Source organism: Coregonus lavaretus (assembly GCF_964263955.1).
Source record: "Coregonus lavaretus genome assembly, chromosome: 1".
In the NCBI taxonomy this organism is placed as follows: Eukaryota; Metazoa; Chordata; class Actinopteri; order Salmoniformes; family Salmonidae; genus Coregonus; species Coregonus lavaretus.
This window is the reverse complement of record NC_139988.1, coordinates 90306161-90378249: the sequence shown is the minus strand read 5'-3', so window position 1 is coordinate 90378249 and position 72089 is coordinate 90306161. Positions and strand designations below refer to the sequence as shown.

Genomic DNA, 72089 nt, shown 5'->3' with positions numbered 1-72089 from the left:
GGTACGTACAGACACAGACCTTTCAAGACAGTGTGGTACGTACAGACAGACACCTTTCAAGACAGTGTGGTACAGACAGACAGACCTTTCAAGACAGTGTGGTACGTACAGACAGACAGACCTTTCAAGACCGTGTGGTACGTACAGACAGACAGACCTTTGAAGACTGTGTGGTACGTACAGACAGACAGACCTTTGAAGACTGTGTGGTACGTACAGACAGACAGACACCTTTCAAGACAGTGTGGTACGTACAGACAGACAGACACCTTTCAAGACAGTGTGGTACGTACAGACAGACAGACACCTTTCAAGACAGTGTGGTACGTATAGACAGACCTTTCAAAACCGTGTGGTACGTACAGACAGACAGACCTTTTCAAGACAGTGTGGTACGTACAGACAGACAGACCTTTCAAGACAGTGTGGTACATACAGACAGACCTTTCAAGACAGTGTGGTACGTACAGACAGACAGACCTTTTCAAGACAGAGTGGTACGTACAGACAGACACCTTTCAAGACAGTGTGGTACGTACAGACAGACAGACACCTTTCAAGACAGTGTGGTACGTACAGACAGACAGACACCTTTCAAGACAGTGTGGTACATACAGACAGACCTTTCAAGACAGTGTGGTACGTACAGACAGACAGACCTTTTCAAGACAGAGTGGTACGTACAGACAGACAGACCTTTCAAGACAGTGTGGTACGTACAGACAGACACCTTTCAAGACAGTGTGGTACGTACAGACAGACAGACCTTTCAAGACAGTGTGGTACGTACAGACAAAGACAGACCTTTCAAGACAGTGTGGTACGTACAGACAGACAGACCTTTCAAGACAGTGTGGTACGTACAGACAGACAGACCTTTCAAGACAGTGTGGTACGTACAGACAAAGACAGACCTTTCAAGACAGTGTGGTACGTACAGACAGACAGACCTTTCAAGACAGTGTGGTACGTACAGACAGACAGACCTTTCAAGACAGTGTGGTACGTACAGACAGACCTTTCAAGACAGTGTGGTACGTACAGACAGACATACCTTTCAAGACAGTGTGGTACGTACAGACAGACAGACCTTTCAAGACCGTGTGGTACGTACAGACAGACAGACCTTTCAAGACAGTGTGGTACGTACAGACAGACAGACCTTTCAAGACTGTGTGGTACGTACAGACAGACAGACCTTTGAAGACAGTGTGGTACGTACAGACAGACCTTTCAAGACAGTGTGGTACGTACAGACAGACACCTTTCAAGACAGTGTGGTACGTACAGACAGACCTTTCAAGACAGTGTGGTACGTACAGACAGACAGACACCTTTCAAGACAGTGTGGTATGTACAGACAGACAGACACCTTTCAAGACAGTGTGGTACGTATAGACAGACCTTTCAAAACCGTGTGGTACGTACAGACAGACAGACCTTTTCAAGACAGTGTGGTACGTACAGACAGACAGACCTTTCAAGACAGTGTGGTACGTACAAACAGACCTTTCAAGACAGTGTGGTACGTACAGACAGACAGACCTTTCAAGACAGTGTGGTACGTACAGACAGACCTTTCAAAACCGTGTGGTACGTACAGACAGACCTTTTCAAGACAGTGTGGTACGTACAGACAGACAGACCTTTCAAGACAGTGTGGTACGTACAAACAGACCTTTCAAGACAGTGTGGTACGTACAGACATACCTTTTCAAGACGGTGTGGTACGTACAGACAGACAGACCTTTCAAGACAGTGTGGTACGTACAGACAGACCTTTCAAGACAGTGTGGTACGTACAGACAGACAGACCTTTCAAGACAGTGTGGTACGTACAGACAGACAGACCTTTCAAGACAGTGTGGTACGTACAGACAGACAGACCTTTCAAGACAGTGTGGTACGTACAGACAGACCTTTCAAGACAGTGTGGTACGTACAGACAGACAGACCTTTTCAAGACAGTGTGGTACGTACAGACAGACATACCTTTTCAAGACAGTGTGGTACGTACAGACAGACAGACCTTTTCAAGACAGTGTGGTACGTACACACAGACAGACCTTTCAAGACAGTGTGGTACGTACAGACAGACAGACCTTTCAAGACAGTGTGGTACATACAGACAAACAGACAGATCTTTCAAGACAGTGTGGTACGTACATCATCATCAATTTTATTTTATATAGCCCTTCGTACATCAGCTAATATCTCGAAGTGCTGTACAGAAACCCAGCCTAAAACCCCAAACAGCTAGTAATGCAGGTGTAGAAGCACGGTGGCTAGGAAAAACTCCCTAGAAAGGCCAAAACCTAGGAAGAAACCTAGAGAGGAACCAGGCTATGAGGGGTGGCCAGTCCTCTTCTGGCTGTGCTGGGTGGAGATTATAACAGAACCATGCCAAGATGTTCAATGTTCATAAGTGACAAGCATGGTCAAATAATAATCAGGAATAAATCTCAGTTGGCTTTTCATAGCCGATCATTAAGAGTTTAAAACAGCAGGTCTGGGACAGGTAGGGGTTCCATAACCGCAGGCAGAACAGTTGAAACTGGAATAGCAGCAAGGCCAGGCGGACTGGGGACAGCAAGGAGTCACCACGGCCGGTAGTCCCGACGTATGGTCCTAGGGCTCAGGTCTCTCAGTTGGCTTTTCATAGCCGATCATTAAGAGTTGAAAACAGCAGGTCTGGGACAGGTAGGGGTTTCGTAACCGCAGGCAGAACAGTTGAAACTGGAATAGCAGCAAGGCCAGGCGGACTGGGGACAGCAAGGTGTCAGCATGCCCGGTAGTCCTGACGTATGATCCTAGGGCTCAGGTTCTCAGAGAGAAAGAGAGAACGAGAGAATTAGAGAGAGCATACTTAAATTCACACAGGACACTGGATAAGACAGGAGAAGTACTCCAGGTATAACCAACTAACCCCAGCCCCCCGACACACAAACTACTGCAGCATAAATACTGGAGGCTGAGACAGGAGCGGTCCGGAGACACTGTGGCCCCATCCGAAGAAACCCCCGGACAGGGCCAAACAGGAAGGATATAACCCCACCCACTCTGCCAAAGCACAGCCCCCGCACCACTAGAGGGATATCCTCAACCACCAACTTACAATCCTGAGACAAGGCCGAGTATAGCCCACAGAGGTCTCCACCACAGCACAAACCAAGGGGGGGCGCCAACCCAGACAGGAAGATCACGTCAGTAACTCAACCCACTCAAGTGACGCACCCCTCCTAGGGACGGCATGAAAGAGCACCAGCAAGCCAGTGACTCAGCCCCTGTAACAGGGTTAGAGGCAGAGAACCCCAGTGGAGAGAGGGGAACCGGCCTGGCAGAGACAGCAAGGGCTGTTCGTTGCTCCAGAGCCTTTCCGTTCACCTTCACACTCCTGGGCCAGACTACACTCAATCATATGACCTACTGAAGAGATAAGTCTTCAGTAAAGACTTAAAGGTTGAGACCGAGTCTGCGTCTCTCACATGGGTAGGCAGACTGTTCCATAAAAATTGAGATCTATAGGAGAAAGCCCTGCCTCCCGCTGTTTGCTTAGAAATTCTAGGGACAATTAGGAGGCCTGCGTCTTGTGACCGTAGCGTACGTATTGGTATGTACGGCAGGACCAACTCGGAAAGATAGGTAGGAGCAAGCCCATGTAACGCTTTATAGGTTAACAGTAAAACCTTGAAATCAGCCCTTGCCTTAACAGGAAGCCAGTGTAGGGAAGCTAGCACTGGAGTAATATGATCAAATTTCTTGGTTCTAGTCAAGATTCTAGCAGCCGTATTTAGCACTAACTGAAGTTTATTTAGTGCTTTATCCGGGTAGCCGGAAAGTAGAGCATTGCAGTAGTCTAACCTAGAAGTAACAAATGCATGGATTAATTTTTCTGCATTTTTGGACAGAAAATTTCTGATTTTTGCAATGTTACGTAGATGGAAAAAAGCTGTCCTTGAAACAGTCTTGATATGTTCGTCAAAAGAGAGATCAGGGTCAAGAGTAACGCCGAGGTCCTTCACAGTTTTATTTGAGACGACTTTACAACCATCAAGATGAATTGTCAGATTTAACAGAAGATCTCTTTGTTTCTTGGGACCTAGAACAAGCATCTCTGTTTTGTCCGACTTTAAAAGTATAACGTTTTCAGCCATCCACTTCCTTATGTCTGAAACACAGGCTTCTAGCGAGGGCAATTTTGGGGCTTCACCATGTTTCATTGAAATGTACAGCTGTGTGTCATCCGCATAGCAGTGAAAGTTAACATTATGTTTTCAAGACAGTACAGACAGACCTTTCAAGACAGTGTGGTACATACAGACAAACAGACAGACCTTTCAAGACAGTGTGGTACGTACAGACAGACAGACACCTTTCAAGACAGTGTGGTACGTATAGACAGACACCTTTCAAGACAGTGTGGTATGAACAGACATACAGCTTTCAAGACAGTGTGGTATGAACAGACAGACAGCTTTCAAGACAGTGTGGTACGTACAGACAGACAGACACCTTTCAAGACAGTGTGGTACGTACAGACAGACCTTTTCAAGACAGTGTCGTACGTACAGACAGACAGACCTTTTCAAGACAGTGTGGTACGTACAGACAGACAGACCTTTTCAAGACAGTGTGGTACGTACAGACAGACAGACCTTTTCAAGACAGTGTGGTACGTACAGACAGACCTTTCAAGATGGTGTGGTACGTACAGACAGACCTTTTCAAGACGGTGTGGTACGTACAGACAGACAGACCTTTTCAAGACAGTGTGGTACGTACAGACAGACCTTTCAAGATGGTGTGGTATGTACAGACAGACCTTTTCAAGACAGTGTGGTACGTACAGACAGACCTTTCAAGACAGTGTGGTACGTACAGACAGACAGACACCTTTCAAGACAGTGTGGTACGTACAGACAGACAGACAGACCTTTCAAGATAGTGTGGTACGTACAGACAGACAGACAGACCTTTCAAGACAGTGTGGTACGTACAGACAGACCTTTCAAGACAGTGTGGTACGTACAGACAGACAGACCTTTCAAGACAGTGTGGTACGTACAGACAGACAGACCTTTCAAGACAGTGTGGTACGTACAGACAGACAGACAGACCTTTCAAGACAGTGTGGTACGTACAGACAGACAGACAGACAGACCTTTCAAGATAGTGTGGTACGTACAGACAGACAGACAGACAGACCTTTCAAGACAGTGTGGTACGTACAGACAGACAGACAGACCTTTCAAGACAGTGTGGTACGTACAGACAGACAGACAGACCTTTCAAGACAGTGTGGTACGTACAGACAGACAGACAGACAGACCTTTCAAGACAGTGTGGTACGTACAGACAGACAGACAGACAGACCTTTCAAGACAGTGTGGTACGTACAGACAGACCTTTCAAGACAGTGTGGTACGTACAGACAGACCTTTCAAGACAGTGTGGTACGTACAGACAGACCTTTCAAGACAGTGTGGTACGTACAGACAGACAGACCTTTCAAGACAGTGTGGTACGTACAGACAGACAGACATTTCAAGACAGTGTGGTACGTACAGACAGACAGACAGACCTTTCAAGACAGTGTGGTACGTACAGACAGACAGACAGACCTTTCAAGACAGTGTGGTACGTACAGACAGACAGACACAGACCTTTCAAGACAGTGTGGTACGTACAGACAGACAGACAGACAGACCTTTCAAGACAGTGTGGTACGTACAGACAGACCTTTCAAGACAGTGTGGTACGTACAGACAGACCTTTCAAGACAGTGTGGTACGTACAGACAGACAGACCTTTCAAGACAGTGTGGTACGTACAGACAGACAGACAGACCTTTCAAGACAGTGTGGTACGTACAGACAGACAGACAGACCTTTCAAGACAGTGTGGTACGTACAGACAGACAGACAGACCATTCAAGACAGTGTGGTACGTACAGACAGACAGACAGACAGACCTTTCAAGACAGTGTGGTACGTACAGACAGACAGACCTTTCAAGACAGTGTGGTACGTACAGACAGACAGACCTTTCAAGACAGTGTGGTACGTACAGACAGACAGACCTTTCAAGACAGTGTGGTACGTACAGACAGACAGACCTTTCAAGACAGTGTGGTACGTACAGACAGACAGACAGACCTTTTCAAGACAGTGTGGTACGTACAGACAGACAGACAGACCTTTCAAGACAGTGTGGTACGTACGTACAGACAGACCTTTCAAGACAGTGTGGTACGTACGTACAGACAGACAGACCTTTCAAGATAGTGTGGTACGTACGTACAGACAGACCTTTCAAGACAGTGTGGTACGTACAGACAGACAGACAGACCTTTCAAGATGGTGTGGTACGTACAGACAGACAGACAGACCTTTCAAGACAGTGTGGTACGTACAGACAGACAGACAGACCTTTCAAGACAGTGTGGTACGTACAGACAGACAGACACAGACCTTTCAAGACAGTGTGGTACGTACAGACAGACAGACAGACAGACCTTTCAAGACAGTGTGGTACGTACAGACAGACAGACCTTTCAAGACAGTGTGGTACGTACAGACAGACAGACCTTTCAAGACAGTGTGGTACGTACAGACAGACCTTTCAAGACAGTGTGGTACGTACAGACAGACAGACCTTTCAAGACAGTGTGGTACGTACAGACAGACAGACAGACCTTTTCAAGACAGTGTGGTACGTACAGACAGACAGACAGACAGACCTTTCAAGACAGTGTGGTACGTACGTACAGACAGACCTTTCAAGACAGTGTGGTACGTACGTACAGACAGACCTTTCAAGACAGTGTGGTACGTACAGACAGACAGACCTTTCAAGACAGTGTGGTACGTACAGACAGACCTTTCAAGACAGTGTGGTACGTACAGACAGACCTTTCAAGACCGTGTGGTACGTACAGACAGACCTTTCAAGACAGTGTGGTACGTACAGACAGACAGACAGACAGACCTTTCAAGACAGTGTGGTACGTACAGACAGACAGACAGACCTTTCAAGACAGTGTGGTACGTACAGACAGACAGACCTTTCAAGACAGTGTGGTACGTACAGACAGACAGACAGACAGACCTTTCAAGACAATGTGGTACGTACAGACAGACAGACATTTCAAGACAGTGTGGTACGTACAGACAGACCTTTCAAGACAGTGTGGTACGTACAGACAGACCTTTCAAGACAGTGTGGTACGTACAGACAGACCTTTCAAGACAGTGTGGTACGTACAGACAGACCTTTCAAGACAGTGTGGTACGTACAGACAGACAGACAGACCTTTCAAGACAGTGTGGTACGTACAGACAGACAGACAGACCTTTCAAGACAGTGTGGTACGTACAGACAGACAGACAGACCTTTCAAGACAGTGTGGTACGTACAGACAGACAGACAGACCTTTCAAGACAGTGTGGTACGTACAGACAGACAGACAGACCTTTCAAGACAGTGTGGTACGTACAGACAGACCTTTCAAGACAGTGTGGTACGTACAGACAGACAGACCTTTTCAAGACAGTGTGGTACGTACAGACAGACAGACCTTTTCAAGACAGTGTGGTACGTACAGACAGACAGACAGACCTTTCAAGACAGTGTGGTACGTACAGACAGACAGACAGACCTTTTCAAGAGGAGGAGGAGGAGGGGGGGGGGGGGGGGCTGATGCTAGATCAGCAGTCCTAGTCTGAGACGCTTTATGAACACCGTTCTTAGCCAGACCGTTTTATGATAATAAACCTCTTCATTTCTTCTTCCTCTCAGGCTGGATGGAAAGCATGTTGTGTTTGGCAGTGTGACCGAGGGACTGGACGTGATCAGGAAAGTGGAGTCGTTTGGATCCCGTTCTGGGCGCACCTCCAAGAGGATCACCGTCGCAGACTGTGGAGAGCTTAAGTAGCCTTTTTGAGCGTCCCAAATGGCACCCTATTCCCTATATATGGGGCTCTGGTCGAAAGTAGTGCACTATATATATAGGGAACTGGGATGCAGGTATGGAGCGGGCGTGATGGTTTCTAACCCCCTACTGTGATTTCAATGTGTTTAAAATGGTCTACAGTGGATCTACTGTTCAGAATCCAGATTGTAGCACAGGCAGCCCAATTATTGGCAAAATATCTGATTGATCAGAATAGGGCTGCCTCTTTAAACACGGCCGTCGTGTCTGTGCTGAGTGTTGACAATAGTGTATTGTTTTTCAGGGATATTGTGTCAAACACTGTTTTGGGGGGGGGATTTTGGGGTGGAGAATGTTATGCTTATTCTGTGGTTGATCTTTTTCGATAAAGGATTTCTACCACACATTTACTGGGCCAGTGTTAAGCTTAACTCATCCAATGTGAACGTATCCGATTTAAACAGGTTGATTCCTGTGTGTACGCATCAGCCAACCAGTTTGTCTGTAAAAAGACGAAGTTTCTGGAAAGCTAAAAAAAATTTGCAACGGGGACCGGCAGTAACATCTGGAATAAAGTCATACGTTTTACATAACGTCAGACGGTTTTGGCTTGTGTGTGTTTTCTTCACCTTCTCACTTTTCTTGCACATTTTCACAACGGACATGCCGCAAGTAAGAGAGAGAGAGAGAGATGGACAAGTTCTAGAAAAAGTATACCACATCAAAGTTAAGCTCATTGACATAAAATGAATAATGAAGCCTGTAGTGACTTGTTGCATTCACAAAAGCAACCAGTCAAAGACATAATCCAAGTTATTGTACAGATCAATGTTTAGAATTTCCTCTTGTTGAGGAACATTACACCAATGATCTTGTCAGTGTAACCGTATTGCTTCTGTCCCTGTCCTTGGCCCGAACCAGGGATCCTCTGAACACATTGCCAGTAGTCGCCCATGAAGCATCGTTACCTATCGCTCCACAAAAGCCGCGGCCCCTTGCTGGGAAAGGGAAGCGACTACACGGTCTCAGCACGAGTGACATCACTGATTGAAACACTACTAGCTAGCTATCCATTTCGCACCGGTTACATCAGGAAGAATCATTTTGTTTTGGGCTGGTTTTGATTAATACAAGTACAATGAGAAGATTCAGTTGCTTGAATGGATCAATTCTTTGTTACTTTGTAGTGGGAAAGACACCTTGTCTAGCATGTTTTGTCGACATTTGGCAAGTTTAGCCTACCAACACATTAGCTGTTTCCATCAGGCCTGTCTGACATTTTGTTATCCGACAGGTACTGTTCTCACTTAGAAAGGTTGGATGGAAACCTGGTTAATGACAGATATTCAATCTGTGTTATAAACTGGAAGAAAACTAAATTATACAACACAGTTGATCTGTTTAAACATTTGAATACAAATATCCCTCAAAGTACAACAGAAACCATTTTTCAGAACGAAGAAGAGCAAATATGCCACATTGTGCTGTTGGTTGGAAGAGTTGTATTTCCCTTCAGTCCCATTAGAACACCTTCACAGTTCTCACAGTTCCATTAGAACACCTTCACAGTTCTCACAGTTCCATTAGAACACCTTCACAGTTCCATTAGAACAGCTTCACAGTTCCATTAGAACACTTTCACAGTTCCATTAGAACAGCTTCACAGTTCCATTAGAACACCTTCACAGTTCCATTAGAACACTTTCACAGTTCCATTAGAACATCTTCACAGTTCCATTAGAACACCTTCACAGTTCCATTAGAACATCTTCACAGTTCCATTAGAACACTTTCACAGTTCCATTAGAACACTTTCACAGTTCCATTAGAACACTTTCACAGTTCCATTAGACACCTTCACAGTTCTCACAGTTCCATTAGAAAACCTTCACAGTTCCATTAGAACACTTTCACAGTTCCATTAGAACACATTCACAGTTCCATTAGAACACCTTCAAAGTTCAATTAGAACACTTTCACAGTTCCATTAGAACACTTTCACAGTTCCATTAGAACACCTTCACAGTTCCATTAGAACAACTTCACAGTTCCATTAGAACACCTTCAAAGTTCAATTAGAACACTTTCACAGTTCCATTAGAACACCTTCACAGTTCCATTAGAACAACTTCACAGTACCATTAGAACAGCTTCACAGTTCCATTAGAACACCTTCACAGTTCCATTTGAACATTTTCACAGTTCCATTAGAACACTTTCACAGTTCCATTAGAATACTTTCACAGTACCATTAGAACAGCTTCACAGTTCCATTTGAACACTTTCACAGCTCCATTAGAACACCTTCACAGTTCCATTTGAACATCTTCACAGTACCATTAGAACACTTTCACAGCTCCATTAGAACACCTTCACAGTTCCATTTGAACATCTTCACAGTACCATTAGAATACTTTCACAGTTCCATTTGAACACTTTCACAGTTCCATTAGGACACCTTCACAGTTCCATTTGAACATTTCCACAGTTCCATTAGAACACTTTCACAGTTCCATTAGAACATCTTCACAGTTCCATTAGAACACCTTCACAGTTCCATTAGAACATCTTCACAGTTCCATTAGAACACTTTCACAGTTCCATTAGAACATCTTCATAGTCCCATATCTGCTGTCTCCTACTATAGCTTGGTCCCAGATCTGTTTGTGCTCTTGCCAACTCCATTGTTGTCATTGTCAAGCCATGGATTTGGCATGATGGCACAAACAACAGACTGGCACAAACAGACTGGCTATATACAGTTGAAGTCGGAATTTTACATACACTTAGGTTGGAGTCATTAAAACTCGTTTTTCAACCACTCCACACATTTCTTGTTAACAAACTATAGTTTTGGCAAGTCGGTTAGGACATCTACTTTGTGCATGACACAAGTAATATTTCCAACAATTGTTTACAGACAGATTATTTCACTTATAATTCACTGTATCACAATTCCAGTGGGTCAGAAGTTTACATACACTAAGTTGACTGTGCCTTTAAACAGCTTGGAAAATTCCAGAAAATGATGTCATGGCTTTAGAAGCTTCTGATAGGCTAATTGACATCATTTGAGTCAATTGGAGGTGTACCTGTGGATATATTTCAAGGCCTACCTTCAAACACAGTGCCTCTTTGCTTGACATCATGGGAAAATCAAAAGAAATCAGCCAAGACCTCAGATTTTTTTTTGTAGACCTCCACAAGTCTGGTTCATCCTTGGGAGCAATTTCCAAACGCCTGAAGGTACCACATTCATCTGTACAAACAATAGTACGCAAGTATAAACACTATGGGATCATGCAGCTGTCATACCGCTCAGGAAGGAGACGCGTTCTGTCTCCTAGAGATGAACGTACTTTGGTGCGAAAAGTGCAAATCAGTCCCAGAACAACAGCAAAGGACCTTGTGAAGATGCTGGAGGAAACAGGTACAAAAGTATCTATATCCACAGTAAAACGAGTCCTATATCAACATAACCTGAAAGGCTGCTCAGCAAGGAAGAAGCCACTGCTCCAAAACCGCCATAAAAAAAGCCAGACTACGGTTTACAACTGCACTTTTTGGAGAAATGTCCTCTGGTCTGATGAAACAAAAATAGAACTGTTTGGCCAAAATGACCATTGTTATGTTTGGAGGAAAAAGGGGGTCGCTTGCAAGCCGAAGAACACCATCCCAACCGTGAAGCACGGGGGTGGCAGCATCATGCTGTGGGGGTGCTTTGCTGCAGGAGGGACTGGTGCACTTCACAAAATAGATGGCATCATGAGGAAGGAAAATGATGTGGATATATTGAAGCAACATCTCAAGACATCAGTCAGGAACTTAAAGCTTGGTCGCAAATGGGTCTTCCAAATGGACAATGACCCCAAGCATAATGGCTTGAGGACAACAAAGTCAAGGTATTGGAGTGGCCATCACAAAGCCCTGACCTCAATCCTATAGAAAATGTGTGGGCAGAACTGAAAAAGCGTGTGCGAGCAAGGAGGCCTACAAACCTGACTCAGTTACACCAGCTCTGTCAGGAGGAATGGGCCAAAATTCACCCAACTTATTGTGGGATGCTTGTGGAAGGCTACACGAAACGTTTGACCCAAGTTAAACAATTTAAAGGCAATGCTACCAAATACTAATTGAGTGTATGTAAACTTCTGACCTACTGGGAATGTGATTAAATAAATAAAAGCTTAAATAAATCATTCTCTCTTCTGACATTTCACATTCTTAAAATAAAGTGGTGATCCTAACTGACCTAAGACAGGGCATTTTTACTAGGATTAAAAGTCAGGAATTGTGAAAAACTGACTTTAAATGTATTTGGCTAAGGTGTATGTAAACTTCCGACTTCAACTGTATGATCACTTATCCCTAGTTAAACTTCCTTCCAAACCAAACATTCAGGAAGTAATGCATACACATGTAACTTATCCTATAATTGTAGGTACATTCAGGAAGTAATGCATGCACATGTAACCTTTCCTTTAACTAGGTACATTCAGGAAGTAATATATGCACATGTGACATATTCTATAACTGTAGATACATTCAGGAAGTAATATATGCACATGTAACGTATTCTATAACTGTAGGTACATTCAGGAAGTAATATATGTACATGTAACGTATTCTATAACTAAGTACATTCAGGAAGTAATATATGCACATGTAACGTATTCTATAACTATAGATATATTCAGGAAGTAATATATGCACATGTAACGTATTCTATAACTGTAGATACATTCAGGAAGTAATATATGCACATGTAACGTATTCTATAACTGTAGGTACATTCAGGAAGTAATATATCCACATGTAACCTATCCTATAACTAGGTACATTCAGGAAGTAATATATACACATGTAACGTTTCTATAACTGTAGGTACATTCAGGAAGTAATATATGCACATGTAACGTATTCTATAACTGTAGGTACATTCAGGAAGTAATATATGCACATGTAACGTATTCTATAACTGTAGGTACATTCAGGAAGTAATATATGCACATGTAACGTATTCTATAACTGTAGGTAAATTCAGGAAGTAATATATGCACATGTAACGTATTCTATAACTGTAGGTACATTCAGGAAGTAATATATGCACATGTAACCTATCCTATAACTAGGTACATTCAGGAAGTAATATATGCACATGTAACGTATTCTATAACTGTAGGTACATTCAGGAAGTAATATATACACATGTAACGTATTCTATAACTGTAGGTAAATTCAGGAAGTAATATATGCACATGTAACGTATTCTATAACTGTAAGTAAATTCAGGAAGTAATATATACACATGTAACGTATTCTATAACTGTAGGTAAATTCAGGAAGTAATATATGCACATGTAACGTATTCTATAACTGTAGGTAAATTCAGGAAGTAATATATACACATGTAACGTATTCTATAACTGTAGGTACATTCAGGAAGTAATATATGCACATGTAACCTATCCTATAACTAGGTACATTCAGGAAGTAATATATGCACATGTAACGTATTCTATAACTGTAGGTACATTCAGGAAGTAATATATGCACATGTAACGTATTCTATAACTGTAGGTAAATTCAGGAAGTAATATATGCACATGTAACGTATTCTATAACTGTAGGTACATTCAGGAAGTAATATATGCACATGTAACGTATTCTATAACTGTAGGTACATTCAGGAAGTAATATATGCACATGTAACGTATTCTATAACTGTAGGTACATTCAGGAAGTAATATATGCACATGTAACGTATTCTATAACTGTAGGTACATTCAGGAAGTAATATATACACATGTAACGTATTCTATAACTGTAGGTAAATTCAGGAAGTAATATATCCACATGTAACCTATCCTATAACTAGGTACATTCAGGAAGTAATATATGCACATGTAACGTATTCTATAACTGTAGGTACATTCAGGAAGTAATATATGCACATGTAACCTATCCTATAACTAGGTACATTCAGGAAGTAATATATGCACATGTAACGTATTCTATAACTGTAGGTACATTCAGGAAGTAATATATACACATGTAACGTATTCTATAACTGTAGGTAAATTCAGGAAGTAATATATACACATGTAACGTATTCTATAACTGTAGGTACATTCAGGAAGTAATATATCCACATGTAACGTATTCTATAACTGTAGATACATTCAGGAAGTAATATATACACATGTAACGTATTCTATAACTGTAGGTACATTCAGGAAGTAATATATCCACATGTAACGTATTCTATAACTGTAGGTACATTCAGGAAGTAATATATCCACATGTAACGTATTCTATAACTGTAGATACATTCAGGAAGTAATATATACACATGTAACGTATTCTATAACTGTAGGTACATTCAGGAAGTAATATATGCACATGTAACGTATTCTATAACTGTAGGTACATTCAGGAAGTAATATATCCACATGTAACGTATTCTATAACTGTAGATACATTCAGGAAGTAATATATACACATGTAACGTATTCTATAACTGTAGGTACATTCAGGAAGTAATATATGCACATGTAACGTATTCTATAACTGTAGGTACATTCAGGAAGTAATATATGCACATGTAACGTATTCTATAAATGTAGGTACATTCAGGAAGTAATATATCCACATGTAACGTATTCTATAACTTTAAGTACATTCAGGAAGTAATATATGCACATGTAACGTATTCTATAACTGTAAGTACATTCAGGAAGTAATATATGCACATGTAACGTATTCTATAACTGTAGGTAAATTCAGGAAGTAATATATGCACATGTAACGTATTCTATAACTGTAGGTACATTCAGGAAGTAATATATGCACATGTAACGTATTCTATAAATGTAGGTACATTCAGGAAGTAATATATGCACATGTAACGTATTCTATAACTGTAGGTACATTCAGGAAGTAATATATGCACATGTAACGTATTCTATAACTGTAGGTACATTCAGGAAGTAATATATGCACATGTAACGTATTCTATAACTGTAGGTACATTCAGGAAGTAATATATACACATGTAACGTATTCTATAACTGTAGGTAAATTCAGGAAGTAATATATCCACATGTAACCTATCCTATAACTAGGTACATTCAGGAAGTAATATATGCACATGTAACGTATTCTATAACTGTAGGTACATTCAGGAAGTAATATATGCACATGTAACCTATCCTATAACTAGGTACATTCAGGAAGTAATATATGCACATGTAACGTATTCTATAACTGTAGGTACATTCAGGAAGTAATATATACACATGTAACGTATTCTATAACTGTAGGTAAATTCAGGAAGTAATATATACACATGTAACGTATTCTATAACTGTAGGTACATTCAGGAAGTAATATATCCACATGTAACGTATTCTATAACTGTAGATACATTCAGGAAGTAATATATACACATGTAACGTATTCTATAACTGTAGGTACATTCAGGAAGTAATATATCCACATGTAACGTATTCTATAACTGTAGGTACATTCAGGAAGTAATATATCCACATGTAACGTATTCTATAACTGTAGATACATTCAGGAAGTAATATATACACATGTAACGTATTCTATAACTGTAGGTACATTCAGGAAGTAATATATGCACATGTAACGTATTCTATAACTGTAGGTACATTCAGGAAGTAATATATCCACATGTAACGTATTCTATAACTGTAGATACATTCAGGAAGTAATATATACACATGTAACGTATTCTATAACTGTAGGTACATTCAGGAAGTAATATATGCACATGTAACGTATTCTATAACTGTAGGTACATTCAGGAAGTAATATATGCACATGTAACGTATTCTATAAATGTAGGTACATTCAGGAAGTAATATATCCACATGTAACGTATTCTATAACTTTAAGTACATTCAGGAAGTAATATATGCACATGTAACGTATTCTATAACTGTAAGTACATTCAGGAAGTAATATATGCACATGTAACGTATTCTATAACTGTAGGTAAATTCAGGAAGTAATATATGCACATGTAACGTATTCTATAACTGTAGGTACATTCAGGAAGTAATATATGCACATGTAACGTATTCTATAAATGTAGGTACATTCAGGAAGTAATATATGCACATGTAACGTATTCTATAACTGTAGGTACATTCAGGAAGTAATATATGCACATGTAACGTATTCTATAACTGTAGGTACATTCAGGAAGTAATATATGCACATGTAACGTATTCTATAACTGTAGGTACATTCAGGAAGTAATATATACACATGTAACGTATTCTATAACTGTAGGTAAATTCAGGAAGTAATATATCCACATGTAACCTATCCTATAACTAGGTACATTCAGGAAGTAATATATGCACATGTAACATATTCTATAACTGTAGGTACATTCAGGAAGTAATATATGCACATGTAACCTATCCTATAACTAGGTACATTCAGGAAGTAATATATGCACATGTAACGTATTCTATAACTGTAGGTACATTCAGGAAGTAATATATACACATGTAACGTATTCTATAACTGTAGGTAAATTCAGGAAGTAATATATACACATGTAACGTATTCTATAACTGTAGGTACATTCAGGAAGTAATATATCCACATGTAACGTATTCTATAACTGTAGATACATTCAGGAAGTAATATATACACATGTAACGTATTCTATAACTGTAGGTACATTCAGGAAGTAATATATCCACATGTAACGTATTCTATAACTGTAGGTACATTCAGGAAGTAATATATCCACATGTAACGTATTCTATAACTGTAGATACATTCAGGAAGTAATATATACACATGTAACGTATTCTATAACTGTAGGTACATTCAGGAAGTAATATATGCACATGTAACGTATTCTATAACTGTAGGTACATTCAGGAAGTAATATATCCACATGTAACGTATTCTATAACTGTAGGTACATTCAGGAAGTAATATATCCACATGTAACGTATTCTATAACTGTAGGTAAATTCAGGAAGTAATATATGCACATGTAACGTATTCTATAACTGTAGATACATTCAGGAAGTAATATATACACATGTAACGTATTCTATAACTGTAGGTACATTCAGGAAGTAATATATGCACATGTAACGTATTCTATAACTGTAGGTACATTCAGGAAGTAATATATGCACATGTAACGTATTCTATAAATGTAGGTACATTCAGGAAGTAATATATCCACATGTAACGTATTCTATAACTTTAAGTACATTCAGGAAGTAATATATGCACATGTAACGTATTCTATAACTGTAAGTACATTCAGGAAGTAATATATGCACATGTAACGTATTCTATAACTGTAGGTAAATTCAGGAAGTAATATATGCACATGTAACGTATTCTATAACTGTAGGTACATTCAGGAAGTAATATATTCACATGTAACGTATTCTATAAATGTAGGTACATTCAGGAAGTAATATATGCACATGTAACGTATTCTATAACTGTAGGTACATTCAGGAAGTAATATATGCACATGTAACGTATTCTATAACTGTAGGTACATTCAGGAAGTAATATATGCACATGTAACGTATTCTATAACTGTAGGTACATTCAGGAAGTAATATATACACATGTAACGTATTCTATAACTGTAGGTAAATTCAGGAAGTAATATATCCACATGTAACCTATCCTATAACTAGGTACATTCAGGAAGTAATATATGCACATGTAACGTATTCTATAACTGTAGGTACATTCAGGAAGTAATATATGCACATGTAACCTATCCTATAACTAGGTACATTCAGGAAGTAATATATGCACATGTAACGTATTCTATAACTGTAGGTACATTCAGGAAGTAATATATACACATGTAACGTATTCTATAACTGTAGGTAAATTCAGGAAGTAATATATACACATGTAACGTATTCTATAACTGTAGGTACATTCAGGAAGTAATATATCCACATGTAACGTATTCTATAACTGTAGATACATTCAGGAAGTAATATATACACATGTAACGTATTCTATAACTGTAGGTACATTCAGGAAGTAATATATCCACATGTAACGTATTCTATAACTGTAGGTACATTCAGGAAGTAATATATCCACATGTAACGTATTCTATAACTGTAGATACATTCAGGAAGTAATATATACACATGTAACGTATTCTATAACTGTAGGTACATTCAGGAAGTAATATATGCACATGTAACGTATTCTATAACTGTAGGTACATTCAGGAAGTAATATATCCACATGTAACGTATTCTATAACTGTAGATACATTCAGGAAGTAATATATACACATGTAACGTATTCTATAACTGTAGGTACATTCAGGAAGTAATATATGCACATGTAACGTATTCTATAACTGTAGGTACATTCAGGAAGTAATATATGCACATGTAACGTATTCTATAAATGTAGGTACATTCAGGAAGTAATATATCCACATGTAACGTATTCTATAACTTTAAGTACATTCAGGAAGTAATATATGCACATGTAACGTATTCTATAACTGTAAGTACATTCAGGAAGTAATATATGCACATGTAACGTATTCTATAACTGTAGGTACATTCAGGAAGTAATATATGCACATGTAACGTATTCTATAACTGTAGGTACATTCAGGAAGTAATATATGCACATGTAACGTATTCTATAACTGTAGGTACATTCAGGAAGTAATATATGCACATGTAACGTATTCTATAACTGTAGGTACATTCAGGAAGTAATATATGCACATGTAACGTATTCTATAACTGTAAGTACATTATTTTTACTAGGAGGGAGGCAACATTTTATTTCATTCAAAGCACACAATTATCTTGTCAACAATGCCGCAAAGTGAATAGACACTGCAGCATTAAAAATAGTTTTATTTCAAATAGCACTGTGGTGAATTACTATCTAGTTTTGGTGCAAAAGAGTATTGCTATAATTTCTGCTCCATATAATGACAATTTGCATTCATAATAGCATTAGTGCTTCAATATTACATTTGGTTTAACAAAAACTCTTGTCAAATACATCTTTGGAATGGTAACAAGTTGCCTTCAGAAAGTTTTCTGACCCCTTGACTCGATCAACATTTTGTTACAATACAGGCTTATTCAAAATTTGACTACATCTTTTTTTTCTTCAGCAATCTACACACAACACCCCATAATGATGAAGCGAAAACAGGTTTTTATACATTTTTGCACATCTATTAAAAATAAAAAACTGAAATACCTTATTTACGTAAGTATTCAGACCCTTCACTATGATACTCGAAATTGAGCTCAGGTGCATCCTGTTTCCATTGCTCATCCTTGAGATGTTTCTACAACTTGATTGGAGTCCACCTGTGGTAAATTCAATTGATTGGACATGATTTGGAAAGGCACACACCTGTCTATATAAGGTCCCACAGTTGACAGTGCAAGCCATGAGGTCGAAGGAATTGTCCGTAGAGCTCCGAGAAAGGATTGTTTTGGCACAGATCTGGGGAAGGGTAGCAAAACATTTGTGCAGCATTGAAGGTCCCCAAGAACACAGTGGCCTCCATCATTCTTAAATGGAAGAAGTTTGGAACCACCATGACTCTTGCAAGAGCTGGCCGCCCGACCAAACTGAGCAATCGGGGGAGAAGGGCCTTGGTCAGGGAGGTGACCAAGAACCCAATGGTCACTCTGACAGAGCTCTAGAGTTTATCTGTGGAGATGGGAGAACCTTCCAGAAGGACAACCATCTCTGCAGCACAACCACTCTCAGACCATGAGAAACAAGAATTTCTGGTCTGATGAAACCAAGATTGAACTCTTTGGCCTGAATGCCAAGCGTCACGTCTGGAGGAAACCTGGCACCATTCCTACGGTGAAGCATGGTGGTGGCAGCATCATGCTGTGGGGATGTTTTTCAGCGGCAGGGACTGGGAGACTAGTCAGGATCGAGGGAAAGATTAACAGAGCGAAGTACAGAGAGATCCTTGATGAAAACCTGCTCCAGAGCGCTCAGGATCTCAGACTGGGGTGAAGATTCACCTTCCAACAGGACAACGACCCTAAGCACACAGCCAAGACAACGCAGGAGTGGCTTCGGGACAAGTCTCTGAATGTCCTTGAGTGGCCCAGCCAGAGCCCAGACTTGAACCCGATCGAACATCTCTGGAGAGACCTGAAAATAGCTGTGTAGCAACGCTCCCCATCCAACCTGACAGAGCTTGAGAGGATCTGCAGAGAAGAATGGGAGAAACTCCCCAAATACAGGTGTGCCAAGCTTGTAGCGTCATACCCAAGAAGACTCGAGGCTGTAATCGCTGCCAAAGGTGCTTCAACAAAGTACTGAGTAAAGCGTCTGAATACTTATGTTCATGTGATATTTCAGTTTTTATTTTTTAATAAATTAGCAAAAAATTCTAAACCTGTTTTTGCTTTATCATTATGGGGTATTGTGTGTACGTTGATGAGGAAAAAAAACAATTTAATCGATTTTAGAATAAGGCTGTAACGTAACAAAATGTGGGAAAGGTAAAGGGGTCTGAATACTTTCTGAAGGCACTGTACATACCCTCCACACTGTACATACCCTCCACACTGTACATACCCTCCACACTGTACATACCCTCCACAATAATATTTTCACAGATTACAATATAAGGCACTTACTTGTTAATGCAAAAATATATTCCTCCACAAAATAATCAACAAAACAGTTATAATGGCTTTTCAAAGATTTTCTAAAACGTATTTACCGTCCTTTAATACAGATAATAATTATACAGATTATAGTAATTATACACGACAATTTCCTTCTTACTAGATATTTGTTGCGTATTTTATACAAACAAAATCACAGTTCAGAAAACCTATATTTTCCATGAATTATTTCTGTAAAATACATCAAACATAACAGAAAGCATATCCCAGACTTATCAAATAAACCCATTTAAATGTATAGAAAAAAAGATCTAGAACGAAATTGTCCAATAAGAAATGCAGGAAACATTTAAAATAGAAATATTAACCGTATGATTGACAGGATCTAAAATAAAAGATCTGAGTCAACCTTGAATGAATCAATGAATGAATTGAGACAAATAATCATTTAATTGATTCAAATGAATCATCTGCAGTTGTTTGGTTCTGTTTTCATAAAGGTATTGCACAGAAACTTTTATGTCAGACAACACCCAGAATGGATACTATATATGTACAGTGCATATACGATACTGTACTATATTTAAATGTAAACTATTAGCCTTGCTTTCAACAGCTACTGATATTGATCCAATATTTTCACCCACAGCAGTCTCGGAAGATATGGTTTTGACCCACAGCAGTCTCGGAAGATATGGTTTTGACCCACAGCAGTCTCGTAAGATATGGTTTTGACCCACAGCAGTCTCGGAAGATATGGTTTTGACCCACAGCAGTCTCGAAAGATATGGTTTTGACCAACAGCAGTCTCGGAAGAAATGGTTTTGACCCACAGCAGTCTTGGAAGATATGGTTTTGACCCACAGTAGTCTTGGAAGATATGGTTTTGACCCACAGAAGTCTCGGAAGATATGGTTTTGACCAACAGCAGTCTCTGAAGATATGGTTTGGACCCACAGCAGTCTCAGAAGATATGATTTTGACCCACAGCAGTCTCATTCGATATGGTTTTGACCCACAGCAGTCTCGGAAGATATGGTTACACAATATGTAATCCTAGTTTGAATTGATAAAAACATACTGTAGTCAATGTTGTATATTTCCAATAAAACATGTTAGATGTAAAATAATAAATACATAAACAGGTAACGTGAAATCCAGGGCTGACATCATCACAATCCCTCTTTTAGTTAATTCACAGTTGATAAGATGTGCTGTTGACCTCAACAACAACATAATCCACTTCACTTGAGCCAGGATTCAATCAAATGTGCGTTGTCGGCAAGTGCATTGCACTGTTGACAAGGCACCTTTTATTAAAGGCCATTTTCCCCGACATTCACGGAGATCTCATTCATGGTAAACGGTGCGGATGACGACTCAGGCGCTATGCATTTGTCGACAGCACGCCTTTGATGGAATCCCGGCCTTGGTTATTTTAAGACGTTAAATGAATGAACACATCCACATAAAGTAAAACCTAAAGCATTACTAAAGTACTAGTACAGGCAATAACAAATTACTAGATGAATTAATCCTGTAAACACAGAGGCTGCGTTTAGACAGGCAGCCCAATTCTGATTTTTTTTTCTCTCACTAATTGGTCTATTGACCGATCAGATCACCTCTGAAAAAAAATCCGATGTGAAAAGATCTGATGTGATTGGTCAAAAGGACCTGTCTAAACCCAGCCTAACAGATGTCACTTAAGCCCCGTTTATACCTGGTTCTAACATGCATCCTTTGTCCTGATCTTGCCAACATTTTCAGACAGGTGTAGACGATTAAAAGACGCATTGTGATCTGATTGGGATCAGATCTTCCTGGACAGTGAAACCATTTAAAATCATCAGTATCCCACCTTCTACAAATCATTCACAGGTGGCACCATTGACTTATGGCATCAATTTGTGTCTTAAAATAAATAAATACTCCTTTGAAAGAATGGCTGTCAAATAATTAGCATACAGGGAGGGACTAGGAAATCTGGTCACAGTGCGGACACAGTGGACGGTTAGGACACATCTTAATACCGTGTGTAGACATGTTTCTGAAAACGTGGGCACAATCAGAAAGCGGACAACGTCAGGACAAAGGGACGCATGTTAGCGGCAGGTATAAAACGAGGCTTTAGAGGTACAGTTTGACATTGAAAATGGGTAGGTAGGTAGGGGCTACTATACTGACAGCGATATCGTCATAAAACACACGACACACACCAGGGTTGGGGTCAGTTCCACTTCAATTCAGGAAGTAAACTGAAATTTGAATTTCAGTTTTTTTTTTTCCTGAATTGACTTAGTTGAAATGGTATTGTCCGCCATTCACACACGTAGGGAAATGTTTTATAGTACAACAGAGTAGGACAGTTGATCAGGCCTATTTTACTGAGATATACAGTACATAACACATTAGATGAGCGTCAACTCTTCATTAACCACTGGAGTGTTAAGTGAACTTAAAACCAAGGAAGTTAACTTAAGGCCAGGGAAGTAAACTTAAGGCCAGGGAAGTAAACTTAAGGCCAGGGAAGTAAACTTAAGGCCAGGGAAGTGAACTTAAGGCCAGGGAAGTGAACTTAAGGCCAGGGAAGTGAACTTAAGGCCAGGGAAGTTAACTTAAGGCCAGGGAAGTTAACTTAAGGCCAGGGAAGTGAACTTAAGGCCAGGGAAGTGAACTTAAGGCCAGGGAAGTGAACTTAAGGCCAGGGAAGTTAACTTAAGGCCAGGGAAGTGAACTTAAGGCCAGGGAAGTGAACTTAAGGCCAGGGAAGTAAACTTAAGGCCAGGGAAGTGAACTTAAGGCCAGGGAAGTTAACTTAAGGCCAGGGAAGTTAACTTAAGGCCAGGGAAGTGAACTTAAGGCCAGGGAAGTGAACTTAAGGCCAGGGAAGTAAACTTAAGGCCAGGGAAGTGAACTTAAGGCCAGGGAAGTGAACTTAAGGCCAGGGAAGTAAACTTAAGGCCAGGGAAGTGAACTTAAGGCCAGGGAAGTGAACTTAAGGCCAGGGAAGTAAACTTAAGGCCAGGGAAGTGAACTTAAGGCCAGGGAAGTTAACTTAAGGCCAGGGAAGTTAACTTAAGGCCAGGGAAGTGAACTTGACTCTGGGGTGAAGTTAACCCTAGGTAGATATCTAGGATCAGCTTCCCCTCCCCCCCAGACCTAACCTTTAACATGAGTGCGGAAAGTGCTCAACTGACCCAAGATCAGGGTCTAGGGGGCAACTCCATGAACAGGTAACGGCAGGTTATTATTGATCTGTCTAGGGGGCAACTCCATGAACAGGTAACGGCAGGTTATTATTGATCTGTCTAGGGGGCAACTCCATGAACAGGTAACGGCAGGTTATTATTGATCTGTCTAGGGGGCAACTCCATGAACAGGTAACGGCAGGTTATTATTGATCTGTCTAGGGGGCAACTCCATGAACAGGTAACGGCAGGTTATTATTGCACGCGACGACAGTAGTAGCCGAGCACTTTGCATTTTTCACACAGATGCTGTGGATGTTCCTTGCTCTGGTCCGAAACGTCTAACCCATCAGGCTTCTCCAGAGGTCTCTACACAGAGAAACACAGGTGACACACTTTACATTAAAGCTATTTAAAAACACAATGTATTCAACCTTTTATTTATCCAGGTCCCATTGAGGTCAGAGGACCTCTTTTACATGGGAGTCCTGGCCACAGATATTTATAGGATTTATAAGTAGTTTATAAACGGTTCATTATTAGTTCATAGATAGTTTATAAATCAGTAATAAACACGTCAAAGTTACACAATCAGTTGAAATAATGTCCTTGAGCCAATAGAACAATTGGATGGAGGTATGTCAAGATAGCCTGGTCTCATATGTAGGCCTATACGCAAGATAGCCTGGTCTCATATGTAGGCCTATACGCAAGATAGCCTGGTCTCTTATGTAGGCCTATACGCAAGATAGCCTGGTCTCATATGTAGGCCTATACGCAAGATAGCCTGGTCTCATATGTAGGCCTATACGCAAGATAGCCTGGTCTCTTATGTAGGCCTATACGCAAGATAGCCTGGTCTCTTATGTAGGCCTATACGCAAGATAGCCTGGTCTCATATGTAGGCCTATACGCAAGACAGCACAGACAGATCTGGGACCAGGCTAACATCATGAATAAGAAACAAAATTGGAAGTATTTACCTGCTTGTGAGGGTAAACGTTGATGTGGCACTTGATACATTCTTGTCCCATGTTGGCCCAGGAGTTCCCGCTCATCCACTTCCTCTTGCATTTAGGGCACTTGTATTCCCCGAAACACCTCTTCTTGCCCTGATATGGGGTCAGGCCTTCCCCTTTAGGCCGAGCCTGGAGACAAAGCAAAATGGAAGCAAAGAATTGACAGATAAAACACCAACACGGTGATATCGTATTTCATTGTAGTATATCGAGTGAATACAAAGAGACGTCCCTGTGCACAGCAGGTCCTCTACATCCAGGTGCTGCTTTTGGCAGATATAACTGGTCCCCAGAAAAAAAACAGTGTAAAAACTGCACACTAGAAAAGACAGGCGACCAACCTTGACTTCAGTTTTTTGAAAAAGTTTGGGCACCCCTGACAATCTCCATGATTTCCATTTATAAATAATTGGGTGTTTGGATCAGCAATTTCATTTTGATCTATCAAATAAGTGATGGACACAGTAATATTTCAGTAGTGAAATTAGGTTTATTGGATTAACAGAAAATGTGCAATATGCATCAAAATGAAATTGGACAGGTGCATAAATTTGGGCACCCCAACAGAAAAATCACATCAATATTTAGTAGAGCCTCCTTTTGCTGAAATAACAGCCTCTAGACGCTTCCTATAGCCTCTAATGAGTGTCTGGATTCTGGATGAAGGTATTTTGGACCATTCCTCCTCACAAAACATCTCCAGTTCAGTTAGGTTTGATGGTTGCCGAGCATGGACAGCCTGCTTCAAATCATCCCACAGATTCTCAATGATATTCAGGTCTGGGGACTAGGATGGCCATTCCAGAACATTGTACTTGTTCCTCTGCATAAATGCCCGGGTAGATTTTGAGCAGTGTTTTGGGTCGTTGTCTTGTTGAAATATCCAGCCCCGGCGTAACATCAACTTTGTGACTGATTCGTCAACATTATTCCCAAGAATCTGCTGATATTGAGTGGAATCCATGCGACCCTCAACTTTAACAAGATTCCCAGTACCGGCACTGGCCACACAGCCCCACAGCATGATGGAACCCCCACCAAATTTTACTGTGGGGTAGCAAGTGTTTTTCTTGGAACGCTGTGTTCCTTTGCCGCCATGCATAACGCCCCTTGTTATGACCAAATAACTCAATCTTTGTTTCATCAGTCCACAGCACCTTATTCCAAAATGAAGCTGGCTTGTCCAAATGTGCGTTTGCATACCTCAAGCGACTCTGTTTGTGGCGTGTTTAGCAGAAAAGGCTTCTTCCGCATCACTCTCCCGTACAGCTTCTCCTTGTGCAAAGTGCGCTGAATTGTTGAACGATGCACAGTGACACCATCTGCAGCAAGATTATGTTGTAGGTCTTTGGAGGTGGTCTGTGGGCTGTTTTTGACCGTTCTCACCATCCTTCGCTTTTGCCTCTCCGATATTTAACTTGGCCTGCCACTTCTGGCCTTAACAAGAACTGTGCCTGTGGTCTTCCATTTCCTCACTATGTTCCTCACAGTGGACACTGACAGCTTACATCTCTGCGATAGCTTTTTGTAGCCTTCCCCTAAACCATAATGTTGAATAATCTTTGTTTTCAGGTCATTTGAGAGTTGTTTTGAGGCCCCCATGTTGCCACTCTTCAGAGGAGAGTCAAAGAGAACAACAACTTGCAATTGGCCAACTTAAATACCTTTTCTCATGATTGGATGCACTTGTCTATGAAGTTCAAGGCTTAAAGAGCTCACCAAACCAATTGTGTGTTCCAATTAATCAGTGCTAAGTAGTTACAGGTATTCAAATCAACAGAATGACAATGGTGCCCAAATTTTTGCATAGCCTATTTTTCACATCTGATTTAATTTCATACAACTTAATATTGCTACACTAAAAATATTTGTCTGGACAATACCCCAGTACTCAGCTTTTATTAGAAAATGAATGGCATGCCACTGTGATCATTTTCTGTGACGACAGAGTAAATTATTATGCAGCCTCAGAGGGGTGCCCAAACTTTTTCATACAACTGTGTATATTTTATTTTTCATTTGCGGTGAATCAACGAACAATGTGTTTCACATACGACTTCTTCAGTGTCACTGAATGACAGTGACGTTACGACAACTGACCATGGTCTTGACTCTTGGTGACGTTACGACCACTGACCATGGTCTTGACTCTTGGTGACGTTACAACCACTGACCGTGGTCTTGACTCTTGTTCCACAATACTGTATATTGAGAAATACATTACTTGGCCAAATGCACATGCAGTAACGTTTATCAACTCTCACCTCTCATCACATTAGCAGGGGGGATGACATATTGGGTTTCTAAACTTTAGCAGGGGGGATGACATATTGGGTTTCTTTGGAGGATTGCCAGCTCAAAGCGCTGAAGCAGAATGATGAAGAGATGACGGAAAGTGTTTGCAAAGCAGTCTATAAGCACATATGGAATGTTGGTTTATGGTTTCTGTCAAACTGCATGTTGAGAAACAGGTCCGTGTCCCAAACGGCACACTATATCCTTTACAGTGCACTACTTTTGACCAGAGCCCTATGGAAATATACTGTATATAGGGAATAGGGTGCCATTTAAATGGGATGTACCACAAGCCTGCTGCCATGATGTTGCAAAATTCATGACTGAGAATTTCATCACTTACTGTAATGCCCACCCAGCCACAGGCCCTCTCTATCCCCTACCCACCCAGCCACAGGCCCTCTCTACCCCCTACCCACCCACCCTGCCACAGCCCCTCTCTCCAGTCTCTCTCTACCCCCCCACCCACCCTGCCACAGCCCCTCTCTCCAGTCTCTCTCCACCCCCTACCCACCCACCCACAGCCCCTCTCTCCAGTCTCTCTCTACCCCCTACCCACCCACCCTGCCACAGCCCCTCTCTCCAGTCTCTCTCTACCCCCCACCCACCCTGCCACAGCCCCTCTCTCCAGTCTCTCTCTACCCCCTACCCACCCTGCCACAGCCCCTCTCTCCAGTCTCTCTCTACCCCCTACCCACCCACCCTGCCACAGCCCCTCTCTCCAGTCTCTCTCTACCCCCCACCCACCCTGCCACAGCCCCTCTCTCCAGTCTCTCTCCACCCCCTAACCACCCACCCACCCACAGCCCCTCTCTCCAGTCTCTCTCCACCCCCTACCCACCCACCCACAGCCTTTATCTCTAGTCTCTTTCCACACAACAAATAACCATTTTTAATGGGTGACAGGTTAAACCGTTGTAATTGTTGGAGTTGTTGGAGTGCTAACTGTAAATCTAATTATTTGTAAGTGGGAGAAAAGGTTCAAAGTCTCTATAGTAAAAGTTTTCCAATAGAACACAAAGTGAGTTCTATGGTTCCAATAGAACATGAAGTGAGTTCCAATAGAACATGAAGTGAGTTCCAATAGAACATGAAGTGAGTTCCAATAGAACATGAAGTGAGTTCCAATAGAACATGAAGTGAGTTCCAATAGAACATGAAGTGAGTTCGTATAGAACATGGAGTTCGTATAGAACATGAAGTGAGTTCCAATAGAACATGAAGTGAGTTCCAATAGAACATGAAGTGAGTTCCTATGGAACATGAAGTGAGTTCCAATAGAACATGAAGTGAGTTCCTATAGAACATGAAGTGAGTTCCTATGGAACATGAAGTGAGTTCCTATAGAACATGAAGTGAGTTCCTATAGAACATGAAGTGAGTTCCTATAGAACATGAAGTGAGTTCCTATAGAACATGAAGTGAGTTCCTATAGAACATGAAGTGAGTTCCTATAGAACATGAAGTGAGTTCCTATAGAACATGAAGTGAGTTCCAATAGAACATGAAATGAGTTCGTATAGAACATGAAGTGAGTTCCAATAGAACATGAAGTGAGTTCCTATAGAACATGAAGTGAGTTCCTATAGAACATGAAGTGAGTTCCTATAGAACATGAAGTGAGTTCCTATAGAACATGAAGTGAGTTCCAATAGAACATGAAGTGAGTTCCAATAGAACATGAAGTGAGTTCCAATAGAACATGAAGTGAGTTCCAATAGAACATGAAGTGAGTTCCTATAGAACATGAAGTGAGTTCCAATAGAACATGATGTTAGTTCCTATAGAACATGGAGTTCGTATAGAACATGGAGTTCGTATAGAACATGAAGTGAGTTCCAATAGAACATGAAGTGAGTTCCAATAGAACATGAAGTGAGTTCCTATAGAACATGAAGTGAGTTCCTATGGAACATGAAGTGAGTTCCTATAGAACATGAAGTGAGTTCCAATAGAACATGAAGTGAGTTCCAATAGAACATGAAGTGAGTTCCAATAGAACATGAAGTGAGTTCCAATAGAACATGATGTTAGTTCCTATAGAACATGGAGTTCGTATAGAACATGGAGTTCGTATAGAACATGAAGTGAGTTCCAATAGAACATGAAGTGAGTTCCAATAGAACATGAAGTGAGTTCCAATAGAACATGAAGTGAGTTCCTATAGAACATGAAGTGAGTTCCTATGGAACATGAAGTGAGTTCCTATAGAACATGAAATGAGTTCCTATAGAACATGAAGTGAGTTCCTATAGAACATGAAGTGAGTTCCTATAGAACATGAAGTGAGTTCCTATAGAACATGAAATTAGTTCCTATAGAACATGAAGTGAGTTCCTATAGAACATGAAGTGAGTTCCTATAGAACATGAAGTGAGTTCCAATAGAACATGAAATGAGTTCGTATAGAACATGAAGTGAGTTCCAATAGAACATGAAGTGAGTTCCAATAGAACATGAAGTGAGTTCCTATAGAACATGAAGTGAGTTCCTATAGAACATGAAGTGAGTTCCAATAGAACATGAAGTGAGTTCCAATAGAACATGAAGTGAGTTCCAATAGAACATGAAGTGAGTTCCTATAGAACATGATGTTAGTTCCTATAGAACATGAAGTGAGTTCCTATAGAACATGAAGTGAGTTCCAATAGAACATGAAGTGAGTTCCAATAGAACATGAAGTGAGTTCCAATAGAACATGAAGTGAGTTCCTATAGAACATGAAGTGAGTTCCAATAGAACATGATGTGAGTTCCTATAGAACATGAAGTGAGTTCCTATAGAACATGAAGTGAGTTCCAATAGAACATGAAGTGAGTTCCAATTGAACATGAAGTGAGTTCCAATAGAACATGAAGTGAGTTCCAATAGAACATGAAGTGAGTTCCTATAGAACATGAAGTGAGTTCCTATAGAACATGAAGTGAGTTCCAATAGAACATGAAGTGAGTTCCTATAGGACATGAAGTGAGTTCCTATGGAACATGAAGTGAGTTCCAATAGAACATGAAGTGAGTTCCTATAGGACATGAAGTGAGTTCCTATGGAACATGAAGTGAGTTCCTATAGAACATGAAGTGAGTTCCTATAGAACATGAAGTGAGTTCCAATAGAACATGAAGTGAGTTCCAATAGAACATGAAGTGAGTTCCTATAGAACATGAAGTGAGTTCCTATAGAACATGAAGTGAGTTCCTATAGAACATGAAGTGAGTTCCTATAGAACATGAAGTGAGTTCCAATAACACATGAAGTGAGTTCCTATAGAACATGAAGTGAGTTCCTATAGAACATGAAGTGAGTTCCAATAGAACATGAAGTGAGTTCCAATAGAACATGAAGTGAGTTCCAATAGAACATGAAGTGAGTTCCAATAGAACATGAAGTGAGTTCCAATAGAACATGAAGTGAGTTCCAATAGAACATGAAGTGAGTTCCTATATAACATGAAGTGAGTTCCTATAGAACATGAAGTGAGTTCCAATAGAATATGAAGTGAGTTCCTATAGAACATGAAGTGAGTTCCAATAGAATATGAAGTGAGTTCCTATAGAACATGAAGTGAGTTCCTATAGAACATGAAGTGAGTTCCTATAGAACATGAAGTGAGTTCCAATAGAATATGAAGTGAGTTCTCTAGTTCTATGGAGTGGTCCAGCTATGTTCCCTGAGGAGCGTAGCAAAGGCCCAGCCCAGTGATGGACCAATCACAGCCCTCCTCCTCTACAGGACACATACCTCAGCCACTCTGTCATCCTTCCCTCCCAGCTGGCCTCTGTCGACCAATCAGGAGGGGGGGGGGGGGGGAAATCAACCCCAGATGAGCTTCACTCCACTTGTATAACACAAGAAAATTCTAAGCCCAACATAAATATATTATTTCAACATCGACTGGTTTGAATTAACAGCACCCCTCCGGAGGGTAAAAGAGCCCGGGGCAACCAGCCAAATGACATTGATTCTGTATAAGCTGTCTTGTCCTTAGGACTCCCTCAGAGTATAGAGGCACACCTTTCTAGGGTTGAATATGAGTGTTGACTTTTCTGCAGCCATGTATTACAGTAACAGTCAACATATTTCAAAATGTGATTCAATATATTGTACCCAACTATTTCAGTAAAATGTCAATACATTTTTCCATCCAACACTTTGCATTCCATATCCAAAGTCCCGGAAGCATCCCAGTGTTGTTCTGATGAGAGGCGCTGTCACGATCGTCGGATATAGAGGACCAAGGCGCAGCGTGGAAGGTGAACATACTTATTTATTAAATGATACACGAACAAAACAACAAATCGATACGTGACGTCCACAGGTGCAAACCACAAACCAACACGGAACACGATCCCACAAACACTGTGGGAAAACCACCTGACTAAATATGGTTCCCAATCAGAGACAACCAGCAACAGCTGATACTCGTTGCCTCTGATTGAGAACCACTCTGGCCAACATAGATATACAAAAACTAGACTAGACACAACGAGCACAAAACATAAACTCTACACACCCTGGCTCAACTTAAAAGAGTCCCTAGAGCCAGGGCGTGACAGGCGCACTGTCTGTAGTTAGTGATGATGGCCTGTATCCTTTCTGACCACTCTCTCATCAGCACAGTTACGGTCTGCGACCCAAATGGGACCTTATTCCCTATATAGTGCACTGCTTTTGACAGACAGAGAGAGAACAGGGTGCCATTTGAGGCGGGCCTTGACAGCGGGACAGCCGGAGAGAGTGCCATGCACTTCCTGCTTGGGGAAACAGCATTCACTCCACACAGCCAAAAAAAAAAAAACACAGTGTCACATACAGGGTGCCAAAGGGCACTGCAAACTTCACAGTTTCCACCCGGTCGGTGGCACGGACAGGGACAGCTGAGGAAAGACGCACAAAAAAACTGGCAAGAGACAATCTCTTAAAATGACCTGAGAGTGCAATAGAGTGCTACAGTATTCTATAACCAGTGGGGGGGTGGAAGTGGATGAAAATATTCTCAACAGTAGCTAGGTTTCCATCCAATTGGCGACAGAATTTCATGCAAATATTCTTAAAATATGCAAAAAGAAAATGTGCACATTTTCCCACCAGGGGTGTGTTTCCACCAAGCTGACTAGTTGCGGATAAAAAAAATCAGTGTGTGACGGCGTTGTGCACATAAAATGTAATTTTTGCTTAAGTTTTCATGTACCGAATACTAATCTAAAATTCAATGTGTTTCCATCGTATTTTCAACTCTACTGATAATTTTGTCACAAAAACTGTTGCATTAAATAGCAAATGTGCCTACTCTGGTCTTGGCACGTGCGTTCCAGCCAACAGCTGGCAGATACAGTGTGGGTAGACTGTGTGGATAGGCTAGTCTACATGATGACATTATTATGGATAAAAGCAAGAATATCTTTACATGTCAAACGGCAGTCAAGCATCGATCATCATGTCACCAGAATAAGACCCTCGATATTTATTGAAAAGGAGCATCAAGCTCATCACCGTGCACTTTCACCACCCTGTGAAGTCCATCATAACTTATTTAATCTGTAGCCTGATAAACTGCATGGTTTCCAGAGTCCTAGTGGGAGGACCACACACCATATCATCGCGTGACTCCAAGTTTACTTCGATATGATGGTTATTATATCAATATTTGCGTGTAACCGGTGTGAAATGGCTAGCTAGTTAGCGGTGCGCGCTAGTAGTGTTTCAATTGGTGACGTCACTCGCTCTGAGACCTTGAAGTAGTTGTTTCCCTTTTCTCTGCAAGGGGCCGCGGCTTTTGTGGAGCGACGGGTAACGGTGCTTCGAGGGTGACTGTTGTCGATGTGTGCAGAGGGTCCCTGGTTCAAGCCCAGGTAGGGGCGAGGAGAGGGACGGAAGCAACACTGTTACATGCCCATAAAGGTGTTTCCACCGCCATTTCTCATATAATACACTGCTCAAAAAAATTAAGGGAACACTTAAACAACACATCCTAGATCTGAATGAATGAAATAATCTTATTAAATACTTTTTTTTTTACATAGTTGAATGTGCTGACAACAAAATCACACAAATATTATCAATGGAAATCAAATTTATCAACCCATGGAGGTCTGGATTTGGAGTCACCCTCAAAATTAAAGTGGAAAACCACACTACAGGCTGATCCAACTTTGATGTAATGTCCTTAAAACAAGTCAAAATGAGGCTCAGTAGTGTGCGTGGCCTCCACGTGCCTGTATGACATCCCTACAACGCCTGGGCATGCTCCTGATGAGGTGCCGGATGGTCTCCTGAGGGATCTCCTCCCAGACCTGGACTAAAGCATCCGCCAACTCCTGGACAGTCTGTGGTGCAACGTGGCGTTGGTGGATGGAGCGAGACATGATGTCCCAGATGTGCTCAATTGGATTCAGGTCTGGGGAACGGGCGGTCCATAGCATCAATGCCTTCCTCTTGCAGGAACTGCTGACAAACACCAGCCACATGAGGTCTAGCATTGTCTTGCATTAGGAGGAACCCAGGGCCAACTGCACCAGCATATGGTCTCACAAGGGGTCTGAGGATCTCATCTCGGTACCTAATGGCAATCAGGCTACCTCTGGCGAGCACATGGAGGGCTGTGCGGCCCCCCAAAGAAATGCCACCCCACACCATGACTGACCCACCGCCAAACCGGTCATGCTGGAGGATGTTGCAGGCAGCAGAACGTTCTCCACGGCGTCTCCAGACTCTGTCACGTCTGTCACATGTGCTCAGTGTGAACCTGCTTTCATCTGTGAAGAGCACAGGGCGCCAGTGGCGAATTTGCCAATCTTGGTGTTCTCTGGCAAATGCCAAACATCCTGCACGGTGTTGGGCTGTAAGCACAACCCCCACCGTTTGAGCAGACACATGCACATTTGTGGCCTGCTGGAAGTCATTTTGCAGGGCTCTGGCAGTGCTCCTCCTGCTCCTCCTTGCACAAAGGCGGAGGTAGCGGTCCTGCTGCTGGGTTGTTGCCCTCCTACGGCCTCCTCCACGTCTCCTGATGTACTGGCCTGTCTCCTGGTAGCGCCTCCATGCTCTGGACACTACGCTGACAGACACAGCAAACCTTCTTGCCACAGCTCGCATTGATGTGCCATCCTGGATGAGCTGCACTACCTGAGCCACTTGTGTGGGTTGTAGACTCCGTCTCATGCTACCACTAGAGTGAAAGCACCGCCAGCATTCAAAAGTGACCAAAACATCAGCCAGGAAGCATAGGAACTGAGAAGTGGTCTGTGGTCACCACCTGCAGAACCATTCCTTTATTGGGGGTGTCTTGCTAATTGCCTATAATTTCCACCTGTTGTCTATTCCATTTCCACAACAGCATGTGAAATTTATCGTCAATCAAAGTGTTGCTTCCTAAGTGGACAATTTGATTTCACAGAAGTGTGATTGACTTGGAGTTACATTGTGTTGTTTAAGTGTTCCCTTTATTTTTTTGAGCAGTGTACATTTTACCAACACAAAAAGATGTACCACCATGTCGAATGATCAAATTATCTGTCGCCATTTATAAAATTGTACTGAAATGTCCTGTTTCCATCACATCTGTCGTGATTTTGTTAATACGCTACAGTGGCTTGCTGTCACGATCGTCTATAAAGGGAGCAGACCAATACGCAGCGCGTTGAGTGAACATGATGACTTTAATAAAGAAAGCACGTAACTACAAAACAAAAGACGATAGTGAAGTCCAACAGTGACAAAATACTGAACCTGGAACAAAAACCCACAACTCCCACAGGAAAACATACAGATAAATATGGCTCCCAATCAGAGATAACGAGCCGACAGCTGACACTCGTTACCTCCGATTGGGAGTCATTGACCAAACCTAGAAATAAACCCCACAGAACTGCAAACATAGAAATACACCCAAAACCCAACAAAACAAAATACACCCTGGCTCAAATACAAAAGTCCCGGAGCCAGAGTGTCACAGTACCCCCCCCTAAAGGTGCGAACTCCGGGCGCACCAGCATACAGTCTAGGGTAGGGTCTGGGTGGGCGTCTGTCCACGGTGGCGGTTCTGGCCCTGGTCGTGGTCCCCACCCCACCTTAGTCACTATCCGCTTCCGTAGCCTCCTCCACATGACCACCCCCCAACTAAACCCCACTGGATTAAGGGGCGGCACCGGACTAAAGGGCAGCACCGGACTAAGGGGCAGCACCGGACTAAGGGGCAGTACCGGACTAAGGGGCAGCACCAGGATAAGGGGCAGCACCGGGCTAAGGGACAGCACCGGACTCAATGGCGGATCCTGGCTGGCTGGCTCTGGCGGATCCTGGCTGGACGGCTCTGGCGGATCCTGGCTGGACGGCTCATGGCTGGCTGAAGGATCTGGCTGCTCATGGCTGGCTGACGGATCTGGCTGCTCATGGCTGGCTGACGGATCTGGCTGCTCATGGCTGGCCGACGGATCTGGCTGCTCATGGCTGGCCGACGGATCTGGCTGCTCATGGCCGGCTGACGGATCTGGCTGCTCATGGCCGGCCGACGGATCTGGCTGCTCATGGCTGGCCGACGGATCTGGCTGCTCATGGCTGGCTGACGGATCTGGCTGCTCATGGCTGGCTGACGGATCTGGCTGATCCTGTCTGGCCGAAGGCTCTGGCTGATCCTGTCTGGCGGAAGGCTCTGGCTGATCCTGTCTGGCGGAAGGCTCTGGCTGATCCTGTCTGGCGGAAGGCTCTGGCTGATCCTGTCTGGCGGAAGGCTCTGGCCGATCCTGTCTGGCGGAAGGCTCTGGCTGATCCTGTCTGGCGGAAGGCTCTGGCTGATCCTGTCTGGCGGAAGGCTCTGGCTGATCCTGTCTGGCGGAAGGCTTTAGCGGCTCCGGTCTGGCGGACGGCTCTGAAGGCTCATGGCAGACGGGCGGCTTATGCAGCGCTTGGCAGACGGACAGTTCAGACGGCGTAGGGCAGACAGGCAGTTCAGGCGCCGTTGGGCAGACGGGCAGTTCAGGCGCCGTTGGGCAGACGGGCAGTTCAGGCGCCGTTGGGCAGACGGCAGACTCTGGCCGGCCGAGACGCACTATAGGCCTGGTGCGTGGTGCCGGAACTGGTGGTCCCGGGCTGAGGACACGCATCTCAGGGCTAGTGCGGGGAGCAGCAACAGGACGCACAGGACTCTGGGGACACACAGGAGGCTTGGTGCGTGGTGTAGGCACTGGTGGTACTGGGCTGGAGCGGGGAGGTGGCGCCGGAAATACCGGACCGTGCAGGCTTACTGGCTCCCTTGAGCACTGAGCCTGCCCAACCTTACCTGGTTGTATGCTCCCCGTCGCCCGACCAGTACGGGAAGGAGGAATAACCCGCACCGGGCTATGTAGGCGAACCGGGGACACCATGCGTAAGGCTGGTGCCATGTAAGCCGGCCCGAGGAGACGCACTGGTGGCCTGATGCGTTGGACCGGCTTCATGACATCCGGCTCAACGCTCAATCTAGCCCGGCCGATACGTGGAGCTGGAATGTACCGAACCGGGCTATGCCTGCGTACAGGAGACACCATGCGCTCTACTGCGTAACACGGTGTCTGCCCGTACTCTCGCTCTCCACGGTAAGTCCAGGGAGTAGGCGCAGGTCTCCTACCTGACTTCGCCACACTCCCTTTAAGCCCCCCCCCAAGAAATTTTTGGGTAGTACCCACGGGCTTCCAGCCTCGACTCCGTGCTGCCTCCTCATACCACCTCCTCTCGGCTTTAGCTGCCTCCAGCTCTTCACGAGGGCGGCGATATTCTCCCGGTTGTGCCCAAGGACCCTTTCCAGCCAGTATCTCCTCCCATGTCCATGAATCCTTTGGAGCTGGGTCCTGTTGCCGCTTGACACGCTGCTTTGTCCTCTTAAGGTGGGTTTTTCTGTCACAATCGTCTATAAAGGGAGCAGACCAATACGCAGCGCGTTGAGTGAACATGATGACTTTAATAAAGAAAGCACGTAACTACAAAACAAAAGACGATAGTGAAGTCCAACAGTGACAAAATACTGAACCTGGAACAAAAACCCACAACTCCCACAGGAAAACATACAGATAAATATGGCTCCCAATCAGAGATAACGAGCCGATAGCTGACACTCGTTACCTCCGATTGGGAGTCATTGACCAAACCTAGAAATAAACCCCACAGAACTGCAAACATAGAAATACACCCAAAACCCAACAAAACAAAATACACCCTGGCTCAAATACAAAAGTCCCGGAGCCAGAGTGTCACACTTGCGAAAGTATTCACCCCCCTTGGCATTTTTCCTATTTTGTTGCCTTTACAACCTGGAATTAAAATTGATTTTTGGGGGAGTTTTTATCATTTGATTTACTCAACATGCCGACCACTTTGAAAATGCAAAAAAAAATTTTTTTGTGAAAACAAACAAGAAATAAGACAAAAAAACTGAAAACTTGAGCGTGCATAACCATTCACCCTCCCAAAGTCAATACTTTGTAGAGCCACCTTTTGCAGCAATTACAGCTGCAAGTCTCTTGGGGTATGTCTTAGGATATAAGCTCGGCACATCTAGCCACTGGGACTTTTGCCCATTCTTCAAGGCAAAACTGCTCCAGCTCCTTCAAGTTGGATGGGTTCCGCTGGTGTACAGCAATCTTTAAGTCATACCACAGACTCTCAATTGGATTGAGGTCTGGGCTTTGACTAGGCCATTCCAAGACATTTAAATGTTTCCCCTTAAACCACTCAGGTGTTGCTTTAGCAGTATGCTTAGGGTCATTGTCCTGCTGGAAGGTGAACCTCCGTCCCAGTCTCAAATCTCTGGAAGACTGAAATAGGTTTCCCTCAAGAATTTCCCTGTATTTAGCGCCATCCATCATTCCTTCAATTCTGACCAGTTTCTCAGTCCCTGCCGATGAAAAACATCCCCACAGCATGATGCTGCCACCACCATGCTTCACTGTGGGGATGGTGTTCTCGGGGTGATGAGAGGTGTTGGGTTTGCGCCAGACATAGTGTTTTCCTTGATGGCCAAAAAGCTCAATTTTAGTCTCATCTGACCAGTGTACCTTCTTCCATACAGTGGGGAAAAAAAGTATTTAGTCAACCACCAATTGTGCAAGTTCTCCCACTTAAAAAGATGAGAGAGGCCTGTAATTTTCATCATAGGTACACGTCAACTATGACAGACTAATTGAGATTTTTTTTCTTCAGAAAATCACATTGTAGGATTTTTTATGAATTTATTTGCAAATTATGGTGGAAAATAAGTATTTGGTCAATAACAAAAGTTTCTCAATACTTTGTTATATACCCTTTGTTGGCAATGACACAGGTCAAACGTTTTCTGTAAGTGTTCACAAGGTTTTCACACACTGTAGCTGGTATTTTGGCCCATTCCTCCATGCAGATCTCCTCTAGAGCAGTGATGTTTTGGGGCTGTCGCTGGGCAACACAGACTTTCAACTCCCTCCAAAGATTTTCTATGGGGTTGAGATCTGGAGACTGGCTAGGCCACTCCAGGACCTTGAAATGCTTCTTACGAAGCCACGCCTTCGTTGCCCGGGCGGTGTGTTTGGGATCATTGTCATGCTGAAAGACCCAGCCACGTTTCATCTTCAATGCCCTTGCTGATGGAAGGAGGTTTTCACTCAAAATCTCACGATACATGGCCCCATTCATTCTTTCCTTTACACGGATCAGTCGTCCTGGTCCATTTGCAGAAAAACAGCCCCAAAGCATGATGTTTCCACCCCCATGCTTCACAGTAGGTATGGTGTTCTTTGGATGCAACTCAGCATTCTTTGTCCTCCAAACACGACGAGTTGAGTTTTTACCAAAAAGTTATATTTTGGTTTCATCTGACCATATGACATTCTCCCAATCCACTTCTGGATCATCCAAATGCACTCTAGCAAACTTCAGATGTACTGGCAGGATTTGAGTCCCTGGCGGCGTAGTGTGTTACTGATGGTAGGCTTTGTTACTTTGGTCCCAGCTCTCTGCAGGTCATTCACTAGGTCCCCCTGTGTGGTTCTGGGATTTTTGCTCACCGTTCTTGTGATCATTTTGACCCCACGGGGTGAGATCTTGCGTGGAGCCCCAGATCTAGGGAGATTATCAGTGGTCTTGTATGTCTTCCATTTCCTAATAATTGCTCCCACAGTTGATTTCTTCAAACCAAGCTGCTTACCTATTGCAGATTCAGTCTTCCCAGCCTGGTGCAGGTCTACAATTTTGTTTCTGGTGTCCTTTGACAGCTCTTTGGTCTTGGCCATAGTGGAGTTTGGAGTGTGACTGTTTGAGGTTGTGGAAAGGTGTCTTTTATACTGATAACAAGTTCAAACAGGTGCCATTAATACAGGTAACAAGTGGAGGACAGAGGAGCCTCTTAAAGAAGAAGTTACAGGTCTGTGAGAGACAGAAATCTTGCTTGTTTGTAGGTGACCAAATACTTATTTTCCACCATAATTTGCAAATAAATTCATTAAAAATCCTACAATGTGATTTTCTGGATTCTTTTTCCTCAATTTGTCCGTCATAGTTGATGTGTACATATGATGAAAATTACAGGCCTCTCTCGTCTTTTTAAGTGGGAGAACTTGCACAATTGGTGGCTGACTAAATACTGGATTTAATGGTGCTCCGTGGGATGTTCAAAGTTTCAGATGTTTTTTTATAACCCAACCCTGATCCGTACTTCTCCACAACTTTGTCCCTGACCTGTTTGGAGAGCTCCTTGGTCTTCATGGTGCCGCTTGCTTGGTGGTGCCCCTTGCTTAGTGGTGTTGCAGACTCTGGGGCCTTTCAGAACAGGTGTATATATGCTGAGATCATGTGACAGATCATGTGACACTTAGATTGCACACAGGTGGACTTTATTTAACTAATTATGTGACTTCAGAAGGTAATTGGTTGCACCAGATCTTATTAAGGGGCTTCATAGCAAAGGGGGTGAATACATATGCACGCACCACTTTTCCGTTATTTATTTTTTAGAATGTTTTGAAACAAGTAATTATTTTCATTTCACTTCACCAATTTGGTCTATTTTGTGTATGTCCATTACATGAAATCCAAAAAAAACACCATTTAAATTACAGGTTGTAATGCAACAAAATAGGAAAAACGCCAAGGGGAATGAATACTTTTGCAAGGCACTGTACATTATTTGTCTTCAGGAAGGCAGTGAGTTGCTGCACAACAGCTTTTTCATTTTTTTTTTTGAGGAATGGGAGATTCGATATAGGCCGATAGTTCTTTTACATTTTCTGGGTCAAGGTTTGGCTTTTTCAAGAGAGGCTGCTTTATTACTGCCACTTTTAGTGAATTTGGTACACATCCAGTGGATAGGGAGCCATTTATTATGTTCAACATAGGAGTGCCAAGCACAGGAAGTTGCTCTTTCAGTAGTTTAGTTGGAATAGGGTGCAGTATGCAGCTTGAAGGTTTAGAGGCCATGACTATTTTCATGAATGTGTCAAGAGATATAGGATAAAAAAACTTGAGTGTCTCCATTGATCCTTGGTCCTGGCAGTTCTGTGCAGACTCAGGACAGGTGAGCTTTGGAAAAATATGCAGATTCAAAGAGGAGTCCGTAATTTGCTTTCTAACGATCATGATCTTTTCGTCGAAGAAGTAGTTAATGAATTCATCACTGCTGAAGTGAAAGTCATCCTCTCTTGGAGAATGCTGCTTTTTAGTTAGCTTTGCGACATCATCAAATAGACATTTTGGATTGTTCAAGTTTGACAGATTCTACAGGTAAAGGTACTTTTAATCCCTGTTTGCATATTTCAAGACATGGCATTTGAGCGTGCAGTGAGATACCCGATGGGTTGGACGATACTCTTCTCGTCAATTATCTTGGAAAAACTGGAAATCAAACAGTCCTCCATCGTTAAGACCATGCAAGAATCATATGCTTCATTATCTAAATATTGAAAGAGCGTGGGCGACGGAGAGGAACTAAATGGTGCAATGTGAGGACGTGGCGGAGAGTAGTGCAGGCACTGGAGATAGGGGTGAGAACAGGGGTCTGGGTAGGAGTGAGAACAGGGGTCTGGGTAGGAGTGAGAACAGGGGTCTGGGAAGGAGGGAGAACAGGGGTCTGGGTAGTAGTGAGAACAGGGGTCTGGGTAGGAGTGAGAACAGGGGTCTGGGTAGGAGTGAGAACAGGGGTCTGGGTAGGGGTGAGAACAGGGGTCTGGGTAGGGGTGAGAACAGGGGTCTGGGTAGGAGTGAGAACAGGGGTCTGGGAAGGAGGGAGAACAGGGGTCTGGGTAGGAGGGAGAACAGGGGTCTGAGTAGAAGGGAGAATAGGGGTCTGGGTAGGAGGAAGAACAGGGGTCTGGGTAGGGGTGAGAACAGGGGTCTGGGTAGGAGGAAGAACAGGGGTCTGGGTAGGAGTGAGAACAGGGGTCTGGGTAGGAGGGAGAACAGGGGTCTGGGTAGGAGTGAGAACAGGGGTCTGGGTAGGAGGGAGAACAGGGGTCTGGGTAGGAGGGAGAACAGGGGTCTGGGTAGGAGGGAGAACAGGGGTCTGGGTAGAAGGGAGAACAGGGGTCTGGGTAGGAGGGAGAACAGGGGTCTGGGTAGGAGGGAGAACAGGGGTCTGGGTAGGAGGGAGAACAGGGTTCTGGGTAGGAGTGAGAACAGGGGTCTGGGTAGGAGTGAGAACAGGGGTCTGGGTAGGAGGGAGAACAGGGGTCTGGGTAGGAGTGATGTTGTTGATGTTTGTGTCTGTATGTTGTCTTTTGTATAGAACCCCATGATGTTCTAGATCTCATCAGAAACATCATATCATCGTGAGTGTTTTGATCCAATGTCATTTTGAGTCTTGGAACATCAGGGAAATACTGCTTAGTTATGTAACAGCTAACGATCTTCCCTCAACACTTCATCATTACTACAACAGCTAACGATCTTTCCTCAACACTTCATTATTACTACAACAGCTAACGATCTTTCCTCAACACTTCATCATTACTACAACAGCTAACGATCTTCCCTCAACACTTCATCATTACTACAACAGCTAACGATCTTCCCTCAACACTTCATCATTACTACAACAGCTAACGATCTTTCCTCAACACTTCATCATTACTACAACAGCTAACGATCTTCCCTCAACACTTCATCATTACTACAACAGCTAACGATCTTCCCTCAACACTTCATCATTACTACAACAGCTAACGATCTTTCCTCAACACTTCACCATTACTACAACAGCTAACGATCTTTCCTCAACACTTCACCATTACTACAACAGCTAACGATCTTTCCTCAACAGTTCATTATTACTAAAACAGCTAACGATCTTTCCTCAACAGTTCACCATTACTTCGATAGTGATACATATGACAAAATACAGAAGGCATCTGTTTCCCAAGGTGGCTGTATTGTTCTGTATAGGCCTAGTCCTACGTCGGACTGTAGTTCTGCCAAAATGAGACGGGAAGCTGCTTGGCTTCAGAGGGGGCCAGGCCTGGCTCACCTGGGGTCAGTGTGTGTGTGTGTGTGTGTGTGTGTGTGTGTGTGTGTGTGTGTGTGTGTGTGTGTGTGTGTGTGTGTGTGTGTGTGTGTGCGTGTGTGTGTGCGTGCGCGTGCGCGTGTGTGTGTATGGGCCATGCTCTGCTCACCTGTGGGCAGTCTTTGATGTAGTGTCCTTTGTTGAAGCAGAGATGGCACAGGTAGTTGGGGGGCGGTCGCTTGCTGGGTTTACGTGGCTCAGAGGAGAGGGAGAGGTCAGAGAAGTGGTCGGTCAGAGAACTCAGGCCGTCTACGATGTTGTTGAGTGAGCCGTAGGGAGAGGAGCTTCTATACACGTTGTTGTTTAAGGCCTGCGGATAGAAAACAATGAGGGTTCTATTCAATCCCTAGCGCTGAACAAGGAGACTGCATTCCCGGTAAACGCAGCAATCGGAAATTACCTTTACATTTTAACACGGATCTTCCGCGATACTTCGGTGATACGGATTGAATAGAGCCCTGAGTGAAATATGGGCTTGGAATTTAGTTGATAACATTTTTTTATATATATATATATATATATATATGTAATTAAAGTAATGGAAAATAATGTAATATTGCTGAAAATGTCAGTTACAGATGAGCCTGTCTCTAAGACTGCATTAAGAGTGAATAACACTTGGTTTAGAGCATGTTAAAAGGCACAATCTGGGATATTAGGCCTAAACAGGATTGTGCCAATTAGCTGATAGATACATGGTAGGACTCTTTGCTTCTGTGACATTACAGTACTGCCTATCTATCTGTCTGTGACATTACAGTACTGCCTCTCTATCTGTCTGTGCCATTACAGTACTGCCTCTCTATCTGTCTGTGCCATTACAGTACTGCCTCTCTATCTGTCTGTGCCATTACAGTACTGCCTCTCTATCTGTCTGTGCCATTACAGTACTGCCTCTCTATCTGTCTGTGCCATTACAGTACTGCCTCTCTATCTGTCTGTGCCATTACAGTACTGCCTCTCTATCTGTCTGTGCCATTACAGTACTGCCTCTCTATCTGTCTGTGACGTTACAGTACTGCCTCTATCTGTCTGTGACATTACAGTACTGCCTCTCTATCTGTCTGTGACATTACAGTACTGCCTCTCTATCTGTCTGTGACATTACAGTACTGCCTCTCTATCTGTCTGTGACATTACAGTACTGCCTCTCTATCTGTCTGTGACATTACAGTACTGCCTATCTATCTGTCTGTGGAATTACAGTACTGCCTATCTATCTGTCTGTGACATTACAGTACTGCCTATCTATCTGTCTGTGACATTACAGTACTGCCTCTCTATCTGTCTGTGACATTACAGTACTGCCTCTCTATCTGTCTGTGACATTACAGTACTGCCTCTCTATCTGTCTGTGACATTACAGTACTGCCTCTCTATCTGTCTGTGACATTACAGTACTGCCTATCTATCTGTCTGTGACATTACAGTACTGCCTCTCTATCTGTCTGTGACATTACAGTAATGCCTCTCTATCTGTCTGTGACATTACAGTACTGCCTATCTATCTGTCTGTGACATTACAGTACTGCCTATCTATCTGTCTGTGACATTACAGTACTGCCTCTCTATCTGTCTGTGACATTACAGTACTGCCTCTCTATCTGTCTGTGACATTACAGTACTGCCTCTCTATCTGTCTGTGACATTACAGTACTGCCTCTCTATCTGTCTGTGACATTACAGTACTGCCTCTCTATCTGTCTGTGACATTACAGTACTGCCTCTCTATCTGTCTGTGACATTACAGTACTGCCTCTCTATCTGTCTGTGACATTACAGTACTGCCTCTCTATCTGTCTGTGACATTACAGTACTGCCTCTCTATCTGTCTGTGACATTACAGTACTGCCTCTCTATCTGTCTGTGACATTACAGTACTGCCTCTCTATCTGTCTGTGACACAACACCACAACTTGATTTGTTTTCCTGTTTGCTAGTCTCCCCACTCCGCACCAACAGACGAGGACATCATTTTATGCTTCCAGATGTGCAGAAAGAGTTCCATTTCCTGGGAGGAACAGAATGCCTCTGTCAGGGATCGTTTTCTGATTCCCCCTGTTGGGTTGGCACACAATCAGTACCATCGTATCTATGGTCAGGATATTAAACACTGACTATGGTACCAGTGACACAGAACAAGTGTGAAGAAGCAACAGGCTGTTGTGCTGTTTATTCAATAAAAGTCCTGACGCACTACGTGTTATGGAATGGAACTGGATTAGGATGCAAGCCATGTAATTTCCAGTGCACTGGGCGATGTCATGAAGCCACAAACCGCCGCTACGTAACACAACCATGTTATGTTGTGTGTGTATATATGAGGAATCAACTCCCTGTACCACATGGCAGTGTGCCTATGACTGTTAACCCTTCACTTTGAAAGATTAAACCAACCACCTCTACATCAGTAATGATGGCGATGACTGAGGTGTTAAACACAGAAATATACTTATATAGATTATGGGTGATACACTAACCATGGGTGATACACTAACCATGGGTGATACACTAGCCATGGGTGATACACTAACCATGGGTGATACACTAGCCATGGGTGATACACTAACCATGGGTGATACACTAGCCATGGGTGATACACTAACCATGGGTGATACACTAGCCATGGGTCATACACTAACCATGGGTGATACACTAGCCATGGGTGATACACTAGCCATGGGTGATACACTAACCATGGGTGATACACTACCCATGGGTGATACACTAGCCATGGGTGATACACTAGCCATGGGTGATACACTAACCATGGGTGATACACTAACCATGGGTGATACACTAGCCATGGGTCATACACTAGCCATGGGTGATACACTAACCATGGGTCATACACTAACCATGGGTGATACACTAGCCACGGGTCATACACTAGCCATGGGTCATACACTAACCATGGGTCATACACTAACCATGGGTCATTCACTAACCATGGGTGATACACTAGCCATGGGTGATACACTAACCATGGGTGATACACTAGCCACGGGTCATACACTAACCATGGGTCATACACTAGCCATGGGTGATACACTAACCATGGGTGATACACTAACCATGGGTGATACACTAACCATGGGTGATACACTAACCATGGGTCATACACTAGCCATGGGTCATACACTAGCCACGGGTCATACACTAGCCATGGGTGATACACTAACCATGGGTGATACACTAGCCATGGGTCATACACTAACCATGGGTCATACACTAACCATGGGTCATACACTAGCCATGGGTGATACACTAACCATGGTCATACACTAGCCATGGGTCATACACTAACCATGGGTCATACACTAACCATGGGTCATCATAGCACCTACAACTTCTAACAGCATATAAAATCATTACAAGTATTTAATTAACGCTATCATGGATATCTTCATAACTCCACTTTCTTAATTTGTGATAGCTACTAGAAGACATGCAGGCATTTATGGATGGGCAATTACAGGGTAACAGGGTGACGCTGACACTCGCTTTTTAACTTTAAAATGTACGCCAAGCTAAATCTATTGATTGCAAAGTTTAACACACCATACACCCATATACAGAAGTCTACTTTTAACAATTGCCACTGAACATTTTACTAAAACACATTTACTTGAGGAACAGTGCAGATGCAACGTTTGGTAACAGAATGGTAACAGAACAGTAAAAAATGTTATGTGGACACATTTTCCAAAAACTCTACTCCGAGTACAGAGTACAGTACAGTAGGGTAGAGTAGAGTAGAGTACAGTACAGTAGAGCACAGTAGAGTAGAGCACAGTAGAGTACAGTAGAGTACAGTAGAGTTCAGTAGAGTACAGTAGAGTTCAGTAGAGTTCAGTAGAGTACAGTAGAGTTCAGTAGAGTTCAGTAGAGTAGAGTAGAGTAGAGTAGAGTAGAGTAGAGTAGAGTACAGCACAGGCCAGTACAGTAAAGTATATCACATTATACTGTACTATACTCATGTGTGCTCTACTGTACTGTTTTGAACTCTACTGTACTGAACCATACTCTACTGAACTATACTCTACTGAATACTCTACTGAACTATACTCTACTGAACTATACTCTACTCTACTGTACTGTAATGTGTTCTACTGCAACTGTGGTTTGTGATTACTAGGATTTCCCACTGTGGCCAATTCAATTGCAGTCATTATGTAACAGATGTTTCGTCACTCTGTTCCCGTTTTACTAACAGAGTGAAGGTTTTTAATCACTTAATAATTCATAACAAACTTGATATCAGTAAAAACACTATAACTAATTGGTAGGTCTACCTTTACTTGTTACTTTAATATTTCTTAAACTTACAGAACTCTAATAATTTCAGCAAAACTAAATATATATGTTGATATTAGTTGGCAGGGGCCTTTACTTCAAAAGTATTGTGTTTTGATGTATTTCTAATACCTTTTAAGACTTTTTCTAGTAGATGTTTTTCAAGACTCCTTTTCCATCTGTGTCACCAGAAATCAGCCATTGCTTATTTTAGGTTGGAAAATGGTTGAACGATGCCTTCATTTTTTGCTTTCATTTGACACCAAATTTGATACGCTCCTATAAAAACATCACGTTGTTTTCGACCCAAAGGGCACTCTATTCCTCTATTAGCATATCTTCCTGTAGCATAATCTCACAAGCCAAATAAATCCTAGTTTCTTCTTCGTCTGATGAATGTGCTATTCTATTTCACATACTGCACTGGTCTATATTTCAGACTTGTCCTGAGAGGGATGGTAATCGAATTGAGCACCACCAACCCAGCAGGCCCCCATGCAGTATAGGAACATCGCATAGGACACGTCCCAAACGGCACCCTATTCCCTATATAGTGCACTACTTTTGACCAGAGCCCTATAGGTCCCTGGTCAAAAGTAGTGCACTACTTAGGGAATAGGGGTGCCATTTGGGATACAAGCTTTTTCAACCTGCCCTACCTCCCCTGGCAGCCCACTGACATCAGAACAGTCTCAACACACACCAGGCACTATGTACTGTGTAAGAGGGGCTCATTCATAGTATAGCATATATATATATATATATACATACACATACAGCTAATCACCAGTCACCACACTGTTGCGGCCCAATGGAGGCATGTGTGTCAGAGCTAGGGATTTACTCCATGTTTACTGTCCGTCCAACTAAGATAATATGGTAAGTGGGTCATACGTTAAAATGTGAAAATATGTAGGACGGCACACTGGATTGGTACATGGCAGGGCTCTTTTCCTCATTCTTAAAATGGGACCGTAAGATTTGTAGCCCTATTGGATGAGTATAATTATTATTATAATCAAAACCAAATTACATAAGAACATGTATGTATGTGTGTGGGTGGGTGGTCCTCTGTAGCTCAGCTGGTAGAGCACGGCGCTTGTAACGCCAACGTAGTGGGTTCGATACCCGGGATCACCCATACAAAAAAAGATGTATGCACGCATGACTGTAAGTCGCTTTGGATAAAAGCGTCTGCTAAATGGCTTACTATTATATATTATAACATATTTGTGGGTGCTTCAAAAGGGTACAGCTTCTATGTTCAACTTGTGACAAAAATATGGTTAATAGTGTTTAATTGCAACGACAATATTATAATTGTTCTATGAATGACAGAATACAATATTGGATGAAGTTCAATCAAAGTTGTTTGGCATGATACAGTTTGTGCAAATCACATATTTTCAAGTAGTTTTATAAACTTTTCACAACTTTACCTCATTCCTCTGGAGTTGCAAGAAGTTGTTGAGATAGTTGGAGTTGAGCGCAGAGCTCAGGTCGACAGCAGCAGCTGACCGCTGTTTGTAGTTGTTCAGGTCCGTTGGAGAACTCTCTGATTCCGGTCTGAACGCATCGAAGTCATTCGTCTGGTGGGAGTCTTGCAGAGACATATAGATCCAGTTCAGTAGTTGTGCTGGTTGGTACACAGAGGTACCCGTATCTGTGGCAGACATCATGTTGATCTTTGGAAGAGGAACGCACAGAGCGTCTTAGAGTTAAGGCGCCACCGGGATTATTGCTGCAGAATTAGGCTACCCAAACCAAATCACCAAAAGGTTTTTTTTTATCATTTGACCTGTTCTACCTGATACAAAAAAAATATCATTTCGATCTCTTTAACCTGATTTTAACAAAAATGTATCCTTGCATTCACCTCAAAGAGCCCCCTGGGACTCCAATCCCTGGGTTATGGTCACGGGAGAACCGTGGTGAAGGCATGACAGGGCAAAAAGTTTGTGCCAGTCAAAATATCTGTGGACTCCACGCTGTAGCCTATCTCCACTCACAGTAGACCACAGCCGGGATGAGCTCAGCTCATTGCACATTCTGTCTCGGTCATTGGAGTGCTTCATTATGAATAGGAAGGAGGTCCTATAGAGCCCCACGGCGGAGGTGTCATAATACCCATAAAACCTAGCGGTCAAACAGGAAAACGGTTCCAATCATTTTTCCCATAGAGGATTTTAGAAACACTTAAAATAAGGGCTGTGTTTCGTGTAGGCTTAACCTGGCGTGACGTTTTGATAACCGTGTAAAGCTCTCTCGGACAAAGTGACTTTTGTTAATATATTTCGCTCTATTTTTCGGCTCAATTTAGTGCTAATTAGCATCAAAGTAAACATGATGCAAAACTACAAATCCCTGCAAGCTCCTGCACATTATCTCTAGCTGACAACTGTTGCTAACAGGTATTGTGTCAATTTAAAACTTGCACAAGACAATTCACAGAATTGTCCATTTAAAGAGGGGAACGGCACCTCGGTACCTTCAGGCTCTGATCAGTCCCTACACCCAAACGAGGGCATTGCGTTCATCCACCTCTGGCCTGCTGGCTCCCCTACCTCTGCTGAAGCACAGTTCCCGCTCAGCCCAGTCAAAACTGTTCGCTGCTCTGGCACCCCAATGGTGGAACAAGCTCCCTCACGACGCCAGGACAGCGGAGTCACTCACCACCTTCCGGAGACATTTGAAACCCCACCTCTTTAAGGAATACCTGGGATAGGATAAAGTAATCCTTCTACCCACCCCCCTTACCCCACCCCCCCCCCCCCCCCCCAAAAAAAAAAAGAAAAACATTGTAAAGTGGTTAACCCACTGGCTATAAGGTGAATGCACCAATTTGTAAGTCGCTCTGGATAAGAGCGTCTGCTAAATGACGTAAATGCAAATGTAAAGAAATGTAGCCAATTTATTATTTACTAAAATTTAGCTAACATTAGATGGTTAATCCAGAGATTCTTACCTTTGCCTCGATTCGGCAGTCTCATCCAGATCATCATGGCATTTGTAGTTCTTTATGATAGCCACATTAGCAGCTAATTAGCATTTCATTTTGATGGGGGGGTAAATACAGACAAATATATTGATAAAAGTCACCTTGTCCGAGAGAGATTTACACGGTTATCAAAACGTCACGCCAGGGTAAGCCTACACGAAACACAGCCCTTATTTTAAGTGTTTCTAAAATCCCCTATTGGAAAAAATGAATGGTGGAAAAAACGATTGGAACCATTTCCCTGTTTGACCTCTAGGTTTTATGGGTATTATGACTCATACTGTTGTGATCTATGCTGGAGTAGTCTCGAAAACCCATAGCTAGGGTCAGGTTTTCGAGACTAATGCTGGAGCGCTGTAGTGGTAGTGGTTTAACTTAGGCTAATTAACAAAAAATACTTTGAAGTACTACTTAAGTAGTTTTTTGGGTATCTGTACTTTACTTTACTATTTATATTTTTGACAACTTTTACTTTTACTTCACTACATTCCTAAAGAAAATAAAGCACTTTTTACTCCATACATTTTCCCTGACACCCAAAAGTACTCGTTACATTTTGAATGAATGCTTAGCAGGACAGGAAAATGATCAAATTTACACACTTACCAAGAGAACATCCCTGGTCATCCCTACTGCCTCTGATCTGGCGGACTCACTAAACACAAATACTTTGTGTTGGGAGTGTGCCCCTGGCTATCCATACATTTAAAAAACACGAAAATTGTGCCGTCTGCTTTCCTTAATATAAGGAATTTGAAATGATTTATACTTTTTCTTTTGATACTTTAGTATATTTTAGCAATTACATTTACTTTTGATACTTAAAGCCACAAAATCCATATAGAAATGTGCGTTACAGATCTGTCATTCTACATTGAAAGCAAGTCTAAGAAGCAGTAGATCTGTTCTATGTGCATTATTTCTATGCTTCCCGTTCTTACGTTTCGTTTTTATGCCCTTTACGTTCGGTTTTGTACACCGGTTTCAAACAGCTGAAAATACAATAATTGTGGTTATGGAAAATATATTTCACAGCGGTTTAGATGGTATAAAGATTCTCAACACGATACTTGCTCGTTTTGTTACATAAACTGAAATTAAACGAACTATTCAAATTTTTCCAAACAGGAAATAGCAGAAGTGATTTCTGCATAATGCATCTTTAAGTATATTTAAAACCAAATACTTTTAGACTTTAACTCAAGTAGTAGTTTACTGGGAGACGTTCACAATAACTTGAGTCATTTTTCTATTAAGGTATCTTTACTTTTACTCAAGTATGACAATTGGGTACTTTTTCCATCACTGTGTAGTGGGTTTCGAAGGATATGGATGGAATAGGCCGATTTATAACCCGTTTTCCATCCAACCTTTTTAGGAGAGTAAAGTAGACCCACATGTCGAATACAACATGTCACGACAGGCCTGATGGGAACAGCACATTTTTGTCGGTAAACTTTCAAAATGTACTCAAACCAAAATATTTATTTTCTGTTCCTAAAATTAATTATGCGAGAAATTGTGGTGGAAACGCTTTTATGCATGAATATTGATATAATAACCATCATATCGAAGTACATTTAGAGTCACAAGATGATATGTTGTGTGGTCCTCCCACTACGACTCGTCGGGAAAAGTATGCAGTTTATTAGGCTACAGATGAAATAAGTAATGATGAACTTCACAGGGTGGTGAAAGGTGATGAGCTCGATGCTCCTTTCCAATAAATATCGAGGGTCTTCTTCTGGTGACATGATGATCGATGCTTGGCTGCCGTTTGACAAATTAAAATAATCCCGCTCTTTTGTCCATAATAATCTCGTCCCGTAGACTATAGCCCGCACTATATCCGTGCCAATACCAGAGGGAACATTCACTCTATAATGGATTGTTTTGTTGTTGTTGACAAAACCATCAGTAGAGTTGAAAATTACATGGATACCCATTTAACTTGTATTTTTTATTCAGTACATGGGAATTTAACCGCAAAATGTATTTTTTTTATGCGCACTACGTCATCATTTATCCGCACCGAGTCATTTTGATGGAAACACATCTCTGGTGGGAAAATGTGCATATTATATTTATGCATATTTAAGAATATTCGTATGAAAATCTGTCGCCAATTGGATGGAAACCTAGCTAGTGACTGACGTAACAAGAGAAAAACTGCCGATGCGAAACCAAATTAGCTACTGATAGGAATAACAGTCATACAACAATAAACCAAAATAGTAATACAAGTAAGTAAATGAATTTGTTTTAAATGTGTTAGACTAATTTAGAATTTCATATTTTACACCGCTGGAAATTATCATTCAAGGTTTGTCCCTTGAGTAGCACAGTAAGTTACACTGTGTTATATTAAACATTAAATTGTAAAAGAGAGCTTTGCAAATTAGAAAAAATTAGAAATATCTTTCGGCAAATTGCATTGAGTGACTAAACACCTGTGATGCCGAAGCCATTTGCACAGAGAGGGGCAAACACATTTAACCTCTACAATTTACAATTAAATAACAAATGACTCACCATACAATAAAATATTTTCATTATAACTCAAAACAGTTGCATTTCAATTCTTGACTCAAGTTACAGAAGCCTAAAGACACCCCTCTCTCAATCATGAAAGGACTGCCATCTACTGTTCATGTGAAGTATGTACATAATGGCATGGGAAAGTTAAGTCATCGATTCTGCTGGCAACGGAACAATGTTGGAGCTGTGTTAGAAAAGGTTGGCATTGCATTTCTCCTAAAATGTGACTTTGAACTAAATACAATTCCCCTTAAATTAGCCAATTTCCATAAGCAAGCATTACTATCCTGGTTAATTGTATATAAACATGATTTATCACCTCATAGGTATTTTATTTGGAATAACAAAGACAAAATATAAGAATACATCTTTTTTTTTTCAAAATATGGTTCAAGAACGGTATTTTGTTAGTGACAGTTATTTAATGAAAATTGACATTTGTATGAGAGGAATGATAATTTAGTTTTAGCATCCTATTAGATGATATGTTCATTAGGGATAAAAAAGAAGAAATAAAGTGCACTAATTATTATATTAGGAAGATACACTATATATACAAACGTACGTAGACACCACTTCAAATTAGTGTATTCGGCTATTTCAGCCACACCTGTTGCTGACAGGTGTATAAAATCGAGCACACAGCCATTCAATCTCTATAGACAAACATTGGCAGTAGAATGGCCTTACTGAAGAGCTCAGTGACTTTCAACATGGCACCATCATAGGATGCCACCTTTCCAACAAGTCAGTTCGTCAAATTTCTGCTCTGCTAGAGCTGCCTCGGTAAGTGTTGTTATTGTGAAGTGGAAATGTCTAGGAGCAACAACGGCTCAGCTGTGAAGTGGTAGGCCTCACAAGCTCACAGAACGGGATCGCTGAGTGCTGAAGTGCATAGTGCGTAAAAATTGTCTGTCCTCAGTTGCAACACTCACTACCGAGTTCCAAACTGCCTCTGGAAGCAATGTCAGCACAATAACTGTTCGTCAGGAGCTTAATGAAATGGGTTTCCATGGCCGAGCAGCCGCACACAAGCCTAAGATCACCATGCGCAATGCCAAGCATCGGCTGGAGTGCTGTAAAGCTTGCCGCCGTTGGACTCTTGAGCAGTGGAAACACGTTCTCTGGAGTGATGAATCATGCTTCACCATCTGACAGTCCAACGGACAAATCTGGGTTTGATGGATGCCAGGAGAACGCTACCTGCCCCAATGCGTAGTGCCAACTGTCAAGTTTGGTGGAGGAGGAATAATGGTCTGGGGCTGTTTTTCATGGTTCGGGCTAGGCCCCTTAGTTCCAGTGAAAGGAAATCTTAATGCTACAACATACAATGACATTCTAGACAATTCTGAGCTTCCAACTTTGTGGCAACAGTTTGCGGAAGGCCCTTTCCTGTTTCAGCATAACAATGCAGGGGCATTGCACAAAGCGAGGTCCATACAGAAATGGTTTGTCGAGATCGGCGTGGAAGAACTTGACTGGCCTGCACAGAGCCTCCTGCAAAAGTATACTGGAATTCTAAATGTAATATTAATTGGAAAGCGGTATGGAATTTAAATAAAAAGTATTGTGTCACTAACAAAGTCAGTGAAGTGTCTTTTAAAATTATTCACTTGATTTATCCAGTTAACTAGGTACTGTCAAGATAAATGTATTTGTAATGCTTTTCAATAACGGAAAATTAGGAATACTTTCTGAATTGACTAGAATTTAAATGGAAATGACCTCAACGTTGGTTAGCATGCAACCGCACCTGGGATTTGACCTCACAACCTCTTGGATGCCAGCAACCTGAATTTCCTGCTTCGCCACCAGGTCTGGCCATGACAGAGATTGGCCACAGATTTATTGGCAAGAATACATTTCTGTACTTTGCTAAAAGTTGCACGGAATCAAGTCAACAATTGTGTGATTATCTGTCACCAGCTAAAAAGTAGCAGTGCTCAGGGACACTAGACATTAAGGCCAAGGATTCAATCAGATGGAAACATTGCTCAATTTGTGTCACGACTTCCTCCAAAGCTACCTCCTCTCCTTGTTCGGGCAGGCTTCAGCGTTCATCATCACCGGCCTTCTAGCCACTGCCGCTCCTCATCTCATCATTCCATTTGTTTTGTCTTGTTTATTACACACACCTGGTTCAAATCCCCTCATCAGTACCTGTAAGTGTTCCCTCTGCCCCCCTTGTCTTTGTGTGTGATTGTTTATTGTGGAGGTTAGTTTAGCTCGGTGGAACTCCTTGTTTTTAGTTTTGCCGGGATATATTTCACCCGTGTGCCTTGTTGTTTCCCAGTGCGCCTGATTTACGCACTGGAGTGTTTGACGCATTGCTGCGTACCACTGTGTTTTGGGAACAAACCATTTTATTCTGTGATTTACCCTCCTGCGCCTGACTCCTTCAAAATCACTCACCACAGAATCACACACCAAGACAGAGAGGAGCACATGCCTGGAGTCGTGGCGCGGGTCTGGGAACATTCTACGATGCAAGCCAGCTTGGGAGAAGCAATGGATCGGGTTCTCCAGGTCGTCCAACGCCTGGAGAGGAGAGGACCCGATCCTTTGGGACCAGATGAGCGACCGGATCCAGCCATCCACACCCCAGCACCCAGAGGGATTCATCTATCCCGACCGAGGGATTATGGTGGGACAGCTGCCCGCTGCCAGGGATTCCTCCTGCAACTAGACCTTTACTTCTCCACCATCAGCCCGGCACAATCGGAGCGGGAGAAGGTGTCCGCCCTCATCACCTGCCTCTCGGGGAAAGCCCTGGAGTGGACCAACGCGGTCTGGAGTGAAGGAGGAGCCGCATTGGACAACTACGGGAAGTTCGCTCGCCTCTTTCCGGGCCGTCTTCGATCACCCGCCCAAAGGTAGAGAGGCGGGCGAGCGGCTGGTCCACCCTGAGGCAGGACACGAGGACCGAGCAGGACTTTGACCTGGAGTTTCGTACTGTAGCGGCTGGGTCCGGGTGGAACGAGCGGGCCCTTATCGACCACTTCCGGTGCAGCCTGTGAGAGGACGTCCGAAGAGAGCTAGCCTGCCGGGATACCATGTTGACTTTCTACCAGCTGGTGGACATGGCCATCCGGTTGGACAACCTGCTAGCTGCAAGAGGATGGCCTGGAAGGGGCCTGCCAGACACTACCTCCACCGTGCGCATCCCCCCCAAAAAAATCTCGATTTGGCGCACGCATTTTCCAAAATTGCAGGCGACCAAATTACCACCTCATCGGGCGAAGAAGAAAGACTGAGGTCTGCGCCCTTGCATTGATTACCAAGCACTGAACAAGGGGACAATACGTTATAGTTATCCTCTACCCCTCATTCCATCTGTAATCGAGTCAATACATGGGGCACGCTTCTTCACTAAATTAGATCTCCGGAGTGCGTACAACCTGGTGCGTGTCCGAGAGGGGGATGAGTGGAAGACAGCATTCAGCACAACCTCGGGACATTATGAATACCTGGTGATGCTGTACGGTTTGATGAATGATCCATCCGTCTTCCAGTCCTTTGTGATCGAGGTGCTTCGGGACATGCTTGGTCGCGGTGTAGTGGTCTACATCGATGACATTCTGGTGTATTCCGCTACGCACGCCGAGCATGTGTCCCTGGTTCGCAAAGTGCTGGGCCGACTGTTGGAACATGACCTTTATGCCAAGGCAGAAAAGTGTCTGTTTTTCCAACAGTCTGTCTCCTTCCTCGGATACCACATCACCACCTCAGGTGTGGAGATGGAGGGAGATCGCATTTCAGCCGTGCGTGATTGGCCGACTCCAACAACGGTAAAGGCGGTGCAGCACTTTATTGGCTTTGCCAACTACTATCTGAGGTTTATCCGGGGCTTAGGCAAAGTCGCAGCTCCCATCACCTCTCTGTATGCTGAGGCTGACAGGGCTTTCAATACCCTGAGGGCTCTGTTCACCTCAGCCCCGGTACTGGCCCATCCCGATCCATCATTACCGTTCGTAGTGGAGGTGGATGCGTCCGAGGTTGGGATAGGCACTGTCCTATCTCAACGCTCGGGCACGCCACCCAAGATCCGCCCCTGTGCCTTCTTCTCCAAGAAGCTCAGCCCGGCGGAGCAGAACTACGACGTTGGTGATGGGGAGTTGTTGGCGGTGGTCCGAGCCCTGACCGTGTGGAGGCACTGGGTCAGTCTGGACTGACCACCATAACCTGGAGTACATCCGGGCAGCAAGGAGGCTGAACCCTCACCAGGCGGGTAGGCCCTGTTCTTCACCCTTTCCTACATACCGGGTACAAAGAACGTAAAGGCAGACGCACTGTCCGACACAAAGGAGAGGCCCATAGACAACACCCACATACTCCCGGCCTCCTGTATTGTGGCGCCGGTAGTGTGGGCGATGGACGCGGACATAGAGCGGGCATTACTCACAGAGCCATCTCCACCTCAGTGTCCAGCTGGGCTGCGGTACGTGCCGTCTCTTGTCCGTGACCGTCTGATCTATTGGGCATACATGTCCCCCTCCTCTGGTCACCCAGGTATCGGTCGTACAGTGTGCTGCCTGACTGGAAAGTACTGGTGGCCTACTACCTTGGCTAAGGACGTGAGTGTGTATGTCTCCTCCTGCTCGGTGTGCGCCCAGAGTAAGGCACCTAGGCACCTCCCAGCGGGTAAGTTACAGCCCTTATCAGTTCCACAACGGCCACGGTCCCATCTGTGTATTGACTTTCTCACTGATCTTCCCTTCTCTCAGGGTAACACCACCATCCTGATCGTTGTGGACCGCTTTTCTAAAGCATGCCGCCTCCTTCCTCTGCCCGGTCTCCCCACGGCCCTGCAGACTGCGGAGGCCCTGTTTACTCACGTCTTCCGGCACTACGGGGTGCCAGAGGATATAGTGTCTGACCGGGGTCCCCAATTTACATCCAGGGTCTGGAAGGCGTTCATGGAACGTCTGGGGGTCTCGGTCAGCCTGACCTCTGGGTTTCACCCCGAGTCTAATGGGTAGGTGGAACGGGTGAATCAGGATGTGGGTAGGTTCCTGTGGTCCTACTGCCAGGACCGGCCGGGGGAGTGGTCGGTGTTGAATATTTGTTATTTTTATTTTTTGACACTCAGTTCTGCAATCATTGTAAGAACTTGCTGTGGATTTTCCAGTCGCTTAATGGCAACTGGTTCACAAGAAGTTAATGCTTCATTTTCAATAACTTACTATCAACTAGTTGCAAGTGGGTTACTGTAAAATTCACAGTAACTTACTGTAGATAATCCATCACACTCACTGACCTGACAGTCTGGTGGGAAAAGCGAGTATTACATGGTGACTGGCTATGAAATATTGTATGGCTCCTTGGTATCAAGTTGCGCTTAACTGACAGTATACAAGCTTAATCTTTATGAACAGAATAGAACAGAGCACATTAACTGGGATGACAATCCCTGTCATGAAAGTCACGCCCCCAATAAGCCATGCCTGCAATCTCCTGATAGGCTGTCGCTGCTATAGTATGCTGCCAATCAGCAAGTGTGTCACATGCTTCATAAACAACAGGTGTAGACCATCAGTGAAATCTTTACTTAAGGGTCCCAACAATGCAGAGAGAGAACATTTTTAAAATTGAAAAAGAATAACACAAGGAATAAATGAGTAGCGATAACTTGGCTATATACACGAGGTACCAGTAACGAGTCGATGTGCAGGGGTACGAGGTAATGGAGGTAGATACAGTATGTACATATACACTACCAGTCAAAAGTTTGGACACAGCTACTCATTCAAGGGTTTTTCTTTATTTTTTTACATTGTAGAATAATAGTGAAGACGTCAAAACTGTGAAATAACACATGTGGAATCATGTAGTAACCAAAAAAGTGTTAAACAAATCAAAATATATTTTGCCTTTGATGACAGCTTTGCACACTCTTTTGGTTCCACAGCTTCACAACTGATGGCTTTTATAGATTTGTTATACTGCAGTAGCTTCTAATGATAACAACTATATTCTGTTCTTACCTTGAAGTCTTCTAACTTGTAATACATAAATTATCTCCTGATCTGTCTTCCCCAAGCAAATCCCCCTTTTCTTTTACATTGGGTTTTATCGCTTTTTGCTCAAGCCTCTTTTGACTACAGCCACACCACTCACCCCCCCCCCCCTTTAAAAAACGTGAGATTTAAGTTACATAACACATTGTCTCCTTTACAACGTGATGTCTACACAGAGTCAGGTAACACATTGGTTCCTTCGCAGTGGACGACAATCCGTGGTGTCATCTGCTTCATGGCCCACATGCCATCAGGCAATTCTACCAGCTCACACCCAGGGCTTGAGGTTTGACGAGGGTGTCGCCATATAAGATGAACTATCCGCCCGTCCGTCAGAGAAACATCTGCGTACAGTCTACCTTCACCCGTCGCTTCCTCTCTGCCTCTTCCTGTCCTCGTTCCTCTTCTTCTTGACCTTTCTTGTTTCAGTGTTACCAGAGTTCTGTCTGGGGACTGGAGGAGTAATCAGGTCATGTCGACTAGGCTCATTTACGACATCCCCCTCCTTGACCTGTGGCTCGTTAAGTCTCTTTAGGCTTGGGTTCTTTATCCCTGCCCTCACACTGTACACATTTTCTCTTGTAGTTATCAATATATACCACTCTTCCTATTCCATCATGTGTTGTTCATATTTTAACATGATAGGGTGTGCCCCAAGTAAGTACACTCACAGGGTGAACATAGCCAAATTGGTTTGGATCAGGCAGATTAGGCTGAACATACCCCTTACCCTGAACACTAGGTTTCCCTAACACGAAACCTTCCACCTGCAGCCTGTTGTACTTGTGAATATCCCCTGTTGACAGGTCCCCGGGGGAGGGAGTCGTCACCACGATCACCCCTTCTATTGGTGGCTCTCAGGGATTTTTATAGTTCTCCAGGCATCTGGTGAAATAGGCCTTATCCTCTGTCAGCCATATCGTCCCAACTTCCATCTACCTGATCCCACATTGGCCACATTCTCCCTGCAGGAGCCCAGTACACGTACACAAGCATTATAATTTCATTTATACACACGTACACAAGCATGATCATTTCATTTATACACACGTACACAAGCATGATCATTTCATTTATACACACGTACACAAGCATGATCATTTCATTTATACACACGTACACAAGCATGATCATTTCATTTATAGACAGGTACACAAGCTTTATCATTTCATTTATAGACAGGTACACAAGCTTTATCATTTCATTTATAGACAGGTACACAAGCATTATCATTTCATTTATACACACGTACACAAGCATTATCATTTCATTTATAGACAGGTACACAAGCTTTATCATTTCATTTTTCATCATTTTATTTTCTTTATAATTTTTTCCTCCCTTTTAAACATAACAAAAATCTAATCAAAACATAGCCAGTTTAAGCAACTCAAAACCCAACAAAACAAAACACAACCTTCTCCTTATTCCGGGCAGACTCCTCAAAATGCCATCCTTACCTGGATCACACCTTGCCTGACTAGTCAATGAGACTCAATATCTCCAGTGACTCAACATCAGTTTCTCCCTCCGACTGAGTCTCAGTGTCTCAGCAAATTGCCCTTATTTGCCTACAGGCCAGGAGTTCTGCTGTTTTGACTGAGAGCGCCGACAGCTCGCCAGCCTCTATCCTCTAGCCCTTTTATTCCCTTCCACCAACACTTCACTCATCTCCTGATAGGTCCTCTCCATCCTTTCCCTGAACTGATGCTCCCCTGTGAAAACTGAGGTTAAGGCTCCAATAGCACCATCCTCAGTTTCCTGTTTCCTGCCGTTCACCCGAGTTTCAGTCAGGACTGGGATCAGGGCTCCAGTCCATCACAACCACCATCCACAACCCCAGCTGGATCCAGGCCATCTCCCAGGATGTCTGTGACCCGTACATCCTCCCCACCAGGTTCCTGCCCTAGGTTCAGACACTAGGGGCCGGAGAAGATGGCTGCCGTTTTACAGCCCTCTAACCAATTGGACTATTGTGTGTGTTTTTTCGCGTTATTTGTAATTTATTCTGTACATAATGTTTCTGCCACCGTCTCTTATGACCAAAAAGAGCTTCTGGATATCAGGACAGCGATTACTCACCTCGTATTGGACGAAGATTTTTTCTTCAACGAGTCGAACGCGAAGGATATTCTACAGACACCCGACAAGGCCCAAATCCCCGTCATTCGCATGAGAAAGAGATGGAGATATCGTGGACGTAGGTCGGGGTGCCTTGTAAGGATCCGACGGCGAGCGAGTAAACTGCCTCTTCCATCAATCCTATTAGCCAATGTTCAATCATTGGAGAACAAATTGGATGACCTAAGACTAAGGTTATCCTACCAACGGGACATTAAAAACGGTAATATCTTATGTTTCACCGAGTCGTGGCCGAACGACGACATGGATAACATACAGCTGGCGGGATATACGCTACATCGGCAGGATAGAACGGCTGACTCCGGTAAGATAAGTGGTGGCGGTCTGTGTATATTTGTAAACAACAGCTGGTGCATAAAATCAAATACTAAGGAAGTCTCAAGGTTTTGCTCGCCTGAGGTAGAGTATCTCATGATAAGCTGTAGACCACACTGATGCTGGCACTAAGATTGCACTCAATGAGCTGTATAAGGCCATAAGTAAACAGGAAAAAGCTCATCCAGAGGCAGCGCTCCTAGTGGACGGGGACTTTAATGCAGTGAAACTTAAATCCGTTCTACCTAATTTCTACCAGCATGTTAAATGTGCAAACAGAGGAAAAAAAACTCTAGACCACCTTTACTCCACACACAGAGACGCATACAAAGCTCTCCCTCGTTGTCCATTTGGCAAATCTGACCATAACTCTATCATCCTGATTCCTACTTATAAGCAAAAACTAAAGCAGGAAGCACCATTGACTCGGTTAATAAGGAAGTGGTCAGATGATGCAGATGCTAAACTACAGGACTGTTTTGCTAGCACAGACTGGAATATGTTCCGGGATTCTTCTGATTGCATTGAGGAGTGCACCACATCAGTCACTGACTTCATCAATAAGTGCATCGATGACGTCGTCGCCACAGTGACCATACGTACGTACCCCAACCAGAAGCCATGGATTACAGGAAACATCCGCACTGAGCTAAAGGGTAGAGCTGCCACTTTCAAGGAACGGGACTCTAACCCAGACGCTTATAAGAAATCCCGCTATGCCCTCTGATGAACCACCAAACAGGCAAAGAGTCAATACAGGACTCAGATTAAATCGTACTACGCCAGCTCCGACGCTCGTCGGATGTGGCAGGGCTTGAAAACTATTACAGACTACAAAGGGAAGCACAGCCGCGAGCTGCCAATGACACAAGCCTACCAGACAAGCTAAATCACTTCGAGGCAAGCAACACTGAAGCATGAATGAGAGCTCCAGCTGTTCCGGATGACTATGTGATCAAGCTCTCCGTAGCCGATGTTAGTAAGACTTTAAAGCAGGTCAATATTCACAAGGCATTCACATTACCAGGACGTGTACTCCGAGCATGCGCTGACCAACTGGCAAGTGTCTTCACTGACCTTTTCAACATGTCCCTGACTGAGTCTGTAATACCAACATGTTTTAAGCACTCCATCATAGTCTGCCCTACTCTGCCCAAGAACACTAAGATAACCTGCCTAAATGACTACCGACCCGTAGCTTTAAAAGGCTTTGGAAGTGCTTTGAAAGGCTGGTCATGGCTCACATCAACACCATTATCCCAGAAACCCTAGACGCACTCCAATTTGCATACCGCCCCAACAGATCCACAGATGATGCAATCTCTATTGCACTCCACACTGTCCTTTCACAGCTGGACAAGAGGAACACCTACGTAAGAATGCTATTCATTGACTACAGCTCAGCGTTCAACACCATAGTGCCCTCAAAGCTCATCACTAAGCTCAGGACCCTGGGACTAAACACCTCCCTCTGCAACTGGATCCTGGACTTCCTGACGGGCCGCCCCCAGGTGGTAAGGGGAGGTAACAACACATCTGCCACGCTGATCCTCAACACGGGGGCCCCTCAGGGGTGTGTTCTCAGTCCCCTCCTGTACTCCCTGTTCACCCATGACTGCATGGCCAGGCAGGACTCCAACACCATCATTACGTTTTCAGACGACACAACAGTGGTAGGCCTGATCACCGACAACGATGAGACAGCCTATAGGGAGGAGGTCAGAGACCTGGCCGTGTGGTGCCAGGATAACAACCTCTCCCTCAACGTGATCAAGATAAAAGGAGATGATTGTGGACTACAGGAAAAAAAAGAGGACTGAGCACGCCCCCATTCTCATCAACGGGGCTGTAGTGGAACAGGTTGAGAGCTTCAAGTTCCTTGGTGTCCACATCAACAACAAACTATCATGGTCCAAACACACCAAGACAGTCGTGAAGAGGGCACAACAAAGACTATTCACCCTCAGGAGACTGAAAAGATTTGGCATGGGTCCTCAGATCCTCAAAAAGTTATACAGCTGCACCATCGAGAGCATCCTGACTGGTTGCATCACCACCTGGTATGGCAACTGCTCGGCCTCCGATGGCAAGGCACTACAGAGGTTAGTGCGTACGGCCCAGTTCATCACTGGGGCCAAGCTTCCTGCCATCCAGGACCTCTATACCAGGCGGTGTCAGAGGAAGGCCCTAAAAATTGTCAAAGACTCCAGCCACCCTAGTCATAGACTGTTCTCTCTGCTACCGCACGACAAGAGGTACCGGAGCGCCAAGTCTAGGTCCAAAAGGCTTCTTAACAGCTTCTACCCCCAAGCCATAAGACTCCTGAACAGCTAATCAAATGGCTACCTGGACTATTTGCACTGCCCCCCCACCCCACCCACCCCCTATTTTACTCTGCTGCTACTCTCAGTTTATTATTTATGCATAGTCACTTTAACTCTACCCACATGTACATATTACCTGAATTACCTCGACTAACCTGTGCTCCCCTGTGTTATCTTTTTTTTTTTACTTACTTTTTTAAGGGCTTGTAAGTAAGCATTTCACTATAACGTCTACACCTGTTGTATTCGGTGCATGTGGCAAACAAAATTTTATTTTATTTTATTTTTATTTCCAGCAAATGCTCCCAGATCCCCACCCCAGATCGGACATGTTCCCATCTATCTATCTCTCTAGGCAGAGGTGGTGATAGGGGACATCGTTTCCGGTAATATCACTATTTACATGGTCTAGCCTTTTCTGGTGATGATATGCTGCAAAATGCTCATCATACCAGTCACTCCATCCTCTATAGCCTCGCTAGTAGGTTCTTCCTCTCCCTTATTCTCCCACAACTGTCTGGTTAACCCGTTCAAGTACTCAACCTCATCTCCCGAGTGGCGCAGTGATCTAAGGCGCTGCATCGCAGTGCTAGCTGTGCCACTAGAGATCCTGGTTCGAGTTCCAGGCTCTGTCGTAGCCGGCCGTGACCGGGAGACCCATGGGGCGGCGCACAATTGGCCCGGCGTCGTCCAGGGTAGGGGAGGGAACGGCCGGCAGGGATGTAGCTCAGTTGGTAGAGCATGGTGTTTGCAACGCCAGGGTTGTGGATTTGATTCCCATGAAAAAAATAATGTATGCACTAACTGTAAGTCGCTCTGGATAAGAGCGTCTGCTAAATGACTAAAATGTAAATGTAATGGTCACCCCTTTTCTCTCGTGCTTCCAGGCATTTTTTTTACACTTGGACAGCTGGGCACCATCTTACTCACAGGCACAGTCATTGGGCATCGTTACTTCATCCCCCTCATTTTCACACTCCATGACTATCTTCAGTCTACGCGGTAAGTTAACTCAGCAATGGTAGCAAAACAATATATTCCCCACTTTAACTGATCCTGCTGTTATTCCATCTAAACTTATCAGGGTATCGTTCCCGCCCGGTATCCTTCTGGGCCTTTCTTGTCCGAGGACCCTTCCAGACTACTGGCAGTGGAGTCCCGGGGCGGATGGCACACTCGCTGTCTACAGCCTGGCACGAGACGGATGGCACAGCCTGGCACGAGACGGATGGCACAGCCTGGCACGAGACGGATGGCACAGCCTGGCACGAGACGGATGGCACAGCCTGGCACGAGACGGATGGCACAGCTTGGCTCCACTTTAGTCCTTCAGGAGTCATGCCGTCCTTCACTAACTCTATTAGCGCTGAGGCTCTCCCGGACCATTTGTGGGTGTCTAACCACATGTACATATGACCTCAATTACCTCGACTAACCGGTGCCCCCGCACATTGACTCTGTACCGGTACCCCCCTGTATATATAGCCTCCCTACTGTTCTTTTATTTGACTGCTGCTCTTTAATTATTTTTTAATTATCTATTTTTTACTTAACTTAAACTTAATCTTAAAACTGCATTGTTGGTTAAGGGCTTGTAAGTAAGCATTTCACTGTAAGGTCTACACCTGTTGTATTCGGCGCAAGTGGCAAATAAAATGTGATTTAATTTCATTTCATTTACAAGTACTGATCCCTTCACATTCACAACCTTCCACCCACAGAAGTAATGCTATTCGGGCTTTAGGTTCGGTCATAGGGTCGGCCTTGGAGTGCTGATTTAGCCCGATACTAGCTTATTACTTAATCACAACGGGTTTCAATTTATCCACACAATATATTCCTACTTTTTCACACAAAAAACCGTATTAGCATCTAGAACTTTAATATTACCTTATCCTTTTAGAATGGTGCTCTTTATGGTTAAGTTGTGTTGTCATTTCCCAGTTTTATCAGGGTTATTCATTTGACACGTCGCAGTTTTTTTTTCACTGTATTGGCTATCGTTTTACCTTTTACTCTGTATCCCATTGCGTTCAGTTTTATCCCTAGTTCGTTTTATCCCTTGGTGTCTTTAACCCAAACGGACACCAGAGATCAGCTCCAACTCAGTCTCCTCAGAGACCTCTCCCTTCAGGAGTTGTTTTCCAGCTCCCCCCCCCCCCCCCCCTTATACTATTCTACTCCTCATCTGAGCAATAGCGTCTACTTCCTCATTACCCTGCCAGTACTCTCCTTCTTTCAATGTGCTTTCTGGTGTATTATTTCATGTTGCGAACCCATTAGCAACTCAGCTATGTTAGCCCATACACCTTGATTGGCAATCTACTTTCCTTTTAGCTCCTTCATAACCATTTTTATTCCCAGAGACCCGTCTTCTTGTAAGGTTCTATCAGTTATTATTCTCACATTTTTAATGTGCTTATCTTTAGTTTTTAATAAAGGCTTCAAGTACTGCAGTAATTTCAGCAGTTTGAAGTCACCCCAAAACTGTTGGGCCCCTTCAGAGAAGCCGTAAATGTCCAGTAGATGTTTGACTCTAGACAAAGCCTCCTGGGTTGTCTATATCTTTTTTCACTTCTCTCTCTTTTGGGCAACACTGTCTATAATATTTTCAGCTCGCTCAGCATAAACAGACTGAAGCAAGGTTGTCATGGGTACCGCCTGTGGTTGCTGTAACCCAGCTTCCTGTAGCGATCTGTCAGAGCTCAGATCAAAACTGCCAGCCCTTCCAGTCGAGGAAGCACTGGGGGGCCCAGGTGCTGTTGCTGTTTAACATCTCAGAGCTAGAGACCCCCTGAGTCTTCTAACGGTCCTTTTCTGTTTAACATCTCAGAGCTAGAGACCCTCTGAGTCTTCTAACTGTCATTTTCTGTTTAGTTTCCACTTTTCATTATTTTCTCCTAAGCTCCTGTATCATGACGTCATGTGCCACTTCCATTATGGACGTTTTAAGCGGGAGAGTGAGGCCTTGAGCTGTCTACAAATTCACATAATCTCCATCGTTCTCAGGGTCGTCATTATTTGTATAATATGCTACACTGGTGGTAGTGGGAGCCTGGAGGTGTTCTGGAAGCGTACCCTTGAACTTGCCGTCTGTCCTGACCGTCAGTCTGGGGGGCTCCCACTCCCCACCCGTGTGGTCATTTCATTTACAATGGATATGGTTCCACATGGTCCGTCCACCCCCCCCATTCCTGGGCCATATTCATTCATTCTAATCCCCTGCTTATAGTCACCTTGGGAAAGGGCCACTATCATTATGTCTCAAACCTGAGGGCTCATTGCGGTACCCGTTCCAAGTGCCATTTCAGTCCCTCTGCTGTGGATTTGGCAGATTCCTCTATGGTGCCTCCGAATATCCCGGCCCAGATACAAGGTAGCTCCTCTGAAGTTATGCCTGCCTTACGACAGGTCTCTAGGACCCCTTTTCCCCCGTTTCCTGGATTTCTCCTAGGAAATCTAGTGATATTTTCTTTCTCTGGTCCCACTGCATGTATTTCCTAACCTCTCCTGAAGGGGTGGGGGGGGGTGACCTCCAGTAGTGTTTCCATTTTAACCTTTCCTGGTCCCTTTACTGCTACCCGGGCAGGTTGTCATGGACACCGCCTGTGGTTGCTGTAACCCAGCTTCCTGTAGCGATCTGTCAGAGCTCAGATCAAAACTGCCAGCCCTTCCAGTCGAGGAAGCACTGGGGGGCCCAGGTGCTGTTGCTGTTTAACATCTCAGAGCTAGAGACCCTCTGAGTCTTCTAACGGTCCTTTTCTGTTTAACATCTCAGAGCTAGAGACCCTCTGAGTCTTCTAACTGTCCTTTTCTGTTTAACATCTCAGAGCTAGAGTCCCCCTGAGTCTTCTAACTGTCCTTTTCTGTTTAACATCTCAGAGCTAGAGTCCCCCTGAGTCTTCTAACTGTCCTTTTCTGTTTAACATCTCAGAGGTAGAGACCCTCTGAGTCTTCTAACTGTCCTTTTCTGTTTAACATCTCAGAGCTAGAGACCCTCTGAGTCTTCTAACTGTCATTTTCTGTTTAGTTTCTTTTCATTATTTTCTCCTAAGCTCCTGTAACATGGCGTCATGTGCCACTTCCATTATGGACGTTTTAAGCGGGAGAGTGAGGCCTTGAGCTGTCTACAAATTCACATAATCTCTATCGTTCTCAGGGTCGTCATTATTTGTATAAAATATGCTACACTGGTGGTAGTGGGAGCCTGGAGGTGTTCTGGAAGCGTACCCTTGAACTTGCCGTCTGTCCTGACCGTCAGTCTGGGGGGCTCCCACTCCCCACCCGTGTGGTCATTTAATTTACAATGGATATGGTTCCACATGGTCCGTCCACCCCCCCCATTCCTGGGCCATATTCATTCATTCTAATCCCCTGCTTATAGTCACCTTGGGAAAGGGCCACTATCATTATGTCTCAAACCTGAGGGCTCATTGCGGTACTCGTTCCAAGTGCCATTTCAGTCCCTCTGCTGTGGATTTGGCAGATTCCTCTATGGTGCCTCCCAATATCCCGGCCCAGATACAAGGTAGCTCCTCTGAAGTTATGCCTGCCTTACGACAGGTCTCTAGGACCCCTTTTCCCCCGTTTCCTGGATTTCTCCTAGGAAATCTAGTGATATTTTCTTTATCTGGTCCCACTGCATGTATTTCCTAACCTCTCCTGAAGGGGTGGGGGGGGGTGACCTCCAGTAGTGTTTCCATTTTAACCTTTCCTGGTCCCTTTACTGCTACCCGGGCAGGTTGTCATGGACACCGCCTGTGGTTGCTGTAACCCAGCTTCCTGTAGCGATCTGTCAGAGCTCAGATCAAAACTGCCAGCCCTTCCAGTCGAGGAAGCACTGGGGGGCCCAGGTGCTGTTGCTGTTTAACATCTCAGAGCTAGAGACCCCCTGAGTCGTCTAACTGTCCTTTTCTGTTTAACATCTCAGAGCTAGAGACCCCCTGAGTCTTCTAACGGTCCTTTTCTGTTTAACATCTCAGAGCTAGAGACCCCCTGAGTCTTCTAACTGTCCTTTTCTGTTTAACATCTCAGAGCTAGAGACCCCCTGAGTCTTCTAACTGTCCTTTTCTGTGTAACATCTCAGAGCTAGAGACCCCCTGAGTCGTCTAACTGTCCTTTTCTGTTTAACATCTCAGAGCTAGAGACCCCCTGAGTCTTCTAACTGTCCTTTTCTGTTTAACATCTCAGAGCTAGAGACCCCCTGAGTCGTCTAACTGTCCTTTTCTGTTTAACATCTCAGAGCTAGAGACCCCCTGAGTCTTCTAACTGTCCTTTTCTGTTTAACATCACAGAGCTAGAGTCCCCCTGAGTCTTCTAACTGTCCTTTTCTGTTTAGTTTCTTTTCATTATTTTCTCCTAAGCTCCTGTAACATGGCGTCATGTGCCACTTCCATTACGGACGTTTTAAGCGGGAGAGTGAGGCCTTGAGCTGTCTACAAATTCACACAATCTCCATCGTTCTCAGGGTCGTCATTATTTGTATAATATGCTACACTGGTGGTAGTGGGAGCCTGGAGGTGTTCTGGAAGCGTACCCTTGAACTTGCCGTCTGTCCTGACCGTCAGTCTGGGGGGCTCCCACTCCCCACCCGTGTGGTCATTTCATTTACAATGGATATGGTTCCACATGGTCCGTCCACCCCCCCATTCCTGGGCCATATTCATTCATTCTAATCCCCTGCTTATAGTCACCATTATGTCTCAAACCTGAGGGCTCATTGCGGTACCCATTCCAAGTGCCATTTCAGTCCCTCTGCTGTGGATTTGGCAGATTCCTCTATGGTGCCTCCGAATATCCCGGCCCAGATACAAGGTAGCTCCTCTGAAGTTATGCCTTATGACAGGTCTCTAGGACCCTTATCACCGTTTCCTGGAAACACTACTGGAGGAAATCTAGTGATATTTTCTTTCTCTGGTCCCACTGCATGTATTTCCTAACCTCTCCTGAGGGGGTGACCTCCAGTAGTGTTTCCATTTTAACCTTTCCTGGTCCCTTTACTGCTACCCGGGCTTGTCCTTCTATCTCTAACCGAGGTCCCGCCCAATAGCTAAGTTGCTCTACTAGACCTCCTGCACGATCCAGGTAACCATTGGTGTTGGCGGTGTTGGTAATGGCCTGAGTGTGTGCCCCGCAGATGTTGCCTACTCCCAGAGTGATCCTTATTTGGGGCTGGCAGGGGAGTTTTCCTACTCCCAGAGTGATCCTTATTTGGGGTTGGCAGGGAGTTGCAGCGACGCTCCCCATCCAACCTGACAGAGCTCTAGAGGATCTGGAGAGAAGAATGGGAGAAACTCCCCAAGGACAGGTGTGCTAAGCTTGTAGCGACATACCGAAGAAGACTTGAGGCTGTAATCGCTGCCAAAGGTGCTTCAAAAAAGGACAAAGTAAAGGGTCTGAATACTTATGTAAATGTGATGTTTCATTATTATTAATTTTTTTATACATTTGTATAAAAGTATAAAAACCTGTTTTTGGTTTGTCATTATGGGGTATGGTGTGTAGATTGATGAGGGGAAAAAAAACGATTTAATCAATTTTAGAATAATGCTGTAACGTAACAAAATGTGTATAAAGTCAATGGGTCTGAATACTTTGCGAATGCACTGTACTCACATGTCTGAACAATCGAGGTGGGGTCGTATTTCACAAGCGCCACCAACCATTTGTCAAGTATTGGGGAATTACTAATTATTACTAATTATTATCCCTACATTTCCTAAACTTCTTACATTTATTTGCCAGTTCTCCAGTGTTGCTTCTGCACCGGAGAGAAGGGCTGTGGTCAGTATCAGCCTATGCTGCCGTGTAAACGGATTCCAGTAGAATTGCCCTCCTTTCAACGCCACCATCAACTTAACCCATTTGTCCCAGTTCATTTCTCCATTCATTAACGTCATTTGAGTGTCTCTGGCATATTATCCCACATTTCTATGGATGGTATCGCTGGTATTGCTGAGCCTTCGTTTGAACCATGTGCCATTTTGATTCCTTTTCATTATACAGTGTATCTTATCCAAGATTTAAGAAGCTTCTTCTCAGAACTGTAAGTCGCTCTGGATATGAGTGTCTGCTAAATGACTAAAATGTAAATGTAAATGTAATAACTAGTTACTTTAAGTTGCTTTTTCCACTTCCAGGTATATCCACCCTGGCTATCCTGCAGACAAGTTACTTTAGGTCTTAAAACGTAACTGTTCACCAATCTAGGGTTAATAGTCCGGACGTCCCTAATTGGATTTAATTGGTCAAGACTCTTATTAGAGTTTTGTTTACACTTCAATAATTTTTCACAGGTCCACTCTTAGTGCGGCGCCTCGCCTTTAAATCTTTGCCTGTGGATCTTCTCTTGACCTCACAGGGTCACAGGTCAACTCCCAGCGCACGTTGTAGGCCTGGATTATCCCGCGGCATGAGCCTTTCTCCCGGTGAGGAAACCAAGGAAACCTCCCTGTCTTCCTACGCTAAGCTGAGTTAGCAGTGGAGCCCTGAGCTGAGTTAGCAGTGGAGCCCTGAGCTGAGTTAGCAGTGGAGCCCTGAGCTGAGTTAGCAGTGGAGCCCTGAGCTGAGTTAGCAGTGGAGCCCTGAGCTGAGTTAGCAGTGGAGCCCTGAGCTGAGTTAGCAGTGGAGCCCTGAGCTGAGTTAGCAGTGGAGCCCTGAGCTGAGTTAGCAGTGGAGCCCTGAGCTGAGTTAGCAGTGGAGCCCTGAGCTGAGTTAGCAGTGGAGCCCTGAGCTGAGTTAGCAGTGGAGCCCTGAGCTGAGTTAGCAGTGGAGCCCTGAGCTGAGTTAGCAGTGGAGCCCTGAGCTGAGTTAGCAGTGGAGCCCTGAGCTGAGTTAGCAGTGGAGCCCTGAGCTGAGTTAGCAGTGGAGCCCTGAGCTGAGTTAGCAGTGGAGCCCTGAGCTGAGTTAGCAGTGGAGCCCTGAGCTGAGTTAGCAGTGGAGCCCTGAGCTCCACTTTATCAACCGGACCACCCCTCTTGGTCTATCCCTGCTTGCCACAGAGGTTAGCTCACTCCTTCCTACTGATTACACATTTACATTTAAAGTCATTTAGCACAGGGTTTCCCAAACTCTGTCCTGGGGCTCCCCCTGGGGGCATGTTTAGGTTTTTTCCCCTGGCACTACACAGCTGATTCAAATAACCAACTCATCATCAAGCTTTGATTATTTGAATCAGCTGAGAGCGACTTACAGTTAGTGCATTAATCTGAAGATAGCTAGGTGAGACCTACTTGAGCAGCACCGCCCCCTCAAGATTCTGAGCCTGCCTGGCAGGGTTGGTCCCACAAAGCCAGAGCCCCCTGGTGGCAGAGCATAATATACAGTGGGGAAAAAAAGTATTTAGTCAGCCACCAATTGTGCAAGTTCTCCCACTTAAAAAGATGAGAGAGGCCTGTAATTTTCATCATAGGTACACGTCAACTATGACAGACAAAATGAGAAAAAAAAATCCAGAAAATGACATTGTAGGATTTTTAATGAATTTATTTGTAAATTATGGTGGAAAATAAGTATTTGGTCAATAACAAAAGTTTCTCAATACTTTGTTATATACCCTTTGTTGGCAATGACACAGGTCAAACGTTTTCTGTAAGTCTTCACAAGGTTTTCACACACTGTTGCTGGTATTTTGGCCCATTCCTCCATGCAGATCTCCTCTAGAGCAGTGATGTTTTGGGGCTGTCGCTGGGCAACACGGACTTTCAACTCCCTCCAAAGATTTTCTATGGGGTTGAGATCTGGAGACTGGCTAGGCCACTCCAGGACCTTGAAATGCTTCTTACGAAGCCACTCCTTCGTTGCCCGGGCGGTGTGTTTGGGATCATTGTCATGCTGAAAGACCCAG

General features: G+C 43.6%; 2 protein-coding genes and 1 long non-coding RNA gene across 3 annotated transcripts in view; 1 reads left to right on the top strand and 2 right to left on the bottom strand.

The window, feature by feature from the left end:
- LOC311135599 (peptidyl-prolyl cis-trans isomerase A-like) overlaps window positions 1-8528 on the top strand; it is a 13769-nt gene extending 5241 nt beyond the window's left edge. The window contains exon 6 of the mRNA XM_084169611.1: window positions 7798-8528. Coding sequence (XP_084025737.1) covers window positions 7798-7933 — 136 coding nt within the window. The 3' untranslated portion in view covers window positions 7934-8528. The remainder of the gene's footprint in view (window positions 1-7797) is intronic.
- LOC311135608 lies at window positions 6377-7048 on the bottom strand. The gene is made up of 3 exons (XR_014613792.1): window positions 6988-7048; window positions 6587-6694; window positions 6377-6428 (listed from the first exon to the last, which is right to left on the bottom strand). It is a non-coding gene; the product is annotated as an uncharacterized lncRNA (long non-coding RNA).
- A 15534-nt stretch (window positions 8529-24062) lies between the features above and the next one.
- On the bottom strand, window positions 24063-48636 carry LOC311112428 (zinc finger CCHC domain-containing protein 24-like; the record flags this gene model as incomplete). The annotated part of the gene is made up of 4 exons (XM_084155560.1): window positions 48350-48636; window positions 42724-42924; window positions 24791-24955; window positions 24063-24176 (listed from the first exon to the last, which is right to left on the bottom strand). The coding sequence occupies exons 1-4, from the start codon at window positions 48587-48589 to the stop codon at window positions 24063-24065; spliced, it is 720 nt and encodes a 239-aa protein (XP_084011686.1). The 5' UTR covers window positions 48590-48636.
- Between the last annotated feature and the right edge of the window lie 23453 nt (window positions 48637-72089).